Source organism: Gossypium hirsutum, chromosome D05 (assembly GCF_007990345.1).
Source record: "Gossypium hirsutum isolate 1008001.06 chromosome D05, Gossypium_hirsutum_v2.1, whole genome shotgun sequence".
Classification (NCBI taxonomy): Eukaryota; Viridiplantae; Streptophyta; class Magnoliopsida; order Malvales; family Malvaceae; genus Gossypium; species Gossypium hirsutum.
In genome coordinates, this window is record NC_053441.1 from 53056871 (window position 1) to 53128959 (window position 72089).

The following is a 72089-nucleotide window of genomic DNA, read 5'->3' on the forward strand; positions in this document are numbered from 1 at the left end:
AGTTGTATGTATGAGGTTTTGGAGCTTACTTAGCTAAATCACACATTCAACCTACCTTAATTTAAAGAATTATAGATTCACAAGCTAGTGACCCTCAACTTTAAAAGTTTAAATTAGAGGTGGAATCTGGTTCGAAGCCTGAAATTTGAATTCATGATGATAGTTATTTAAGGTTTGGGAGTAAGATTTATGTTTCAATGAATTGGAATTGAAGAGGGAAATGTTTGACAAAGCCCTCTTCATTAACTACACAATTCATCCCAAAGGAATCAAGATGTATATAGGGTTGAAAATTATTTTCTGGTGGGATAATATGAAGAGGGATAATGCTGAATTCATTTTTAAGTGTATAACTTGTCAAAAAGTTATGTCGAAACATCAAAGACCTGTAGGTTTGTTGAATCCTCTTTCAATTCCTGAATGGAAATGGGAATCAATCACTATGGGTTTTGTGTTGAGTTTACCTAGGACCTCAAAATGAAATGATGACATTTGGGTGATTATTGATATATTGAAAAAGTTACACATTTCTTATATATTCAAACAAAGTTGGCGGAGTTGTACATTGAGTAGTTTGTAAGACTTCACGGTGTACCGGTATCTATACTATTCGATCAAGATTCATGTTTTGTGATGGGGTATTTGGAGACTCTACATAATTTTTAAGGCACTCAACTGAGTTTTTGTACTTCTTTTTCACTCATAAATGAATGGTTAGCCTAAAAGGACTATCAAAATCTTGGAAGACATGTTGAGAGCTTGTATTTTGGATTTTGGAGGTTCTTGGGATTGTCATTTGTCTTGGGAAGAGTTTGCCTATAACAATTGCTATCAATACAACGGTCAAATGACTCCGTTTAAAGCTTTGTATAGAATGAAATGTAGATCTCTTATTCGTTGGGAAGATGTAGGTGAGAGAAAGTTATTAGGTTCAAACCTTATCTAGCAAGTAGTTGAAATGGTTCAATTGATCAAAAAATTCTTTGAATAGCTCAAAGTCGACAGAAAAGTGATAATGATAATAGCAAACAAAAAATGGAATTTGAGATTGGAGATCATGTCTTTTTAAGAGTTTCTCTAACTAGAAGAGTGATTAGATTTGGGATTCATAGAAAATTTCATCCTCGTTATGTGGGACCTTTTGAAATCCTTAAAATGATAAAATATGTGGCCTATAGATTGGCAATTCCCCTTGTATTATCCGGGGTGCATAATATTTTCCATGTCTTGATATTAAGGATATAGTTTTCGAATATGAGTTATGTAATAGAGTTAGCCCCATTGAGGCTTAAAGAAGATTTTACATATGATAAGTATCCCCTACGTATTGTTGATAGAAAAGAGAAAGTGTTGAGGAGACGAACAATTTTTTATGTAAAGGTAAAATGGAGTAATCATACCAAACGAAAAGTGACATGAACCTCGCACGCGATAAGATTATGAGTCAGATTTAAGTTGCCCGATCGATTCTAAATAGGTTCAACTCTCAAAAATACAATAACCATGAAAGAAAATATAAGAAAGGACTTTGGATATAACTTACAAAGTCAAAACAATCCTAGAAATGAACCTAAGTTATAGATTTAACTAGACTAGTTTCTATAAAGATGTTAAGTCTCGAAAGTTTAGAAAACAAAGAAGAACTGTGACCCACTAAACGAGATAGGAACCAATAGTATAGGGATGATCACCACACTCACAAAATAGAAAGAAAATGGGACTGATAAGATCAAAGGTTTTAATGCCACAAGAAAACAATTCTTGATAAGTTCGGGTTTTAGTTCTTGAAGAACAAATATATAAAACTCTCAAAGATATATAATTGATCATTAGCTTTCAAATATTTACAAAGAACAACTATTTATAGAAAAGCTAGACACCTAAGGTAAATGAATGACAAAAAATTTAGCCATGAATAGTTACATGCATCAAACCCATTCATGAACAGAAGAAGTTTAAGTATTAGCTGAATTGTTGGTTGCAACCCCCTTGCTGTCCATGCACGTTGTGGTTCAATGTACGCTCCATTAATCTCTTACATCTCCCTTCGCCGTCCTTGCATCTTGGTATTCATTGAATCCTCCGAATAGTCATATACATTCCCCTTCACTGTCCATGCCTCTTAATGTTCATTACAAATAGTCTCATATAATCAATCTAGCCATGCATGAAATTTGATAGGCACTGAATTTGTATGAAATACAAACAGTCATCGGGCATGTATTTGTGTCATTCGTTGAACTTGGAGGAATGCGAATGGTCATTGGTGCATTGTAATTAACGCTTATGTGAAAGGTGGTTAGCCATAATATACCTAAGACACATAAAAGGCATCATTAGGACATCTTAGATACAATAACTAAAATATAATAAACAAGACATGTTAAAAACACAATAAACTAAGACATATTTAAGACACAATTAAAATCATATTAATGATGTAATAACAAAGAAAAATTAAATAACATGAAAAATATTTAAATAAACTCTAATTTAAAGACTGTGGAATTAATTAAACTAATTGAACGGTTGGGCCTTAAAATTCCACATGCAAAACGTTGCTTGGACTTGAGTCTTTACCAAAGGCCAAATAAGGGTTGGACTTGGGTCTTTATCAGAGGCCCAATAGGAATTTTAATTGGATCATCATAAATATCTTGCATCCTATCTCTTGGAGTAGCCCAAATGGTGTGGAAATGGCTAGCTTGGTGTTAGGCCCAATTATCGTTCCAAAAATCACATCAAAAAGTAACTTGGGAGTTAGAATAAAGTATAAGAGAAAAGTTTCCTCACCTTTTTTGGAACCACAGTATGAGTTTAGAGGACTAATATCATTTTAAGGGGTGTAGGATGTAATGCCACATTTTTTTAGTTACATGGACATTTTATTTAGATGTGCCACATGTGATTATCATTTATGTCTTTTTAAAGTTATGTTTGTAGGACCCTTTAATATGCATGTGTTGTATATATTTTGAATAAGATAATAGGAAAAAATAAAGATAGTTACATGTGATCTATTTTATTACAGTAGACTTTGGAAGAGTTTGAAAGGTTAAAGCCTAGAGAAGAAGAAGAAGAAGAAGAAGAAAGGACAAGGAATAGGAAATCAATTCAACATCTCAACATTTAAGGCTTTTGGGGCATTTGTGCATTTGTTTCTCAAGTCTCAATTTGGTTAATCATGCAACCGACTCAATATTTTTTCTGGTTTCTTTTAAATCTTGAAAGCTCAACCTTGAATGATTTGTGTAATATCTGGTTTTGACTATGTTTCATGAAAATAAGGTTAAATATGCAAGTAAAATTCTTGAATCATTATGTTTATGTTAACAAAATGTACGCTTTCATATCTAAATCTTATTATAATCTATTCTTGAGAAAATTGTTTTGGACTTATATATTTGGTACACATATGTTATTGTATATTGTTTTAGTAACACATATGCTATTGAAGTATGTTTTGGTATATATTGTTGGAAATTGTAGATTGCAAATTCGTAATTATTCATGAGCACTTATTAGAAAGTGATGATTTACTCAAAGGATACATTTGATTTCTTGGGACATGTTTTTCTAAGAAGTATGTCCAATGGAAATCAAATGTAAAAGGCTGTGACTCTTCAAAATAATTTCCATTGAATGTATATAAATAGAGGGTCTATGGCGCTCACAAAGATATTACAATCAATTCAATTTTAGAAATTAGAGTAAGAGTTAGGAAATTCCTCAATTTTGTTAATCAAAGGAAATTCAAAAACTTCATTGTATCCTGGGAGGACCTTTGTCTTAACCCTCTAGCAACTTTGTGTGGGGGTAAATAGTTCTTTTTGGAAGGTGTCATCCGCACCTCGAAGTCTACTATTTAATTCAATATCGTTTTCGGATCTATCTTCTCCACTCAAAATCTCTAACAATCAAATAGAACTATTTTGGAGATGGCAACGGAGGTTACCACCGCATTCAAAGTGATGAATTAAGAATTTGAGAAACTTGACCTATTTGATGGCTTAAAATTCAATCACGGGGCGAACAAGATGTTGTTCCTTCTTACTGTCTTAAATGTGGCATAAATTCTGGATCCAAACCTACAACCTGTGGAGGATTCTGCCCCCAATGCAAACACCAAGGAAATTGCGAAAGTGGCCAAACTCAAGAAGAAGAGCGAAGAATATAATTTTACATGTCGAGGACACATCCTCAACACCATGTCTGATCGATTGTATGATCTCTACATGTTGATGCAATCCTCAGAGGAAATAAGGAAAGCTCTTGAAGAAAAATACAACACCAAACGATAAGGTACTGATAATTTTTTAATGATGAAGTATTTCAAATTCAAAATGCTCAAAAGTATCCCGATCATGGATCAAGTCCATGAACTACAAGTCCTTTTAAGTAGGCTTCATGACTTGAAAGTTGTTATTCCGAAATTGTTACAAGTCGGGGTTATCATCTCAAAGTTGCCCTCGTCTTGGAAGATTTATCGGAAGAAACTTCTGCACATGGCAGAGGACTTCACTATGGAGAAAATACTTAGGCATTTGCGTATTGAAGAGGAAACTTTGAAGTGTGATGCGGTGTATCTTCCCTAAAGTTCTAAAGTGAACCATGTGAGTGAGTCCAAAAACTCTTGAAATGGTAAGCGTATGGCCATATTCGAGACTAAGGAAATGTAAGATAAGAAGAAAAAATCTCGCATTTCGTATAATTGCAATAAAAAAGGACACTACATTAAGGATTGCAAACTTTTCAAAAAGAAGCAAGATGCCACAACTTCCAAAGCCAATATGGTGGTGGACATGGACTTAGTAGCCATGGTTATGGAAGGGATCGAGAGTTTAGAGATTTGAATGATTATCGAACTCAACAAAAACATGACCTATAAGCCCTATAAATGGTGGCTTAACTCCAGAGTTACTGTCCATGTGTGTAATGATTGACAACAATTCAAGAGTTATGAACTAGTGGAAAACCGTGAAGTGCTTATGGGAAACTATCAATCGGTTAAGGTTTTCGGTCATAGGACGGTGGAACTCAACTTCACATCTGGGAAGAAATTGACTTTGACCAATGTGTTGCATATTCGCGATGTGAGAGAATATAGTGTCCACGAGTCTTCTGTGTAACTAGGGCTTTAAGGCTATCTTGGAATTCAATAAGTTAGTCTTGCTTAAAGGTGATACATATGTAGGAAAAGGATATTGTAATGAGGGCATGTTCAAGTTGAGCATTAATATGAGTAAAGTTGAGCATTACTAAGAAATTGTTTCCTAATAAGTGTGAAAGGAATTCACAAGTGTTAGATTTAATCCATTCGGATGTTTGTGAATTAAATAGAATTCTAACAAAAGGTGGAAAATGATATTTTATCACTTTTATAGATGACTTCTCTAGATTTACTTATGTGTATCTCATGAGAAGTAAATACGGGGCTTTTGTTATGTTTAAACTTTTTTAAAATGAGGTTAAGAATTTGTTTAGTAAGAAAATCAAAGTGTTTCGTAGTGATAGAGGTGGTGAATATTTTTCAAATGAATTTAATGTGTTTTGTGAGGAACAAGGTGTGGTACATGAGTGTTTCGCGCCTTATGCTCTGCAATAAAATGGTTTGGCGAAAAGAAAGAACCGTACTTTAATGGATATAGTTAACTTGATGTTGTTAAATGCTAAACTTCCATATAATCTATGGGGTGAAGCACTGTTGATTGCGTGTTTTATCCTTAACAGAATACCACTGAGAAAGTTCAAAGTTTCTCCATATGAGTTATGGAAGGGTCAGATACCAAACTTAGATTATTTCAAGTTGTGGGAATGTTTGTCTTACTATAGAGTTCCCGACCAACAGAGAACAAAGTTAGGACCAAGAGCCATCAAGGGTGTATTCGTTGGATATGCCCAACACTCTAAGGTTTATCGTGTTCTTGACTTAATGTCATATATGATAATTGAAACAACAGATTTTCTATCCATTGAAAATAAAGTTTTCAATGATTCTATGGATTTTGAAAAAGAATATCAACCAATGGTCTCAAGTGATCTTCCTCAAGGATCGAAGCCTATTGGGTGTAAATGGGTGATTAAAAGGAAAAATACTTCAATAGGGGGTTCTCCAACCTTTAAGGCCAAATGATTTAGCCAAATGAAAGGCCTAGATTATTTTGACACCTATTCACCAGTGGCTATGATGACCTCTTCAAATTCTTATAGCACTTATATCTATCCATAAGTTACATGTACATCAAATGGACGTTAAGACAACTTTTTTGAATGGTGATCTAGAAGAGAAAGTCTACATAGAGCAACCAGAAGGCTTTGTGTTTCCTAGGGATGAACATAAGGTGTGTAAGTTGATCAAGTCATTATATGGTTTAAAACAAGCGCCTAAATAGTGGCATGAGAAATTTGTCTCAGTTATCTTGTCATACGGTTTTTTACATAATGGTGCGAATAAATGTATTTACACTAAATTCACTGATAGGTATGGTGTAATTATTTGTTTCTACGTAGATGATTTGTTGATTTTTGGGACGAACTTGAAAGGTTTTTGTGAGACCAAAGAGTATCTAACCTCGAATTTTAAGATGAAGGATCCCAACGAGGTAGATAATATTCTATTTATAAAGGTGAAAAAGCTTGAAAGGGGATTTGCACTAAGCCAATCTCACTACAGAGAGAAAGTATTGGAAAAGTTCAAACACTTGAATATCAATGATTTGAACACTCCATACGATTTGAACTTCAAGTTAAGTGAGAATAATGGAAGTGTTATAGTGCAACTTGAGTATGCCAGCCCAATTGGAAGTTTAATGTATGCAATGCATTGCACTAAACCCGATACCACATTTGCTGTGGGAAAATTGATGAGATTCACAAATTGTCATAGTACCGATCATTGGAAAGAAATTTGTAGGACTTTTTGCTATGTAGTACTAGAAGGTTACTCGGATGCAAGTTGGATTACAAGTCTAAGTGACAATAAGTCTACATCGGAATGGATTTTTACGATTGAAGGTGGAGCCATTAGTTGGGTCTTTAAGAAACAAACTTGCATCTCATATTCAACTATGGAGGCTGAATTTATAGCCTTGGCGGCTACTGGCAAGGAATCGAAATGGCTAAGAGGTTTCTTGGTAGATATAAAGGTGTGGCCACAACGTCAGTTGGCCATTTCCATATATTGTGATAGTGAATCCGCCATGTCTCGTGGGTACAATAAGGTGTACAATGGAAATTTTAGACATATAAGTTTGAGATATGAGTTTGTGAGACAATTGATTAGGGACATGTGATAATTGTTGCCTATGTTAAGTCAATTGACAATTTAACGGATCCATTGACAAAAGGTTTGTCCATGGATTTGGTTAAGAGTACAATCACTAAGATGAGATTAAAACCATTCTAATCACATCATTAATAATGGAAACTCTACCTTGTTGTAGCCAAAAGTTAGTTTCGAGGTTCAAAGGGTAATAACAAGTTATTGAATGACAACGTGCACTAATAATCAAGATTTAGTGTTTATGTTTTAGGAGGATGAGTTTTGTAAGGCCCCGAAAATAGGTCTAGTAGTTTCGAGTAAGTTTACTAGGTTTCGAGTGAAAATTGGGTATTAATCGGGTTAATTAGCGTTTTATATTCTTAATTAGTTAGCTTAATTTCATCTAAAAATCAGTAAATAATATTCCGAAAAATAAAAATATTTTTTTAGAAAATTTAATTTTATGGTTTTAAATAAATTTTAGGTAAAAATAAATATTTTGGGTTAAATTGGAATATAAAAATAATTTAAAAAAGGGGTTTAATTGGGTGATTTAAAATATTAATTAAATGAGACTAATTTGAAAAACAAGGAAAATGTGTAAGAGGTTTTATGGCAAATAAACCATATTTTCGGAATTTAGCAAGAAAATAAGCAAATTATAAAACAAAGGAAAATGGGAAGTGGCCTAATGACAAATTCCCCAAATTTTGAAAATCAGGTAGGGTTTTCAGTTTTAAAAACTCTGTAACTACCTCACTTTTTACTCATTTTTCACTTGAATTGAGAGCTTTTTCTCTCATTTTTTTGCTAATCTCAGAGTATAGGTCTAAACCTTTTCTCTCCCAAACTTCTCTCCAAAATCTCTCAAAATAATTTTCAAAGTTGGGTAACAAGTCATTCGAATTTCTTCAAGCATTTTGATTCAAACTTCCAAATCAATTATTTGAGTTCAATTGAAGGTAATTGTAACGCCCCAAAATTTTAATTTTGGATATTGTGAATGTGTGACACAAAATATCTGTCTACTTTAGTGGTTATGTGTTATGGGTGTGTTTGGGAAGTCCCGAGTTCAAGCCAGGACTTGGGCAAATTTTGATATTTTCATGAATAAACCCTATCTTTGGTTAGTAGGCCTCTAAGTAAAAGTTGAAAAATAATTAACAGAATGGGCATGTTGGTCTGGTAGATAAGTGGAGTGTTGGTGTAAATGAGGTCTTGTGTTTGAATCTTGGTGTGGGCATTATTTTTGCTCGTGCGTCCAAGAGAGTTTGAAATGGACTAAAAATATGAGTAGTGGATTTAGTGGGGAGTTTGATGGAGAGAAATAAGGGATTGGGGTGGTTATCAAATATTCTGTTTTTTCCGTTTTTTTACTTTCCCCAAAATCCCTCCACCCTCTTGTCGTTTTTCTCTTCATTGTTGCCGAATTTCTGCTCTCTTTCACCCTTCATCTTCTTGATTTTTCTTTTCCCACTTTACCTCGTGTCGCTCCACGTTGGTCTGCGATCGTTCAATAAGTTTTAGATAAGTGATTTGTCTCCATTTGCTAACTTTCTTCAGAAGTTTTTTTTATGCCAATTAGGGGAGGATTCAAGGGCTCATAATCACTAATTGAAATCTTAGTTTGTGTCGGAATTACTGTTCATCGATTGATGGTAAGGTTTAGTCGCCCATGAGTTAAAACATCGATACAAGTTCGACTTGGGATCACGTTATGTGAGATTAAATTACCGTTATTAGTTCAATTATAGGATTTGGAGTGCCCAGGGACTATTTTAGCATCAAACAAAACCAGGCGTGTACCCGAAACGCAGAAAATGAGATTCGGTGAAAAGCCAAAATTTCTTGCAGTTTGGACATCAGTAGTAGACTAACTTTGAAAAATCACCATAAATCGTGGAAATCGAATTAGAGGATGAAAAATATGGAATTAAATCTTATTGAGTATAGTTTCTCATAGAAGAAACGGTCTAAGTAATGAAATTGTAAATCGTTAGATATAATAAATTTTGCGAGACAATGTTAGAATGAATTAGGGTTCCCCTGTTCTGACTTTGGAAAATCATCAAATATTGGAGAAAAATAATTAGGGGTTAAATTTTACATGTTTAAATTATTAATAAGTTTATTTTCAATAAAAACAAATGGTAACATCATCCAAATTTTGTACTAAGAGATAACTAATTTTTAGCAAAGAAAGGTCGAAGCTGTCAAACAGCAGTTCTGGGGTAAGATTGAAGATTTTACTGTACTTATTGGCTGAACCAAAAATTCTAAAATTTTATGGTAGAAAGGTATTTGAGTCTAGTTTCAAAGACATCGAGCAAACCTTAATTTGGAATTCTGTAGCTCAAGATATAAATAATTTAGTAACAGTGGCTCAAGTAGATAGCTTTGAAGGAACATATAAGTAAATAATGAAAACATATATGAATGTTTAGCTAGCATGGGTTACATTAAATGGACCACGTGGCCAAGGACAATTTAGGACGAGTAGTCTACACAGGTGTATGGGCCTAGACGGGCAGACCACATAGGCATGAGAGCCCATTATCACTGAATTGGTTGCTAAGGTTGCACGGGTCGCCCAAGTCGACTGTGAACCTACTGTAGGGTCGACAAGCATCACTTAGACCCCTAATTGTACGAACTAGTTATACGTACTGATGTCTTGAGATAGCATGTCATGACTTGTATGTTGCATGCATGGGGTTGGGTTAGTTATATTTGGAAGAAGTGTACTGAAAGGCTCTTAAGCCTAACATACTGGCAGTTCAGCTGCAAATTAATGTTTTGTGTCGCATTCGGTACTACCTGGAGTATAGGGATGGGTAGGTTGATTTGATCCCCACATGGAGTGTGGAGTTGGACGGAGATGGTGTGTAAAGGCTGGTTGGGTAGGACTTTGTTATTGAATACTGCATGACTGCAACTGATACTGTGATGGGCTAAGGCCCTACTTCATATTGTATACTGTACTAAGATCGACTAAGGCCCAAACTGTTACTGATACTGAAAAAGTGCTTAGGCCCAGGACTGCTTTAACTGTACACTGTCATTTGCTATTGTTTTTCTTCTGTGGGATTACACACTGAGTTTTCGTAAACTCACCCCTTTTGTTTAAATGTGCACAGATAATCCCCAGATCTAGACAGATCGGTGCGGTAAAGGACTCGGCAGTTACTACGATTTTGGACTTTCATGATTTTTAACACATTATTTCGATAATTGGTTTTATTTCTATTCTATTTTTACTGGATAAGTTTTTGGGCTGTAATTGGACTTTCAGACTTTGGTTTTGGGTTTTAATTATGTTTACCTTATGGATTATAACTGCTAGTAGTAAGAAACCTCGATTTTCAAAAGAAACAAATGTTTTTCCTAAATGCACAATTATTTAATCTGTTTTAAAAGCTTCCGCAAACAAATAACATTTTGAAACTATCGATTAAATGAGCAACACAATTTTGGAACTAATAAGATATTAAGATAAGGACTTCAATGGAAATAGATTTAATGCGACGACAGGATTTTTAAACACCTTATCATGTGACATCGCTAGATCCGACTATAACATCTAGGTCGGGTTTGGGGTGTTACATTTAGTGGTATCAGAGCCGGGTTACAAAACTCGGCTGTGGATCATGGGTCTTATAAAAATTGGGCTTTCAAAAAATTTATTTATTTTCAAATGATTTGAAATGTTTTTACTGAGTAAGTGGTACACCAAGTCTCCGACACCGATCTTGTAAGTATTCTGAACTGTGATTTGTTTTAAACTGAAACTGTTATGGATAGTATATTCTGGAACTATTATAGGTAGTAAACTATATTGAAAACACTTTAGTTAGTGTATACTGAAAATATTAAAGAAACTGGAAACTGTAGTGAGACTGCAATTTACGAAAACAAACTCTGATTAACCGATACTATTTTACATAAAAAATTTTAATAAACAATGGAACTGTAACTGATACATAAAACTTATAATACCAGATAAATCTGATTAGATATGAGCACACGAGTTATCCGCAGACGGGGTACAATAAGCCAAGGTAAAGGCCGTAGTGGGGCTCGAGCTGAGTCCTCGTCATCAGGCAACCTACCAAGTTTGGATACGAGTGAGATGCCAGTGTCATCCGCTACTTAGACTGGGTCTCAAGATCGTATGGCTGGGGACGATGCATTGTCCCAGCCTATGCTAAGGATTTTGGAGAGGGTCGCTGGGCCTAATATTGGATTTAGGGGCCGAGGGTCAGTTATAGAACGACTCCGGTCCAATGGAGCTGAGCTCTTCAGGGGTGTCACTAGGGTCGCCCCTAATGTGGCCGAGTACTGGATTGAGGCCACGGAGAGGATCATGGACGATCTAGATTGCACCCCTAAGAAAAAATTAAAGGGTGCAGTCTCGCTGCTGCAGGACGAGGCTTATCAGTGGTGGTTGATTGTTAAGGAGGACACTCAGCCCGAACGTCTGACCTGGGAGTTCTTTAAGACCGCCTTCCAGGGAAATATATCGAAGCTAGTTATGTGGATGCACGTAGGAGGAAGTTTCTGAATCTTACACAGGGGGATCGATCAGTGGCCGAGTATGAGGCCAAGTTTCTGAAAGTGAGCCGCTATGCGCGAGGTATGGTGGCATCTGAGTATGAGCGATGTGTCTGCCTTAAGGATAGCCTCAGAGATAATTTGAGAGTTCTGATAGCCCCGCAGAGGGAGTGAGATCTTTCTGCCCTGGTCGAGAAGGCGAAAATCACCGAGGAGGATATGGAGGTAGTCATGATTGGAGAACGTCGGAACTACTTATCTAATGTGATCTCTGCACTGGTGGAGGAGAAGTTGGTTCGTAAGGGATGTGAGGCATTCTTGGCCTATGTAAGTGTTTCAGATTCTAGAGACTCTACAGTTAAGGATATCAGAATGGTAAAGGATGTTCTGGACGTCTTTCCTAATGAGTTACCGGGTTTACCTCCGAATTGTGAAGTGAAGTTTAGGATAGAGCTCCTTTCTGGTAAAGCTCCAGTATCTATTGCCCTCTACCGAATGGCATCGAAGGAGCTTACGGAGCTTAAGGCTCAGATTTAGGAGTTATTGGATCGTAGGTTCATCCACCCTAGTATGTCTCAGTAGGGAGCACCAGTACTGTTCGTAAAGAGGAAGGATGGATCCATGCGGATGTGCATCGACTACCGGCAACTGAACAAGATGACCATTAAAAACAAGTACCCCCTACCGAGGATAGATGATCTATTTGGCCAGTTTTGAGGAGCTTCGGTTTTCTCCAAGATTGGCCTTCGATCTGGATATCATCATTTAAGGGTTAAGGAGGCTGATGTTCATAATACGGTATTTAGGACTCGTTATGGTCACTACGAGTTCCTAGTGATGCCATTCGGACTGGCTAATGCACCAGCAGCTTTCATGGATTCAATGAATCGAGTGTTCCAGCCTTATCTGGATCAGTTTGTGCTTGTATTCACCGACGATATACTGGTTTACTCGAGGACTGAGGATCAGCATGTTGATCACCTTCGAGTCATTCTTCAGACTTTGAGGGAAAAACAACTCTATGCTAAGTTTAGTAAGTGCGAGTTCTAGTTGCGTGCGGAGATATTTCTTGGTCATGTAGTTTTGGCTGAGGGGATTCAAGTTGATCCTTGAAAGATTGAGCCTGTGTTTGAGTGGAAGCAGCCTAGGAACGTGTCTGAGATTCACAGTTTTTTGGGACTGGCGGGATATTATAAACAATTTTTAGAGGGTTTTTCATTGATTGTAGTACCCTTGACTAAGCTGCTACATAAAGGTGTGCCATTTAACTAGACCGATACGCAGTAAAAGAGCTTTGAAAAGCTCACGACTGTACTAACTGAGGCCCTTGTTTTGATACAATTAGAGTCTGTAAATGAGTTTACTGTTTATAGTGATGCGTGTGTTGATACAGGATGGTAAGGTGGTAGCGTATGTATCTCATCAGCTTAAGACCTATGAGGCGAATTATCCGACGCATGACTTGGAGTTGGCCGTTGTGGTATTCGCACTGAAAATCTGGAGGCATTATTTGTATGGTGAGAAGTGTATCATCTACACTGATCATAAGAGCCTCAAGTATCTCCTCACTCAGAAAGAACTTAATCTTAGGCAGCGCAGATGGATTACGCTGCTTAAAGACTATGACTGCACCATTGGGTACCACCCTGGTAAGGCCAATGTGTTGGCTAATGCACTGAGCTGTAGGGCTATGACTGATTTGAGAGAAATATTTGCTCGCCTAAGTTTATTTGATGATGGTTGTTTATTAGCCGAGTTTCAAGTTAAGCCGTCATGGATTGAGCAGATTAATGGTAAGCAGTTGGAGGATGAGTCATTGGGTCTTCAATTTTGACAGATTGAGGGTGGTAGTACTACGGATTTTGGACTGAACAGTGATGGGTTACTCTATTCTTGTGGGAGAATCTGTGTTCTAAATGATACTGATTTGAGACAGGCCATACTAAGAGAGGCACATAGTAGCCCTTATGCTATTCATCCTAGCGGAAATAAAATGTACCGAGACCTCTGTGAGTTATATTGGTGGCCAGGGTTTAAACGTGAGGTTACTTATTTTATGGGCAGATGTCTAACTTGCCAACATGTTAAGGCTGAGAATCAGTTGCCTTTGGGTTTGTTGCAGTCGGTTAAGATTCCTCTTTGGAAATGGGAGTGCGTAACTATGGATTTCGTTAATGGGTTGTCTCTAACACCCACTAAGAAGGATTCAATATGGGTCACCGTGGATTGATTGACCAAGTCCGCCCACTTCATACCGGTTCATACCGATTATTCTCTGTAGAAGTTGATGAAGCTTTATATTTCTGAGATAGTAAGACTGCATGGAGTACCGATTTCGATCACCTCTGATAGGGATTCTCGTTTTTGTCTCAGTTTTGGAGGAAGTTACATGAGGCTCTAGGTTCAAGGCTGGACTTTAGTTCTGCATTCCATCCTCAGACCGATGGTCAGTCTAAGAGGGTGATTCAAATACTGGAGGACATGTTGAGTCACTACCGCTCTGATCATACTCATATTGTCCCTGTTGAAGAGATCGAGGTTAGGCCAGATTTGACCTTTGAGGAAAAGCCAGTTCAAATTCTGGATCGCGACGTTAAGGTTCTGAGAAGGAAATTCATTCCACTGGTAAAGGTTCTATAGCGTAATCATAGCACGAAGGAGGCCACATGGGAGCCTAAGGATGCGATGTGTCCTCATTTGTTCTGATCAGGTAAATTTCGAGGACGAAATGTTTTTTAGTAGGGTAGAATTGTAACGCTCCAAAATTTTAGTCGCTCATGGGTGAAAACCTCGATACGAGTTCGATTTGGGATCACGTTATATGAGATTAAATTAGTGTTATTTGTTCAATTATAGGATTTGGAGTGCTCGGAGACTATTTTAGCATCAAACAAAACCAGGTGTGTACCTGAAACGCAGAAAACGGGATTCGGTGAAAAGCCAAATTTTCTTGCAGCTTGGACATCAGTAATAGACTAAATTTGAAAAATCACCATAAATTGTGGAAATCGAATTAATGGATGAACAAATATGGAATTAAATCTTATTGAGTATAGTTTCTCATTGAAGAAATGGTGTAAGTAATGGAATTGTAAATCGTTAGATATAATAAGTTTTGTGAGACAATGTCAAAATGAATTAGGGTTCCCCTGTTCTGACTTTGGAAAATCATCAAATATTGGAGAAAAATAATTAAGGGTTAAAATTTAAATTTTTATATTATTAATGAGTCTATTTTCAATAGAAACAAATGGTAACATCATCCAAATTTTTTACTAAGAGATAATTAATTTTTAGCAAAGAAAGGTCGAAGCTGTCAAACAGCAGTTCTGGGGTAAGATTGAAGATTTTACTGTACTTATTGGCTGAATCAAAAATTCTGAAAATTTTATGGTAGAAAGGTATTTGAGTCTAGTTTCAAAAACATCAAGCAGACCTTAATTTGGAATTCTGTAGCTCAAGATATAAATAATTTAGTAACAGTGACTCAAGTAAACAACTTTGAAGGAACATATAAGTAAATAGTGAAAACATATATGAATATTTAGTTAGCATGGGTTACATTAAATGGACCACGTGGCCAAGGCCAATTTGGGCTGAGTGGGCCATACAGGCGTGTGGGCCCACACAGGCAGACCACATGGATGTGTGAGCCCATTATCACTGAATTTGTTGCTAAGGTTGCACGGGTCGCCCAAGTCGACTGTGAACCAACTGTAGGGTCGGCAAGCATCACTTAGACCCGTAATTGTACGAACTGACTGTTTGATTTATATATGTGTTGAGCATGGTGATAGTATGCTTGTATACTGAACTAGTTATATGTACTGATGTCCTTAGATAGCATGTCATGACTTGTATGTTGCATGCATGGGGTTGGGTTAATTATATTTGGAGGAAGTGTACTAAAAGACTCTTAAGCCTAACATATTGACAGCTCAGCTGCAAATTACTGTTTTGTGCCGTATTCTGTACTAACTGGAGTGTAGGGATGGGTGGGTTGATTTGATCCCCACATAGAGTGTAGGGTTGGACTGGATGGTGTGTAGAGGCTGGTTGGGTAGGACTTTGTTACTGAATGTTGTATGACTGCAACTAATACTGTGATGGGCTAAGCCCCTACTACATATTGGATAGTATACTGAGATAGGCCAAGGCCCAAACTGTTACTAATACTGAAAAAGGGCTTAGGCACAGGACTGCTTTAACTGTACACTGTGATTTGCTATTATTTGTCTTCTGTGGGATTACACACTGAGTTTTCGTAAACTCACCCCTTTTGTTTAAATGTGCACAGGTAATCCCCAGATCTAGACAAATCGATGTTGCGGAGGACTCGGCGGTGACCACGATTTTGGACTTTCATGATTTTTAACCCATATTTTCGATAATTGGTTTTATTTCTATTTTATTTTTATTGGCTAAGTTTTTGGGTTGTAATTGGACTTTCGGACTTTGGTTTTGGGTTTTAATTATGTTTACCTTATGGATTACAACTGCTAGTAGCACGAAACCTCGATTTTCAAAAGAAACAAATGTTTTTCCTAAACGCACAATTGTTTAATCTGTTTTAAAACCTTCCGCAAACAAATAACATTTTGAAACTATCAATTAAATGAGCAACACAATTTTGGAACTAATAAGATATTATGATAAGGAATTCAATGGAAATGGTTTTAACGCGACGACACGGTTTCAAACACCCTATCATGTGACATCGCTAGTTCTGGCCATAACGTCTGAGCCGGGTTTGGGGTGTTACAGTAATCCTCATCTCTAAACTTGTTTTAAGTTGATTTCAATCATTATTTGTTAATTAAAGTAATTATATTGGATTTTCAACTTTAATTTCTTCTTTCTTATACTTAAGGATCAACAATGGAGTATCTTTAATTTTGAGTTGGAATCCAAATGTTAATGGATGTCTAAGCTTAAAATAGACCTAATAAGAGGTTTTTAATCTTAAATCAAAAGACCAAACAAGTTTTATGGATCAATTTTGATAAATTCAAATTTGATCAAGAACATGGATGATTTTTCTGGAAAATTATGAAACAGATTAAATGATGAAATTAAAGCTTAGAATACATGTTATTGGATTAGGAATGAAGATTAGAAGTGGTTTGAGGTGCTGAAAAGGGAGTTTAGTTGAGGAATTTCATATTTTGACGTAGTTGTGCAGCATTGGTACTTTATCAAATTTTGTGTTTCTTGTTGCTATTGTTAGTTTGTAATGCATACTTTGTCTCTATTAAAGTTGTACGTCAAGAGGAGGAATGTGCAAATTAGAATTGAAGCTCAAACATGCCTGTTTAAACACATTTTTGCTTAAAGAGTTAAATGTGAAGGTAAGTGATATTAAGGGCAATTTGGTAAATTGGCCTGATTATGTGTTAAATTAAAGATTTAGTTGGTGTTATTAATGACTTAATTGCATATTGGATGGTTAGATTTGCAAAAATAGGTTTTATTTTATAAAAGAATAAAATGACAATTGGTTTCGTAAGCTGTGTATTATGCTTTTAGTAGATTAAATTGTATGAAATAAATTGATATTTGGAGCCTGAATTGCTTATTTATTGAACATTTGATAAAGGTGTTCTAATTGGTATATGAATATTGGGAAAATGATATTTGTTATGCTTAATTTTATTGATGTTAAAATCACTTAGCAACATGCTTTTACTTACATTTTAACATCCTAAATTAAGTGATTAAACAATAGATTTTATGCCTTATATGTTTTATTGTATTGGCAACATTGCATGGTGGATCCATTGGATATAGTTGGCATGCCATAAGATTTGTGAGCACTCACCATTATTTGTGATATTGTGAGCATATGGCTCTTGGTGGACTGATTTGTTTGGAGTAGATAAGGGAGTGTAAGCTTGAGTCTCCACTCATTGGGTTTATCCAATGTATGATCACACATTTAATTATTGACATGGATGTATTATGCCAATATAATTGATTGATTGTGCCAATATAATTGAATGTTTATGTGTTAAAGATGATTTTACCAACCATGGAAAAATCTATTCTTAATTCTTGAAATAGCATGTGATGTTATGGTGAAATGTTATCATGTTGTGATTTAAAATTTAATGCTTAATTGCTTTGATTTATGCATGATTGGGTGTAAATTACTTGATGTTTTTACTATCATTCACTAAGCTTTTTAAGCTCACACCCTCACATCTCGTGCAGAGAATTTTCGGACATTAAATTTTGGACTTTAATTTTGGTGATTTTATAATTTCTTTAATACATGATTTTATGTCTAATTGATGTTTGATTTATGGTATGTTGATGAGTGTTAGTACCGTGGTTGATAACATGGTGTACGAAGCATGTATTTTATATTAACAATGTTTAATTGAAGCTTACCATGGAGTGGATTGCTTGCGACTAAGGTATGTAGCTTGTGTGAATTAATTGGTGTTTGCTAAGCGTGTAATTGGGTGTTAAATTTTGATTGATTGTTGCATATTTCTTGTAAATAAATTAAATTGGAAATGGTAATTAATTATAGCTATTTCAAGTTTAATGGGTAAGTAAAATATGTAAAATCGAGTAATTAAAACAAATTTTTGACAAAAATAAGTGCAGTGGTTTGCACACGGGCATGTGGGTTTTGGGGGGGTTTAATTTTTTGTTTTTGTAATCTAGTATTCTAATTTGCTTAATTTATAATTTAGTCCTAAAACTTGATTAGATTAACTAAAACCTCTAATGATAGGGAAACTTGGTAACATTTTAGGATTAGACTTGTAACTATTAATATTTGGTAGAAACACTCTTAATTTTTAATTTGGAAAATGTACTAAATGTTTGTAATAGTTACGATTTAGTCCATAATAATAAAAGTGGAATTAGACATAGTAAATGAACTTGAATTAAGCTAAAATTTTTATGTCTTGCATAATTTGACTAAAAAAAGGTCGTTAACTATTTAAAAATAAAATTGGGATAGTTTAACTTTAGGTGGTAAAATTACCAAAATACCCTTAGGTTTAAATACTTAGAAAAAGTTTTAAAATGGTTCACAAATTGCTTTTGCATTAATAAATGATAGTTAATTAGTCATAAATGAGGTGTTATAAGGTTGGGGTGTGTGTCGGGTGGTCATTAGCTGGAGAGTCACTTCAGTGGCTAATGTAACGTTTCGAATTCGGGTCGGTCCGTCCCGGTCGGGTTTGGGGTGTCATAAGTTTTACTTTTAATGGATGGACGTTAATTGTCATGAAATTGACCTATATGGACATGAAGTGGTGCCGCTTCAACTAGAGTTTATTTATGGTTTTCTCTCGTACATGTTCATGAAATGAGATGGGCACATGGCTATAACGATGCTAAAACAAATAAACTCTTACTTTAATACTTTACGGTTATGTGTGAAATTTTTCCAGTATTGATTTTAGGAGTGATGATTCAAGTAACTAGCTACCATTCACTTTGTTGATTATTTGAGGAGTTTGCACTAAAGAAAGGTTCAATTTGCGAGTACCCTTCTTAATGCATAATCGTTATGTACTTATTTTCTAGAATTAGCAATCTAGTAGGGGATTGTAGGAAATTGTAGATTTCAAATTCATAATTATTCATGAGCACTTATTAGAAAGTGATGATTTATTTAAAGGATACATTTGATTTCATGGGACATATTTTTATAAGAAGTATGTCCAATGGAAATCAAATGTAAAGGGTTATGACCCTTCAAAATAGTGTCCATTGAGTGTATATAAATAGAGGGTCTCTAGTACTCACAAAGATATTACAATCAATTCAATTTCAGAAATTAGAGTAAGATTTATGAAATTCCTCAATTTTGCTAATCAAAGGAAATTCAAAAATTTCGTTGTATCCCGGGAGGACCTTTGCCTTAACCCTCTAACAACTTTATGTGGGGACAAATAGTTCTCTTTGGAAAGCATGACCCACACCTTGAAGTCTACTGTTTAATTCAATATCGTCTCTGGATCTATCTTCTTCACTCAAAATCTCCAACATATATGTTATTGAAGTATGTTTTGGCATGTGCAACATGTTTTAAGAAATATGCTTTTTGGAAATATGTTTTTGTATGTGGAATATGTTTCATATAAATTAAGGAACAATCAAGATAATCCCATCTTTCCGTATTTCGAAATTTTCTCCTAATACACTATGTTCTAATCCCACATATGGAAGTTAAATGTTGGTCATGTCAACATGTATTCCATTTTAGAAGCAGTTTCAACCGTACCACTAGTTTAAAATAGTGGTATAATTTGGACACATGCCACTAGGGTAATTGTGGTTTCCGACCTTTGTCATTAGAGTAAAGGTGACCATAGCTGGTAAAAGAAATTGTATTACGTATAATTATATATATAGTTGGCTTATACATGTTTATGATATGAAATTCAATTTTTGATTTTTGATGAATTTCCTAAGATCTTCTCATACATGCCTTTAATCATTGATTTTGGCCTAAATACTTTTACACTTGCTTAGCCCAATCAAATGGAATATCAATTACTTAGTGAGTAGTTTGTGCTCACTCTTTCCTTTACTATTTTATAGGTTTAAATTTTGGTTGTGAGTGTATGATACGAGGAGTAACGTTTTTAAATTTAACACATTTTCTTAAAAAGTTATAGATGGTGGTACTTGATATCTTTTCACGATCAATGGATATCACTACTCAAGTTTTAACTTTGATTTGAACTCTATTAGTTTACTTTGTTTAGCTCCAAACTTATTTTCAAATTCGTAAACTCTATTAATGTTTATAAATTTGCGCTCTTTATAGAAAAAATTTGATTTAGTTCCTTACTTGTTAACTTAACATATTCACGAGATTCCATCTCACGAATATGAGGTGTCTATTAGGCCTCGGTTCAAGGCTTAACAAATTATATTCTCGGTCATCTCTTAATTAATTGCAATTAAATATTCGTACTTCTATTTTTGTGATACATTTTAGTTTTATTGAAATATAATTGAAATATTAAAAAAAATATAACTCAACGTTGAATAACTTATATGAAATTTTGAGAAAGCAAAAAATATTTTAAAGGCGTAATGATTTATTTGGCCCTTTAATTTTGTAAAAAAAATTTATTTTAGCTATCCATTTAAAGTTATATTTTTTTAACCCTTAAACTTGTATTTTTTGTCAAATCATCCCAAAATGGATAGAAAAATTAACGTTCTTTAACTTTGTTGACGTGTCATTCATATGGCAATCTACAGTAAAGTCAACAAACGTCAACTTTTTCATCTATTTTGAGGTGATTTGACAAATTTGCAAGTTTAAAGGTTCAAAATGATGAAAAATAAATGAAGGGCTAAAATAAATTTTTTTTGTAAAGTTAGAGGACCAAAAAATTCATTATGCCTATTTTAAAAGTATTGCTAATTAATTGCCCTCGTAACCACTAGCTTTTCTGAATAATCTTATTCAATTCGACCTAGCAAATTCTGGACTCAGCTCTCCTGCTCGCCCAAATTAAGCCAATATATTTCTTAACAAAAAGCGAATGATAATAACACACCCTTTCTTCATGAAGTAAATCATGTTATTTTTCTTGCTTTCATAATCTTAGGCAACCATTCTTCTATTCTGAAGGTTAACTAAGCTCATGCTTTTCTTTTTAAATTTATCAATTTCATGAATTTAACTCATGTTGGTTTCCTTGCTTCCAGAATTGTAGGCTACATTTGGGCTTCAAGTTGATGCTTTCTTAGTGAAAGCTTAACAAAGAAGCAGACATCCTAATGATGACCGCAACTTAATCCGTGTAAAAGGTTCATTAATTTCTTCCTTTTTTTCCCTTGTTTCTTACAATGAAATTGAAGTAATTTAGTGGTAAAAAGACTAATAATATAAAATTTAAATATATTTATATATTAAATTTAAATAAAATGGTATTTTGTAATTTAATTTTTTTTATTTTATAACACGAGCATATGAAACAAATAAAAAAGATTTTACAATTTTGAAAACCCTTAATTTAAATAAAGAATTTGAGTCATTCAAATTTTCTTTTAAATTTAAAGCTCTCATTACTTTTACCAAAACAAATAAATTTATTTTTGAAATTTTGAAAAAGTTGATGAAATTAAAATTTCACTTACTCATTTACGGTAAAATATTATGAAAGCCTTTATATTAAAAAGTTGGATTGCATTTTGTTTACTCTACTGGAAAAATGGACAAATTAATCTCTATACGTTAGATCAAAGAGAAAATCAGAGCTTTTGTTAAAAATTTTATCTATTTATGCTGTTAAAATATGATCATCGTAAGTTAGCTTGACGTACACATAACATGACATAGGCCACTATCTGAGTATTCTATAAGTTAAGCCAATTTTTAACAATATAAATGGATGAAATTTTTAACAGAAATGACCAATTTACTATTTAATCTAATTAATAGCCTATTTTTAATAAAGAAACAAAATACAATTTAATTCTTAATACAGATATCTCCCTAAATAAATTTAGCGCAAAAATTTGGGCCAAAAAATTTGGAAACCCAACATAAGTAGAAGCATGTGCAAAGTGCTACTGCTATACATTTCAAACATATAGTGGTCATTTATCATATCATCTGAACCTTATCTTTCTTCTCAATTATTTATTTATTTATTTTTAGAATGGTGAATCATCAATTGTTTCTTTTGCTCACTCTAATTTTATCTATCCTAGTGTTTCAATCAGAATCAAGGGTTAAAGCAAAGGCACCGTTTGGTTTCAGTCTTGAACTTATTCGTCGTGATTCACCACTATCTCCCTTCTATAATGCTTCTCTAAACTCCTCAGAGATCTTAATAAAAAATGCCATTCATTCAATGGAACGATTCAAACACTTCCAGTCTTTGATTAATCAAAAGGCGGTCCAATCCATCGTGTTTCCAACTGAAAACTCTTATCTGACGAAACTCTCCTTTGGAACCCCACCTGTTGAATACTTCGCCATTGTAGATACTGGAAGTGACCTTACTTGGATACAATGTGTTCCATGTACCAAATGTTATAATTCTCAAGGCTCATCTCTTTTTGATCCTCAAGCATCTTCAACTTACAAAGCCTTTTCATGTGATTCACAGACTTGTCGAGCTTTTGGCGGAGAACAATGCTTGAAGACCAATGATTGTCAATACCATGTTACCTATGGAGATATGTCAAGCACCATAGGAATCTTGAGTTCCGATACTTTGAGCTTCGATTCCATAAATGGTCAGAAACCACATTCTCCACGTCTATATTTGGTTGTGGACGTAATAATCAAGTTCAACTTGGAAACCTCGGGATTGCTGGAATTGTTGGTCTAGGAGGAGGGCCATTTTCATTAGTTTCTCAGATAGGTCCTCAAATTGATCATAGATTCTCATATTGTTTTGTTCCACGTTTCGCAAAATCAAGTGGTAAACTAATCTTCGGGCAAGAATCAATAATCTCTCACCCTAAAGCTATTTCAACTCCTCTTGTGTCCAAATACCCTCAAACATTCTACTACCTTACTCTAAACGGTGTTAGCATCGGGGACAAGACTGCGCATCCATCCTCAACCCAAGGGAATGTCTTGATTGATTCTGGAGTAACATTGACGATCTTGGAACCAGATTTGTATAGCAGCGTAGAGGCTATGGTAAAAGAAGCCATTGGAAAAGAGCCGGTGCAAGACCCTTCAGGCGCATTTAATTTGTGTTATGGGGCTGACACTAACATCAATGTTCCAGAAATGGTGTTCCATTTCAGTGGTGCTGACGTTCGGTTGCAACCTGTCAACACATTTATGGTTAATGGGGACTTGGTTTGTATGGTGATAGTTCCAAACAGTGTTAACCCCTTTTCTGTCTTTGGAAACTACGCACAAATAAATTTTCAGGTGGAGTATGATCTTCAAAAGAGGGTTGTCTCTTTTGCGCCAACAGATTGTACCCAAATATAGATTTGTTGCTTTATTAATTATATATAAATAAAGGTGGTTGATCATACAGTTAATATGAAACTACTTCAAATAAAGATGATGTTATGGTCATTTATTGCCGAAGTTAAAGATTTTCCATTGGACAGATTTCATAGGTTCGAAATTGGTTTGGTTTGAGTTGTTTTTATTATAAATGTTGTTATTACGGATGTGATTGAAATATTTGGGGATGAGTGACAATTATAATATGAATTTTTATGATAAGATCAAGGAGAATCAAAATAATTTAACTATTGAATTAAAATTAATCATTTTAAGCCATAAATTTAAGGCATAATTGAAAAAAAAACTCAACATTTGGGGCTTTTGATCTTGAGCCCTTAACCTTTTTTTTTTATTTGAGCCTTCAACGAAACGAACTTTTTACAAATCAACTCATTTTTAACGGGAAACGTCAGCTGACCGTTAGTCAAGCACCAATCAACATAGATGTCTATGTGGCATGCCATGTTGAAGGATGACATGGCAAAAAAAGTTAAATATAATAAATAAAAATAAAAACATAATCTGAAAAAAAAAACCTAAAATTCAAAAATCCCAATTTGTGAAATCCCAAATCGTGAAATCCTAAAAACTTTAGCAATCTCCAATTTGAATCATGGATTGAGGAAATTTCCTACATCCTTAATCCCTTATTCCCAAATCGTCGTTGAATCCCAAATTCCTTATTCCCAAATTGTGAAATCCCAAATCTCTAGGAAATTTTTATTTTTCTTCCTTGTCGTTTGAAATCATGGATTCAGGAAATTTTCTCAAACTTGAATCACATAGTTCGAATAGTCAGTCTAGAGATTAAGTATCACATAATTCAAAATATTGTTACTTCATCGCGGAAGGAGTATGTGTATGATAGGGAAGAAATAAAATGTCACTGCAATAAGTTAGCTCCAAGAAACACTTCATGGAGCAATTCAAATTTGGGGATGAGATGTTATGGTTGCTCAAATTTTCGAGTAAGTGAAAAAGAATTTTATTTGCTACTTGTGCTCAATTTGGATGATTTCAAAATTTTCCCTAGGTTGAGGGTTTATGATTTAAACTTTTTTGTTGTCAATTTGGATGATTTCAATTTGCATAATTTAGGGTTTGTAGGATGTGGTTGTGATTTTTTCAAATGATATGATGGGCAAATGTGTGACCATGCGACTAAGTTATTGCGACGCAATTATGGGACAGTGAACGAAATCTTTCAAAGGATAATTTAACACTTAGAAAGAAGGTTATGGATTTGGTTGCATTTGATGGTAGCCATAATAGTGGCAGTAGTGCTGTTGACACTAAGGTTGAAGGAGGTAGACCAGTTTGTGGTATTGAAGGAGAATTAGCATTAAGGAACAAAATGTTGACCATGAAGTAAAAACTGAAAGTTATCAAGAAGAAGTCAATGTATAAGATATTATTTTCTTGCTCCATGTTATGTATTGTATGCATCACCATAGGTTTCTTTGTTGGCAGTAGTTGTAAGATGCATATATAGCTAGTAGTTGGAAATGTTGATTGAATGTAAAATGATCCAACATATGTTGTTTATGTAATTTGGAACCTTGATATACATTATGGTTGGAACTAATGATCAATTTTGGTTGTTCTTTATGTAATTTAACATTATGTTTGGAATTAATGATCAATTTTGGTTGTTTATGTAATTTAATTTAGCTTAGTAAATAATGCAGTGAAAATAAACATAAGATTGAAAAAACAAGTTTGATCATTTAATCATATGATTTCCCCAATGCAATTGGGATAAATGTATTTTACAAAAGCTTTCCATAGATAATGATTTAGCCTATACACCATTCATGTTATACCAACCAAAAACAAGTTGATGTAACATATATAACATACTACTGTAAGTGAGCTATACCTAGCTACATCAACCACAAAAAAAACCAACATCTTGGTTATTAATACAAAACAAAATAACATTCTACCTTGGTGTATTCCAAAATTAGAAGGTTGTAGGCTCAAAATGTGACAAAATGACATTCACTCAGGGCAACTATTTCTTCGATGATTTACTCATGTTTCCTACAATTGATTCTTGTGTTCTTAGATGGTCGAGAAGAGCCTTTCTCTTGTTATTTGGTGACTTTGGTGTTCAAGACGTTTGTCCATTACCATCCTTACATGAATCTGTCACCATGCTCTTTGTGGTTCTGCCTGACTACTAGAGTATTTTATATTAATATTCAAACAATATACAATGTTTGATCAATAGTAAAAGGAAAAAACCTCATATAAAATATTTTATTCCCAGTATTCAAGTCTGTATACAACCCTATTACATGTATTTTGCCTTTCTTGGGTTGCTTCTCTTAGATTTATCTGAGGTAGTTGACCTTTTAATGGAAGATTTCCCCTTTTGTTTAGGTGGTTGTGCATTTTGATACAAAACATGGAACATAATGAAAGTGGTTAGACAAAATAAATGTAAAATCTACTCAATATATATAAGTGAAGAACAAAACTGTACCTGTTTAACATGTTTGTTTCCTTTTGTGCAAAACCCCTTGTTATGGCCATGTTGGCCACATTGCGTACATGTCATGAGTAGACCTTTCCTACTCAAGTGGTCAGGCTTCAATCTCTTTGGTTCATCTTTGGCTATCCTCCTATTCTTTTTGGGCCTCCCAGGCATCTTCCTTTCAATAGGAGGTAGCGCTAGCTCAATTCCAGTTTTTGGCCAATCATGTGGCCCATTTATGGGCTGCATTGGAAAAGAGTAAGCTTTCTTATAGGTTTTAATGTGATGACATTCATTCAAATAGTCATCTAGTTGAAGCCCTAGGTGATACATGGCAGCACATGCATGAGCACATAGAATCCCACTAATCTGCCAACTTCTACAACTACATATACTTTGACTTAGGTCCACTGTATATTGATACCTTCCTTTCCTCAACTCACATCCATTTTCACCATTCCATATCAATTGCCACTCTACACAGTCCTTCTTGTTAGCATCAAGCTTAGCTTTCACCAATGGTCCATAATTTCGTTTCCATCTATTATATAACTTCCTTTTTTGTATTATCCTAGTCATCATCTTGGTCCTAATATCCTCAAGCATTATGATAATGCTTTTGAATCTAGCTTCAATAATGTTTGAATTAAATGATTCACATGGATTGTTGTCAATTATATCTGATTTACAAGTAGTCCCCCAAAATGCCCTAGTCCACATCTTTGGAGAATTTTTCATCAAATTATCATAAGCATCCTTATCTTTCTTCTCCACTGTTGTACATAGTTCCTCCCACCCCCTCTCAGTCATGCACTTCACAATCTGCCAGAAATCAAACTCATAAGATTTCCCTAACTTCCTCCCTGACCAATTTGCAAACATGTACCTCGCACAATTCCTATGCTCCACCCTTGACAGTATGTCAAAAATTGCAATATCATGGCCCTAATTGTGTCATAATGAACTAGATAGATTGTTAGAAAAATATAGTTAATTATACTTAATAGAAAAAAAGACAAGACCAAGCCCAAATTAGTATATTCACTAACCTTTTGTTGGTCACTAATAATTGTGTACTCATACCATCTTCCAACTCCAAATTAATTGATATGAAACTGAGAAACTAGGCCTATGAATCAATGCACTCCACTTCAACCACAACCCATGCAATAGGGAACATCTGGTTGTTTGCGTCCCTTTTAACAACTGTGAGAAATTCACTCTTAAATGGGCATTTTAGGAAGCAACCATCTATCCCAATGAGTGGCCTAGACCCTGCTTTCCAGCCTCTCTTTAGTGCATCAAAGCACACATAAGACCTTCTAAAATGATGAGGGGAGTCTACTGTCACCTTTTGAACAATAATTTTTATTATGCTTTCTGGCATCTTTGACCTTAACTCATAAGCATAGTCTCATAACTGACACAAGGGTGAGTACTCAAAACCTTATGGCATGCTAGCTATACCTAACTATTTCAAGAGATCACAAGGCCAAAATATTTGCAAATACACACATTTAATTGTTGTTTTAATGCACACAATCTCTGTTCATAATCATCAATTCATATCACAAATTTGTATAAAATGCATGCTTTTCGGATTCACGCTTAATTATACTTTAAGTGCCATAATAATGCTGATTGAGCCATCACATATCCGACCACATATGTATGCATTAAAATCAGTACATCATGTATCACATACACTTATTCTCACATATTACCTATCATAAGAATATCACATTCCATAATTCAACACAAATGTACTTACCAAAATTCCACTCACTTCCGTTGCATATTTGCATTATTAACATATAATTATCACTGCCATTTGGCATGTATATCATGCCCACAACACAACACAATTCACAATAGCCATCACATACATCTCATGTCACAAAATCGCATCATAATACTTTATCCACAATTATTCACACAATCACACATTTTACCAAAATAAATCAAGGGAAATAGAATGCTTACACGCGGAACATAAGATAGGGCTTTAGGCTATTCCTGAGCTCCCAATTAACACTGTGAATCGTGTCTCCTAACAGCGATTCCAAACACTCACTATTCATGCCTTCGCCTAGTCGTCAATAGCTCAAACTAGCTTTTCTTTTCCTTTTGCCTTACTCATCGAAGGCTCCAACACTTCCATATCTTCACCAAATTTAACCACACAATAACCATGATTAAAATTCAGCTATAAACACTCTTAAAACAATCAAAATGCAGGCCTAAGTTAGTTCCTATTGGAACAAAAAATCTTCGACATAGCAAACTTGAAACTTAATTATCTCAATCTCCACTTATCCTTTTTGCCTAAAACTAATTCCATTCATCTAATTATTCATCTATGATTGATTCTTCACCTTCAAACCACACAAAATTACCCAAATTCGTGATTCTAAAATTTTGACGTAAAATAGGCATTTTTCATGAAAACTTAATAAAACCTTAAAATCTCTTAATGAAACTTTAGGGAAAGTATAGAAACCTTCTAATCATTTCAAAACAAGTTGAAACACATTTTGAAACATTATTTTTATGCAAAACCCCGAATTTCACCATTAATGACCCAATTTTCAGCTTTTATTCAAGTATTTCAATTCAATAGATAAAAACTCAATTTAAAAGGCTAGGTATCATTAAAAAATGATAGGAAAACGAAACATTAACTTAGTTGACGAAGAATCAAGTGTTTAATCAAAAATCAGAAATCAAAGGAATGAAGGTTATGAATCAAAATTGAATGAATGGGGTTTGGAAAGACAATCGACGACAAAAAAAAAAAGAATGTGAAGAACTAACGTCAGTTTTGTGAAGATAAAGGGTGAAAATAGGGTATTTTTAAAGCTTTGGAAAAATTACTTTAGAACTACTCCTAAATTGAACCATTTTACAAAACAGTCCTTATTTTTCAATTCAAGGTCTTTTCAGCATTGTTTTCAATTTTTGGTTTAATTTTTTCAAAAGCTATGATCGAAAATAATTTTGGGTTACCATAATTCAAAATTTTCGAACCCACTTCAAGCCAAAATTCCTAATTTACCATCGAAAATTTTAGACCAAATTTTGGGGTGTGACACAATATCTAACTTGATCGTTAGGTCTGGGTGTCGGATGCTATACTAACCCAAAAAGTTCAACAAAATTTTGGTTTCCAATTTAATTACATACTTAAACAACTGGAATTTTAAAATTCTAGTTTTTAATACAATTTGTACAAAATGGTAATAAAATTCTTAAGACTCTGATTCAAAGATTTATTTACAATTTCTAGATTGAGGCTCATTAACATATGTAATCAACTTAGACCTTGAGGAGAGGCGTTCACGGGTGCCCCTCTATATACATGGGCAACTACTACACACCACTTAACTTTGGTTGAGTCTAGCTTGGTCCCTCTTGATTTGTCGGGGTTGCTATCTAACCTGTAATTAAGACACAATTTTATAAGTTCGAGAGAACTTAGTAAGATTCATACATATGTGTATAAGATCCCATAAATTTTAATAAATTGGGTTTTCTAGTTCAGAATTAAACTCCCTGGCTTTCATAATAGATTCCACAAACCTAGTTGGCAAGGCCCATACCTTGGGTACTCTAACTTGTTCATTGGCAGACTTAGGTTCCTGATATGTTATAATCATGATTTCTCGGCAAGGTGTGATACCTAAATAATTTTCGTAAACGTGGGTCCTTACCCGAATACATTCTCTTTTCCTTAGGGAAATGATGCTTATAATGTGACCTCCATAGCACCCACCTTTTTCGTTCTTTCTTTAAGATGCTTCATCTTCCATGCGGCTTCTACCATAGGTAAAGCAACAAGATCTCCACCGCTTTCCCATGGTTCTGATGAACCTCCGTCATCCAATATACTTCGTTAAACTTTATTGACCATTCAACCTTGAGCAGTCATTTCCTCCCACAAAGATTTTTATTGGGCTACCCAACCTTATGGCTGACTCATTGTCGAATTACAATTTATGATTATATTCTAGCATGACCTCTTTCGTGTCATCTTAGACCATGTGGGATCCACAACTCCATTGATAGATTAGTTTTGACAAACATTATGTATACCTCCTTAGCTAAGGAGTTTCTTCCTCCTTTCATCCTAACTAGGATTGATACGTTCCCTGGGCCTCATTCATCATCACCTTTGGTGAATTCTATTATTTTGGTAATATGTGTACCTTAGACACACCAAGCTCATTCATTCTTGTGACTTATCGTACCAGTCATTTTACGAATTCTACTTTCAACCTTGGCGTCCCTCCTAAACTGCGAACTTTCCAATTATTTTTCCATGTTTAACATTATGGTGGCTTCTCCGTGTTTATTGTCTCTACGAACTCTCGATGATGTTGTAGCTGAGCTACTCTTATACATATTTACCCCATGTTTAATGTCCTAACAGGCTCTAAAGGTTGCCATAGTTGAGCTATGGTCTTACACATTAGACCTCTTTTGAGGTGTTACCCTGTAAGACCTTACTACCATCGTGATGTCGCCTCATAGAGCATATTGACTGTTGTCGCTATGTCGCCCCATAGATCCTCTTGACTACCGTCGTGGTGTCGACCCATAGAGTCTTCTTATTGTCGTCGTTGTGTCACCCCATAGAGCTTTTTATCACCATTGTGGTGTTGCTCTATAGAACCTAATAACCATCGATATCAATCCATCTCATATCCACTTTGATGCTTGAACACCTAAATGTCCCCTCTGCAAGGCCCGAAGCTTCAAACATCACGGTTTGCATTTAAAAACACCATATGGTGGTATCTAATAAGAATTTCATTTTTCCCTATTTCTCCTCTCATTCCTCCAATTCGCCAGTCCTAACCTTGATGCTTGAATATCGCAGTGTCCCCTCTGCAAGGCATAGAGCATTTCACATCACGGTTTACACTTAGCAACACCGTATGGCGGTATCTAATAGAAATTCCCATCCCTAAATTCTAACTTCATCTAGCCCGTTTATAATTTCCCTTCCATACCATGCATGCAATATTTAAGCATACCATACAATATATTGTTATACAAACACTACACCAGTTATCCACACAACAACTATCTACTATTAAGTAATCAACAAACAATTGGCAAGTTCACACAACAACATTTATCATCCAGAAGGCAAGGTGTAGAAGCCCACCTGAATTCCCTTATCCTTATCACTTTAGCTTGTCCAAACGCCAGAGATTTCTTTGTCCTATCAGCTAAGCATGATAACCATTTATTGGTTAAACTAAAGGTGTTTAGCCCTTTTAAAACTTAAAATCCAAAATTATGCAAGAGCTTTTAAGAGTTACTACTTCACCCTTTCTTCAATCCACAAGTATAGAGAGGTAAGGAAGCTTACCAGTTTCTCAATTTCTCTACTACCAAACTTCAATTCACACAACTGTTGCAACATGCAAAGCTTCCTCCAACTAAATCCTCTTATTCTTTAGAGTGACAGAAGAAGATGATACTTCAAAGTGAAAATTTGGTAAACAAAATTGAGAAAACTCTGTCTCCACACACTCCTATATATATACACCTTTAGCATGATTTTCACCGACCGTTTCTACTATTCATCCTTAATTATTTTGTCTCCCATTTTGGAACCAGTCGATTCCATCTTAACTGAACCAGAATTGAAATCCAGCTAATCGCAATTCAGCCATTAAAAATTTTGAATTTCCCGGTGGAGCCCAACAATCCACTAATCCTTTCAATTTAATCCTAACTCTCCCTAGATTTTGGGTTAATAAGATACCCTGGTATTTCACATATGATCAAGAATCTATAAAAATCAAAGAAAAAATGGGTAGGGACTAACTTGTAAAGATAGTTAAAAGTTAAAACTAGGTTTCCAAGCTTTTCTTCAATGGCTTTCTAAGGTGGACAGTTGAATTTGGAGAAGATTAAAACATCCCTCCACTCAATTTTACTTATATAGGTGGATTAAAACATAATTAAGCTTAATTAACATTAATCTTTAATTAACTTAAACTAATGACAATTAACATCACATCCCACTCTCATCCATTAAGAATTGGTTTATTTTCCATTTTAAACCTTTGGATAATTGTTATCTAAGTCCCCAAGCCTTATTCTAGTTAAAAATCTATAACAATTAAACTTTTCTGATTTAGTCCATGAGCCTTAATTAGACACAATTTTGCTAAATTACTTACCCAAGTTTTAGTTTAACAATCTATTAACTCCATAAATATCTCTATTTAATATTTAGAGACTCAGTTTATGGAAATGAGTTCTCAAAGCCACATTTTTTGACACAGATGGAAGTAGGATTGTTACATTACATTGTGCTTACCCTTTATTTTGCAGTTTTAGGAAAATAGTTAAAAATTAAATTTGGTCTCTCTATTATGCTTAAATTTTTAATTTAACTACTAAATTTTAATTTCTAATGTAATTTGATCCCTATAGTTTTATAATGTTATTAATTAGCCCAAATTGTTAATATCATTGATTTTTTTATTAAAACATTATTTGGTTGTATAATTTGAAAGCTTTGAGGGTATTAGAGACGAATATATGACTTTATTTCTTTTAGGTTTGCCTTGCTTTTTTTTTTTTTTTGATTTTATAAAACAATGACCAAACTTTAGTTTTAGCCCTTGTATTATGTTGAAACTTGAGATTTAATCTAGATACATTATTTTTTACATAATTTGATCCTTCTAATTTTATAATATTGTCTATTATTTTATTATGACAAGTTTGAATGAATTTTTTAAGAAAATATTGATATAAACATTTTCAACCTTATTTTTATTGTTACATGACTAGCAAGTGTTCTTTTTTTAAAATTTCAAAATGTTACACCAATAAATTAAATAGAAGAATTTTAATAGTGGTAACAATTGAACCTAAAATTTTAAACCTAAAAAGTATCTAAATTTTTAAAAATAAAAGTAGGATTAGAATATATTTTAGCCTTCAAATTTGTACTCCACAATTTGGTACACGAAATATTCTCTCATTTTTTTTCTTTTTGCATTTTATAGGGAAATGATAGAATTTCAATTTTAGTCCTTATGCTACACTCAAATTTTAGATTATATAATGATGGTCAATTTTCAAGTTTGATCCATGTGTTACACTCAAGTTTAAGATTCAATTCTTATACTTCAACTTTTTGACATAATTTGGTACCTCAATTTTTTATCACCCTTTACGGGAGGCAGGGGAGGGGGAGTTGTTTACTAAATATCTTTTCTTGTCTTTTGTTAGAATGTATATATGGTAACAAGGTTAGTCGAAGAAGAGTGATGGCGCTATTGTCTATAGCACCCAAGCATTCTTCCTGTTGAGTGAGTGGTGGCTATAGCCCCTCGATCGTTTCCTAAAGTGTAGAACGCTATGGCTATAGCCCCTCGAGCGTTCTCTTGCAGTTATTGGTTAATTACAATACTCTATAGCATTATGGTTTGTACTGTACTTTCTTTAATTGTTGTTACAACCTATGTTGTTCCTAGTGTTATATCGGTAAGCCTCCTCGAGGTAGGTATGTAGGGGTAACATTTTTTTCCTAGTCGTCTGAGCAATTCACGTATTACTTGAAGCTAGGCTTCTTCATGCCTTTGCTCGCAAATCCTTTTCAATTGACCAAAAAAATGTGCTATTTCCCCTTTTAAACCAATCAATATGGGATCCCCTTAAGCAGAATCATATGATGCCACTTAAGGGGCTTTTTTTTCCTTAGCGAGTAATTCATTTGATAGATTCATTCGCACTGTTATATATCTCCTTTAAGGTAAGGGAACCGGTAGTACTCTATTGCTAAGGTCATGGGTTTAATAGAGGGAACTCAATGGGTATAATTGTAAACCCCTCGAGGCGAGGGCTGCCTCTTGCTCTGCTTCATCACCCATAATCGTATAGGAAATTCAAATACTGTACAAACCATAATGCTATAGAGTACTGTAATTAACTAATAACTGTAGAAGAATGCTCGGGGGGCTATAGCCACCACTCACTCAACAAGAGGAACGTTTGAGTGCTATAGCCAATAGCACCCTCACTCTTCTTTGACTAACCCTGTTACCATATATACATTGTAACAAAAAGACAAGAAAAGATATTTAAAAAAAGAGAGAATGTCATTGGTTAGCTCAAATTAGACCTGTCCATGGGCCGGGCGGCCCGGCCCGGCCCGACGGCCCGCCCGAAATATGGGAGGGTTTGGGTAAAAATATAGGCCTGAAATATGGGCTTGGGCAAAAATTTAGGCCCGTTTAAAAAATGGGCCGGGCCTTGGGCAAGATTTTTTTGTCCCGGGCCCGGCCCGGCTCGAAAAATATTAAATATATATTTTTTATTTTTAAAATATAATATTTTTTATTTTAAGTTTATTTACTTAATAATAATAATAAAACATCAAGTTTGTTTTACTAATCAAATGTTAGATTTTGTTACAACAATTAATACAATTAATACAATTAATAATTTGATAAATTTACTAATAAAATGTTAGATTTTATTACAACAATTAATACAATTAATACAATTAATACAATTAATAATTTGATAAATTTACTAATCAAATGTTAAATTTTATTACAACAATTAATACAATTAACAATTAATAATTTGATAATTTTACTAACAATTAATTTTTTAATAACAATTAGTTTTAATTTTATGAAAAAAAATAATTTTAATTTTAATTAAAAACGGGCCGGGCCGGGCCGGGCAAAATCTTAGGCCCATATTTCGGGCCGGGTTGGGCCCAGTAAACGGGCTAAAATTTTTTGTGGGCCCAGCCCGAACCCGGCCCATGGACAGGTCTAGCTCAAATACTTTGTTTTGATTAAAATGTTTATATAACATTTAAGATTTATTAATACTATTAAAATTATTTGTTAAATTCAAATCCAACACAATGCTATTTTTTTTGTTATATGGCTACTAAGTGAATACTTTTTTAATTTTAAAATATTAGAATAGCGAATTTAACAGAAAACTCTAATAGTGTTAACAATTGAATATAAATTTAAAAATTTGAAAATTAAAAGGACAGAATTTTTAAAAGTAAAAGTCCAAATACTAAATTTTAACTATATAAAAATTATAAAAACTTAAAATATAATATTAAAATATTTAGTCTATAATTTAATAAAAATATTAATAATTAACCAAAGGGAAGCCTGCTAGGATTACATAGCAGTAAAAGTAAAGAAAACTATAATTAATTCACCATTTATTCTTTTTCTTTTACTAAAAAATATCTCAACAAGTGGCAAAATGAAAAGATAATAAATATCTCAAATACATAAGAATGAGAAATTTGGATTTGACAATGAGCCTTGGTTTTGTTTTTAGTTACCATTTTTGTAGATCGAGTGTCTTAAAACAATTTTTTTTATTATTTTATTTTTAATTCATATGGCTCTTTCTGTTTCCCCTTCTTTATCATTTACCCAAAATTTCCCACGCTTCGTCACTTCCCATTCGCTTCCTCTCTCTCAGTGTCATCCAATTTCCTTCCAAACACCACCACCAAAAAGCATCCATTACCACCCACCAAGAGCTCTGAGGGAATGGCAAGAATACGAGGAAGCAGTGAAGAAGAAGGACTTAGCTACTGCTCTAAGGTTCCTTATATCCATTGAAAAAGACAATAGCGACGACTCTGATGAGGAAAATGGTTCCTTATCCACCCAGTCAGCTCGGTCACAAATTGGCGATCTGGGTTTTTTTGGTGGGTCTGTGAGGGATTGGGAGGTCTTGGATACCTGCCTTAATGCTGATGATATGAGACTTGTTGGCATGGCTTATGAGTTCCTTAAGGCCAAAGGTTTTTTACCCAATTTCGGAAGATTCAGTAGCATCGGTAAATAATTTACTTTCTCTATTCATTCAAAATTATGAGGATGATGATAACGATGTTTGAATTTTTAGAAATTTTTGAATGCTGATTTGATATCTTGATTTCTGAATTTTGTTGAATTATGAATGCTTGGTGCTATTTTTTTTTCCTTTTTAGTTCTTTTATGTATTTTTCGTGCAGTTGATAATATAATTGCATGCTAGAATATTTGTGATAGGAAAAAAGAACATGATTTTATACTTTTCAGGATTTTAGTATTAGTTCTGGCCCAAGATGAAAAGAGAAAATATTCGAATTAATTAAGGCTTGTTACTTAATTTGTAACTTTTTAAACGACCAAAAGATGCACTTCTTCAGAGAAGCAAAAAACATTTTGGAGAGTGGGTCAAAAGATGTTCATAAAATCGGAGGAAAGTGAGCTCGGTGATGAATATATGGCAATATAACGACCATTAATTCAAAAATAATAAAAAAAAGAAGGATATGTGCAAGAGTCACAAAAGGATTCAAGGGTTACCAGTTATTTATAAAGAAAACTCAGATTCACAAAATACTATCCAAACTTGCACCTGAAAGTGCCCATTGGATCTTGGTTCAAGTAAAATACATGTAATAATAAAATAATTTGAAGTAGATTTTGACATCATTGCCTGAGAGTTGCAAAGATAATTCCTTCTAGATAAAGTCACAATGTGGTGCAGTTAGTTTTGCCATTGGCATTAGCTTACTTTACCTGAAAAGTTTGGTGTCTCTTTGGGCTGTAAGATTCACCAGCAACATAGAATCAATATCTATCCTTTTTATTGGAGACAGTTTGATGTCTCTTTGAGCTCTTGATAGTTTTTATTTTCTCCTTTTGCGAATATGCATAATTTGGTGTTGCATCTTCTTCATATTGGTGTATGGTATATTATTTATGAATGAATATTAAGTCAAATAGATGCTTTTTATTTAATTAAAAGTGAAAAGCAAGTTCGACTGTCTTGTATTTATTGGCTTGGTTTTCAAGTCATTGTTTGGTTCCTTGTTTCTAAAGAGCTATGGTTTATACCAGGATTCTAATGCTGCTATGCTCTATGAATGTCATTAATTGGCACCGGTGATCTGTTAGATTAGTATTTCATGACTTTTTTGCTTATCTTACTGCAAGTCTGTTGTTCTTTTCAATTAGCAATTATTTTCATGCTTGACTATCAAAATGCAATCTGAATGATGTGGTTATTGTCATGTATGAGATGTTGATGTATATTTAATTTTGTCTTATGTTTCTCGGTTTGGAAATGATACATCAGTTCTCATTGTCCTGTACAATAATGCTCCAATGGAACGTCCTTACTGGTGATATCTGAGCAATTTTATCCCAACTGCATTATCATGTTGCTAGGACTAATGATAGCCACATGAGGACATTTCCCTTCCAATACATTTATCTATAATACCTAAAATTTTATTCCCAAATAACTAAGATGGTCCATGAATAATTCCCTGCATTCTGCAGTTTTGGATGGCGCTAGGGATATTAGACCTTCTGTGTTGAAGTCTTCTACTGGCCTAGAAGGTATATTTATTTTTATTTCCTGAAGTGGTCTAATTTGTTCTATATGATCTCAACTGAGGACTTTTTTTTTTTTTCCTTATATCAGCTTCTAAATTTTCTCCAAAGAAGTGGGGTCTTTCCGGAAGCTCAAGTGTTGTATTGGCTGGTTTTCTTGGTGGGGTGTCCTATCTACTTCAACAAGGAATTGATATCAGGCCTCAACTTGCAATCATACTAGGGCTAGCCTTCACAGACTCTATCTTCCTTGGTGGTACCTGTTTAGCTCAAATCTCTAGTTATTGGCCTCCATATAGGCGTCGGATTCTAGTTCATGAAGCAGGGCATCTGCTAGTAGGTATGTGATCAATTGTTTGCTCTTAATGCCAAAGCAATTTCTGCATGCAAAAGAAAACATTGAGTGTGAGCCTTACATATGAAACTTTTATGCCTATTCATCACTACATGTCTGATTTCTCACATTTAGCACCTTCCATGATTTCATTTGATTATACTATACTGTTTTTTGTTTGTTTTGGGTTGTTAGCAGCATAATTAATTATCTTTAGTTTATTCACAGCTTATCTTATGGGTTGCCCTATTCGTGGAGTGATTTTAGACCCAATAGTTGCGATGCAAATGGGAATTCAAGGGCAGGTATTTAAGTTATCAGTTTTTTGTTTTTATGGAACCTTTTCTTTTCAATGCTATTGGGTGCTGTCTTCTTCGTGGTGATGTGATCAATTTCTCAAACTTTGAGACAGTTTATCAAGATGAATATTAAAATACGGGCTTTAATGAACTAATATTAATATTAGAGGTCAATTTTATATCTGAACAAAAGATTTAGAGGCTTTATTTTCAAGTGTCAGATCAAGTGGAATATATCAAAGGAACAAGTCCAGAATTTTGTTGGCTGCTTTAAGTTTATATGTTATATCTTTTGCTGGGATTCCTGATCATGTTTGAATTTCTTAGTTCTTCAAATATCTCAAAGTCTTCTCATTTTGACTTGTCTTTATATTACCTTGAACCATGTATTAGTTATCACATTTGAAAAAATAAGGACAAAAATCCTATTGCTAGGGTGGTCTCTAGGATGCCAGACTTGTGACTGGTGAGTTGGACATGATCATATCACCAGGTAATTTTTACATGAACATGATATTTTCTGTAACTAAGCCTTGGATTTTACCATCGCCAGGCAATGGCTCCTGATAATGCACTGCTTTTGTAATCCCTCAGCTTTCTTTGAGAAAAAGTTTTACAGAACCTGACTAATTTGGATCAAAATATGTCAGTTGATCCGAAAATTCTGCACTTTTTTACAGGCTGGAACTCAGTTTTGGGATGAAAACATGAATAATGAAATGGCAGAAGGACAATTGAGTGGTTCCACATTTGATAGGTTGGTAGGACAAGTTTTTTCCATTTTTCATGTACTAAACAATTGAATATGATTTTATTTGGTAATCTGATTTGTGAGCATGCCTTTCCTAAATTCAGTGGAAAATATTTCATGTCAAATTATCTGTTCAGAAAGCATTCCAAATAGGTTCCTTTTTCTTCCAGCTTACGTGGTGAAACTTTAACTATGCTCTCTTGATGATTCCTTGAAAAAAGCTTCTCGGTTTTTACTAGCTGTCCATTTTAATTCATTGTTTCACCACCAGGCTGGTTCTGATTACCCCATGTTGATTCTGTTGCGAATGCTTGCTTATGGAAGGTTATAAAGTCATTATTGGAACAGCATCTATGCTATAATATATCTCTATATTTTAATTATGATTAAGCGTTTAATGAAGGCCTATGCCTGAAATATAATATGGGGCATGATTTATTGTTCAGATACTGCATGGTACTTTTTGCTGGCACTGCAGCTGAAGCTCTTGTTTATGGTGACGCTGAGGGTGGTGAGAATGATGAGAACTTGTTTAGAAGCATCTCTGTTCTTCTTCAACCCCCACTCTCAGTAGCGCAGGTACGATTTTGGCACTCTTAGTTTTCAAGTTTTTATGATATTTTGATTTAAATATTGACCGAGTTCGGCATTACTTTTGAGAAGATGTCAAATCAAGCAAGGTGGTCAGTGCTACAGTCTTACAATCTGCTTAAGTGGCATAGACATGCTCATCGAGCAGCATTCAAAGCTATGGAAAACGGCGCTAGTCTTAGTGTCATAATTAGGAAAATTGAGGAAGCCATGTCTTCCAATAGATGAAGTATGGAAGTTCCAAATCTTCTGGTTTTATGTTCACATTCTTATAGAGGTAATAATTTTGTAATCTGTTTTTTCTATTTTTTGTTGACCACCACTTTGAATAATTGTAACAAAGGTAGAATTTGAGAGAAAAACTCATGTATTTACTTAAAGGAATATCATAAATATATACTAGTTTACAAGAGTTTAACTAGGGAAAGAAGTAAGAGTTTAATATTAACACTAATTATCTAATATTATATTCACAACACTCCCCTTCAAGCTGGAACATAGATATTGATCATGTTCAGCTTGTCATAAATGTAATCAACTCGAGCTTTACTCAAAGTTTTTGTAAATATATCTTGTAGTTGATCTTCAGTTTTAACATAACCTATAGAAATGAAGTTTTTTGAATTTTTTCACGAATAAAATGATAATCAACCTCAATATGCTTTGTTCGTTCATGAAATATTAGATGTAGAGTTGTTTGATTGTCGCAGCATATCTCTGTTGGTAATGTAGTTTCTAATCCAATTTCACTCAATAGTTGATAGACTCGTACAATTTCACACACAGATTGTGCCATCGCTCTATACTCTGATTCTGCAGTAGATCAAGAGTTTACATTTTGTTTCTTGGTTTTTCATGAAATTAAGTTTCCTCCAACAAAAAGCAATATCCTATAGTAGACCTCCTGTCACCCTTTGATCCTGCTCAATCTACATATGACAAACATTCAATACTAGTGTGTCTGACTTTTATATAATAAAACCTCGTTCTGGAGTCCCTCTCAAATAACAAAGAATTCGTTCCAAAGTCGCCTAATGTTTTACTGTTGGAGAGGATAGGAATTGGCATACAACACTAACAGAATGTGCGATATTTGGGGGAGTTAGTTTCCCAACCAACTTCCTATACCTTTCAGGATCTACAAATAAGTCACTATTTTCTTTCATAAGCTGTAAATTGGGAACCATTGGCACACTGCAAAGCTTAAACCCTAACTTCCCAATTTTAGTAAGTAAATCAAGTGTATACTTTTTTTGGGACAAGAAAGTACCTCTCTTACTCCTTGTAACCTCAACACGCAAAAAATACTTCAACTGTCCCAAATCTTCCGTTTGGAATAGGGCTTGAAGAAAAGACTTCAAAGCTAAGATACCTGAACAGTCACTCTTAGTGATAACAATGTCATCCACATAAACCCACTAATAAAATAATGCCTCCATCAGAGTGTTTATAAAACATTGTGTGATCTCAAGTATTTTTCTTCAACCTGAATTCTTAAATCGCCTCACAAATCTCCCAAACCAAGCACAAGGACTTTAATTGGCTAAATGGATCATGTTTTGGGTGGGGAGAGTACATAGTGCAACAATATCACTACATAAAAAACAATTAGAAAAATAAGGAAATACTTACAAACCTAATTGTTCAACAACTGTTAAGAAATGACCCCAATAAGTATACCGCTACGGAACAAGACCGAATCAGCTCCCATGTATATCAAGCAATGCAACTACTAGCACTAGAAGTTCTGTAACCAAAAAATAGATCACAGTGGGAAATCTCCAAGACTGGATTATATAAAAGCATAGCCAAAGGGACAAACTGTCAAAATATGCAAAGACTGAAGGAACAGAAGAATTAAAGAAAACAAAATATATCCTCACATCATAAAACCAATTACCTTGAGCCACTAAGCATCTCCTACACTCTGTTTATAGCCTCCAACAGCCCATATAACAAGATATGCAACTTGTGAAAGAAAAACAAGTAGGGAAAAGATGATAACAGGCCACAGTAACAAATATTTCCTCCTGAAACGAAATCCTACAAGAAAGTAATCCCATGTTACTTTATAAGAAATGAAAAAAACTTCAAATAAAAGAAGTTAAACTTATAAAAAATGCAAGAAGTCAAGAAATATCATAAACCCCTCTTCTAATTTTCTTATAGACTTGGGGTTATGTAACATTAAAGACTGCTGAATTCTACAATAAGCACTTAGCAAAGTTCATTAGATACGTAGAGCAAAATCTAAAGCACCAACGAGATAAAAGTTGTAAGAAAAAACAATGAACAAACAACTGAGGCCCTACTGAATTATGGAAAATTAGAACTACTTCATCACTTACCTATTTTAGGTGCAGTATACTGAATGAGAAGGAAAGCGATCAAATCAACAAGAGAGATCAAACTCCAATTGAGCAATGAAGCTTCAAGAAAGACAGAACAGGTAAAAACTATTAATTAATTGATGGCAGAGCATATATGTATTTGTATATGCATACACACGACAAAAAAAATGTAGTTTCAAACAGTAACTCATAAAAGAAATAAATGATCTCAACATCAGTAGAGAACTTTTCTTGCTGGGAGTCTTCTATGTACAGCATTCTGTAAGTTATCCATTTACAGGTCTCTCAACTTATAAAATTTAAAATTAACACTCTATGGCACTCTGCTAAAACCGTGCCTCGAAGCTCATTAACAAACCAACCTGTCCCTCACCAAAAAAAAAAAAATACCAATGAAGTTTTCACTTTTCAAGTGACTTTTAACTGCAAAATCCCTTCTACCCTTCTCACCTTATCAGGTTCCAAAATAACAAAGACTGGATGATGTCCTGTGTCACAAGCTAATTTTAAACTAGGTTCAGGTACCCAGGAATTAGATTTTTATAGTCTCAAAAACTTGAAACTTACAATTGATACTAGTCTAGTTCAAGAATGACCCCTTAAAGTGAATTTTCCAAACAATATATGAAAAGAACAGAAGGTTGCATATAAATGCAAAGACTAGTGTTCCCATCATGAACTCATGAGCAGCAAACAAAATCCTTACTCTTAAACAGCAGCTTGGATAATAAAAAAATGGGTCATTTAGACTCTCCTCAACTTCCTAAGACACTCCCTTATGGAATTCGGACTTGGTTATTTCTCTATGGGACATGGCATAGCTCAAATTATACTGATAAACACGAGAACTCTAAGACATAGCTCAAACAATGATTTTAAGGAGAAAGAATTTCTGTAAAATCAGTCAATTAATTTCTGTAAAATTTCTGTAAAAATCAAACAATCAGAAAACAACTAAAAACTAAAGCATAATGAATAATTAAAGAGAAGAAGAAGAAAAGAAACTCACCGGTGGAAGAGGAATAAAGAACTAGAGGAAAGAACTTTGAAAGAGAAAATGTGAAAAAAATGGGTATAGACAAAGAACCAGAGGAAAGAACGTTTTTTTGGGGAGAAGACAAGTTAAAAATGGAAATTATCAGCCAAAAGCACTTTTGGCCGAAGAAAAGTTAAAATTTTTAACTTTTCCATATGCCAAAAAGATTTTTTTTTAGCTGAAAATTATTCTGAAACGGTGTTTGTTCTTCATTGCTTTTAAGGGAAAATGACTTTTTCTTGCAAAAGTTTATCTACGAAGCAAAGGAGAACGGAGCCTAAGTGATAAATAACTTATTATCTACTTATCATTTTCTACACTTTTTTATTGAAACAATTTATATCATTTGTTTTTTATTATTATAGATTATCTTAATTAATTAAATCACTGAAAAAGATTAAAGTTTTAGTTAATTTATATTTTTAATGGGTTATCTGCCTAATTTTATCAAAATACTTTCAATTTTAACCGCATAACTACGAAAACTAAAATTATAATATTTTTAACCTATCACTAATAAACTTTTTCAATTTTCAATTTTTTTTTTAAATTTTATTACATACAATCAAAGCAAATCATATTAAATCAACACATTAAATATTATAACATATTACTAGATTTTTTTACCCAAATAAATTATTATAGATCCTTCCTACCATATAGGATGTGGGCCCAACCAATAAAATTAAAACATGTGAGTACTTTTTACATGTCATTGTTACACATGGATATTTTTAATGTCAACTACAAATAGACTTGATTATGGGTTGGATCATTCGCTGAAATCGAAAGGTTCGCTTGAAAAGTTAGAGAATTTAGACAAAAATATAGGTATAAAAAATGGGCTTAAACAAAAAAGTAAGGCCTGTTTTCTAAATGGACTGAGCCCCGAGTAAAATTTTTTGGCCTGGCTTGGGCTCGGCCCAGCCTAAATTTGCCTAAATTTTTCATTGTTGCTTTGTTGTGGTTTGTTGTCATTTTGATTTTGTTTTGCTATTATATTTCTACTGTTTGAATATTATATAAGTCTTGTTTTGTTAGATTTGCTTGCTAAATTGCAACTATCTCAGTATTATTTAAATTTAAAGATTTTTTCATATATTTTTAATTTGTTTGGAAATATTTATTTTAATATTTTTAGCGTATTTGATGTATTATATTTTTAAAATGTATTTTTATATAAAAAAATTTAATACGAGCAGGCCAGGCTAAGTTCACGTTTAGCATTTTTTATTTGGGTTGAGTTTGGACAATATTTTATACCTATTTTTTGAATTGAGCCGAACTCAAACGTAAAAAATAAGCTTAAACTTTTGCATTAGCTCGACCCAAACCCGACCGGCCAAATGCATGATCAAATCTAGCTACAAAGGTTAACTCCTTTCTCTCCCCTAAGCCTCTGATTCTACTGCACCATATTTACAACAACAAAGCTTTAATTTAATCGAAAAATTCTCCAAAGAGAAAGCAATGGTTCTTTTTGGCAGGGTTTTGGTTTCACCATTGTGTGCAATGTTGCTTTAAAATCATAATCATGTTTCTCTCTTTCACTTTATTCTTATAAAATACACCCGTCAACGATTATGGTGTTGTTCATTGAAACAAAATTTAAAAAAAAAAACAGATCTATTAGCCTTTTCCATCAGATAAACACCAGCTTTTAGATAATAATTTTCCCCAAAAAAAATTTACAATGCAAACAATAGAAAGAATGAAATTAGGAGCTCAGAAAACAAAGCATTATACTGGGAGGTCCAAACAAAACGATGAACCACCCAAATATGAATAGTCAACTATGTACGTAGCATTCGACAAAAAGATTTAAAGAAGCTTCTATCTTGACATTTGCAATTGAAGTGAAAATGATAAAAATATTTTCAATTGAAAACTCAAAGAAGAGTAACTTTGATTACTTACTGTCAAGATATTGGCTATCCAGTGTGAAGGTAAAAGAAAGGAAATGAAAATCGACAAAGAAACGAGACAAGAGGGAGAATGTCAAAAGACATTACCCCTTAAAACTATCGTAGATCGATCCAAGGACCCAATTGATCTGTCAGCTTTCTATGCTTTCACGACCTAGAAAATGGAATTCTCTCATCACTCTCCGTTGGTTGATTCATGGATCCAATACATTCGCGGTTATTTTTTTTAAAGGTTTAGATTAGATAATTCAATGACTACTATGTGTGCCGACAATATGCTCCAATGATTGTGAATTTTTTCGTCCTTTACTTTGTGTCGGAGTTACAAAAGGATTAGAAGAATTAGTCATTAAGATTGCAAAAATATGGACATGTTTTAATTTTATTGGTTCGACCCATATCCTATGTGATCCAAAGGGTCAATCTAATAATTTTTCACAAAACAGTTATTTGCCTATTTAATGCCATATATTTACTTATCCCATACAATATTTACCATAAGTTTTTCTAATATTTATGAATACTCCTCTATTTAATTACTTCATTATTCATTCATTTACTATTATTTTAAATTTTTCATGCTATCAAAATAAATAATCGAATTTATCATTTTTTACTACTTCAAATTAACTCAAATATGTAACACATCAAATCTTATGTGATGGTCGTCCCAAGTGTGGCCTAAGTTTGAGCTGTACCAGTTGCATTTATTGTTTGAGTTTTGTTTTGTTATTGTAATTCACCTTATATATATCAATAAAATTTATTGTTGTAATCACACAATAAATTACTTATATGAAAAGAAGAGACAATATTTTCCATATTTTGAAAACTATAATAATATCATACGATAAAACTTTTAATTATTTAAATTTTAAATAATACACACTATCAACTTATACATTATACAAGTGTATATAAACTAGTTAAAAGAATATAAGATACTAGTTGAATATGAAAAGATACCCACTTCAAAGGGTATAATATCAAGAAGTATAATAATTTAAAATTTATTATTTCAAGGATTTAATAATAGAAAAAAGTAATAAATATTGTTTAAAAGAATTTATATATATAAATACAAGTGATGACTATCGTCAGAATAAATGAAAAATAAAATGTATATGTATTTTCGTTGTAGGATTTTTAGTGTATGGCAATTGATTGGTAGTATTGAGAATTAATTGAAATATGGGTTGTAGGATTTTTTTTACCCTTTACTTGTAATAGCATAGTAAAATGAAAAAAAAAAGGTGGGTGTTGTGATTTTTATAAATATCTAATTTTAAGAATTCTCATTATAATTTTTATCATAATTAAAAAAAATATTGAAGAAACTATCACTTTATAGGAGTTAAAAATTGAGTTCACAATTAGAAAGGTATGGGTAAAACAAAATGTAAATTATTGGATTTGATGAGGCCAGCATAAATTTTTTCCCCATTTAATTTGGTTGTATGGGCCAACTTTATCATGAGAGGTTCTCGTTTTCCTTTAGAATTTTAAAGGAATGAAAAGGACACAATGACGAAAGAGGGTTTTGTATAATTACAATTTAGAAGCATATGCATATATATACAAAAGCCAGTAGGTTGGCAACAATTGCCAAATTGCTGATGATAGCTGAGGTCTGAAATCATCCAAATAATTAACACCTAAGCCTTTGTATCCATTTTACCCATTTGACTTAACTTGTTTATTTATTCTCCTAAGGCTTCCCCCTTCTTCCCTGCCTTCTCCTTATCTCAAATACCTCATTTTTGCAAAGCCAATTTTCTTTCTGTGTTTGCCTCTATTGAAGCTTTAAAAATATGAGTAACATAAGGTTGGTAGAAGCCAAGTTGCCAGCAGGGTTCAGGTTCCATCCTAGAGATGAAGAGCTTGTTTGTGATTATTTGATGAGGAAGGTGGCTTTAACTGATACCTTCCAACTCATGATTGAAGTTGATCTCAATAAGTGCGAGCCCTGGGATATTCCTGGTATGATCATATTTATCATACGATTTAATTATGCTGGGTAAACTACACCATTAGTCATGGGCTGTTAAAATCAATGATTTATGCTTTTCTCTATTCGCAGTGTTTGCACCAGTCGAAAGCCCTTTCTCTCATTCTCTTTTACAATTCAGTTTTGTTTTTCATAAAATAACTTTAGACATCACAAATCTGTGAACCAAAGCTTTTTTCTTTGATCTTCAACACTGACCGTCAGATCAACTTGAATTTAAAGTATGTTCTACTGATCCACCTCACTGATCAGCAAATCATTGTTTGGAGCTCGTTGGCAAAACTTTAAAAGAAAAAAAACTTAACCACCCAATAACTTAAATAAAAATTTTCGAATAATTCAATGATAAAACAAAAACTTATTTATAATTTAATGATGAATGGTGTAATTTACCCATATGTTTTTTGTTTCTAAATTTAGTGAAGATAGTCTTTGAGCATGAAATATAGGCATGCATCCATCAAATTTCTTTCAATCTAATTCTTCACGGGTTTTACAAGAATAGTTTCAGTTTTTGCATTCCATGACTGATACAAATATAATTGATTCTTTTTTCCAATTCTTAACATATTTAAGAGACCATATTTCATGTCAATATTTAAATTTGTGTCCAATATAATATTAGATATGAATCTCATAAGAGAGAATTTATATATATATATATTTGAGTGACAGGCGAATCAAGGATATGTTTCAGTTTTCCATTTTGTGGTGGGAAAATGTCTACATTCAGACATAGTTCTTAACGAAATTAAATAAAACGTCTTTCTTGATTATAGCAATGAAGTTGATATAGATATTATGAAAATATATTTACTATTATCATGAATATCTCTTTTTCTTTTTCTTTTTTTGGGGTACAAAATTGTCAAAGAATATTAATGGACTCCGAGAATTACCACTACTTTTCAACTAATTACTCTTAAGAAAAATGTAAAAAAAATTTAATTAGTAAACTAAAATACCTTGCTTCAAATATAAACCCTAGTTTAATATAATATAGTAAACTAAATACCAAATTTACATGAATAATTTCTAATTAAAATTTGACAGCTTTGATTAATTAGTTTAGCCTAGAATCAATAATTTTAGGTTAAAATATATTATAAGTCCATAAAGTCTTCACAAATTTAAAATTTAACCCTTGTATTATTATTTTCAAAAATTTAATCTCTATTTTTTAAATTTTAAAACTATATAAAATTTTTAATTTCTGGAGGCACCAGGGCCCTGCCTCCTCTCCTGCTGTCCCTGCTTAAAGCATATTTTTATCCATAATTTTGATACTAAATTATATTTTCATAAAATTTTCTATTACATAATGACCAGACCCATTTAAAATCGGATTATTTATCTAGCTCGTTTGGGTCTTTTTTTTTATAGTTATTTTAGTTAATTAAATCTGCATTATTATTTAACAATTTAATTATAACTATATAAATATTCTTATTATTGGTGTGAAAATTGGAAAAAAAAATGTAACTATTTTCATATCGCAATCTAGCTCGATGGGTCAACAAGTATAATAATAACAAGTTGATAATATATATACATTGAGCTGTATTGAAAAGTCTTGAATCTCTAAATTAATGTACTGAAATTATTATTTAAAAATATTATCCATTTATAAGATTAAATCGACAGTCTTTTGGCATTGTTACAATCCAATCAAAAGTCTTATTTCTTAATAATTAAATAATTAAATAATTAAAAAACAGTGGTGGAAATTATTTCTATTCACGCGTACTACACGTGTAAGCAAAGTAACCCTTTTTTGTCTTCTTGGCAAATTACCATTATTATCTTCAATAATTCTCCATTAATACGGAAATTGACCACTCAACAATTGGGTCAGCTATTTTAAGCCACTAATCAAACTATTTTTTTATGCATATTAATCTGGATTTTGGACTGCCAAGTGTTTATCACCTCAATTACCCTTCACAATTATTTCAACATCATTATACTCTTGTTTTGGATTTTATAATTTATATACTCACTCCAAAAAAATATTTAAATTTCAATTACACCCCCCAAATAATTCAACATTAAACTATTAATAAATTTACCTTTTTATCATTAAATTTTAAAAAATTATAAAATGATCATTAAATTATTAATAAATTTACATTTTGATCATTAAACTATTAGTAATTATCTTTATATTTGTAATATCACTTCTTAAAAATAATTAATTTATATATATTCATTTTGGAAATTTCTAAATTTATTATAGAAACGGCTCGGGTGAATAGCAAGGAATGGTATTTTTACAGCCAAAGAGATCGAAAATATGCAACAGGATTGCGAACAAATAGGGCAACAACGTCAGGGTACTGGAAGGCCACTGGGAAAGATAAGGCTGTCCATAGCAAAGGCACCATTGTTGGGATGAGGAAAACCTTGGTGTTCTACCATGGTAGGGCTCCCAAAGGAACTAAATCTGATTGGGTCATGCATGAATTCAGGCTTCAACCAACCTCCAACGTCTCCACTTTGAAGGTACCTTACACTTATACATTGCTTCCAATCTATAACCGTCTTTTTTATAATTGATATTTTAATAATCAAATTTATAAATTTATCAATATACTTATATTTTTCGTGCAAAGTTTCAAAGTAATTGTATAAAATATTATGAAAATACGTCAAATTAATTTAATTTTATATTAGTGTAATTTACATTACTAACGTATCAAAATTTATATAAAATTGATTATAAAAAAAAGGAGTTTTGGTCAAATTTACAATCAAAGAATCACTTTTTTTTTAATTATAAAGTCTTTAATTTCTGCATGAATTTTGGGGGCATTTTGCAATTTAAAACTATTAAATATATGTCAAAGTCAGATCTCTCAACAGAGATTTTTTTTTTTTTGCATTTTTAAATACCACAAGCCGACTCATTTTTTATTTGATTCTTTTTCTTAGTTTTATTATATTGGTTAAAGAAACTGTCCTTTTTTTGTGTTACATGTAATTTTATATTATTAAAGTGAGTATATATTATTCATATTTTGTATTAGATTGATTATTTGTTTGTGTTAAATTATATATAATTACGTAATTTTTTAAAAATTAATTATATTAATTATTTGAATTAATTAATAACATTAAAAAAATATGTTAGAAATTAAAGTATAGAGATTAAATCTCAAATATAGACATTAGAGAGACTAAAATTAAAATTTAACTATTCTTACCAAATGTAAAAACAAAAAGAAAAAAGAAACGATGAAAAGAAAGTGAGCATCAGTGGTGGGTGGCGGCTGTCCTTTTAAAATGGAAAATTTTTAATTTAGATTATTTTATAATTTATAATATTTTAAATTTATAATGATAAAATTGTACTTTGGCCCTCCTAAAATGATAAAATTTTGATTTAATCTATTAAAAATTATAAAGATATATGTTATTAAAATGGTAAAGTTATATTTTTACATAGGAAAAATTTGCGTTGATTTTAAAGTCAAAATTTGATTATGTTGTTATAATTACAGCAAATTATGCTTGTTTAAAATTAATGATACAAGTCTCATTGTTTGGTCATTTTGGAACTTGTAGGAAGATTGGGTTTTATGTCGAATGTTACACAAAACCAAGGAAATTAGTAAAAACCCTAGTATCATGGGAAGCAGTTATGATGACATAGCTTCTTCACCTCTTCCACCATTGATGGATTCTTTCATCAGTTTTCATCAACCAAATCTAGATGATAAGTATGAGCAGCAAGTGCCTGATTCTCCAATTTGTCCCCAAACCAAAGGAACACTATTTTCACCAATATGGACCCAAATATGACGACAAAAACACAAAACAGCTGTTGGACAAATAACCATCAATGTGGCATGCTTAGACTCTTTCCCTTGTGACAAAAAAAGTGATCAAAGCTGTGCTGAATCATCTTAGCAAGATGGATACCTATCTTAATGTGAAGGAATCATTGAGCTTTGGAGAAGGAAGTTCAGATCAGAGTTATTTATCTGAAGTTTGGAATTAATGCCTAAATTGGTCATGGTTGTATAAAGTTAAAATTACAAACTTAGGGCATATCTTTTTCCCATTAAAGCATCATGCACTTGTTTCATAATACTTTAATAACTGGAAAATTGTAAATGATTTCATGTGGAGTACGATTTTTTTTTAATTTCACTTAATTTCATTATCTTCAATTGAGGCCAACCTGTTTATTCTTTCACCATTTCTCCATCTAAATATTTATTTTGAATCTAACACAGGGATGAGAAACAGGTGCCATCCTTGGATCTGCAGCAACCCATAAAATGCATGGGGGGGGGGGAAGTGTAAACTTTTAGTCGATATTATAGATCCAGTCGAAAATTAAGTGTTCTAATTTAAGAAATTAAATTATTTATTTTAATAAAAGTTAAACTTTGCCGATTGAATGTTATCTCAATTGACGTTGTTGCTATTGCAATGATTAAAAGGATGTGGGTTCAAGTATTCTCAAGTGTATATTTTTCTCGAATTTAAAGGTTTGAGGGTTTTATGGGTAGAAGTAAGCATTGCATCAAAAAGGAAAATTAAATCATATTCATTTATTAGGTTATTTGATGGACATACTAGATTAAAGTTGATCATCTATAAATTTATCTTTCCTCTATGTATTAGGGTTAAAACCATTAAAACTAATAGAAAATTTATAGGAAAGGGTTAATATAGAAAAATTAATTTATGGGGGTGTTACTCTTCATCATATCCGATAGCTAACTCCAATTCCAAATTAGATAATTTTATACAGTCGTGAAACTTATGTTAGAGGTAATATAATTTTTTGTCATTGAACTTAGTAATTAGATCTATTTTGATTTCCTGAACATGGATTCTATCAAGATTTGATGATGCAACCAATGTTACTGAAACAAAACCAAATTAGATGGATCGAAAATTGATTGATATAACTATCCAAACAAAAAGGGTTAAACTAGTTGTCTCTGATTTTAATTGAAGTTGATAAAAAATGAGGACAAAAATTAATAGTTAAACAGGTTGAATTGAATTAATATTTTTTTTTAATTTTATGAATTTTTAATTAATTAATTAATTTTTATTGATTTGACAATTGAATCGATCGAATTGATTGGATCAAGACCTGATGTATTACTTATTCAATTATTGGCCTAGTTATTAAACACTACAAAATTAATGAATTTTAGAAGTGAAATAAAAGGACGATAAAACAAATGTCTCGTATTATCTCTAGTTTAAAAGTATTAGGGATGTTTTTTTTGCAGGGATGTTTTTTTTTTACATCCCAATTCTTATATTTAATAGTTTAGGGATTATTGATTTAAAAGAAAACTAAGGTTGATTTGTTTTATTAAAAATGGTTTTCAGAAATTATTTTCTATATTTTCCCATGTTTTTCTATATTTTTCCGTGTTTTTTATAGAAAATAGTCTAATCAATAAAAAATGATTTACAAGTCGTTTTGAAAAGCGAAAGTCGAGTTCTTTTATGGATGATTTTATTTTTATATAAAAATTAACTTAAGTTAAACTTAATATTATTATATTAGTAAATTTTTAATTTTATTTTTAAAAATATTTGAAATTAATAAAATATTAATATAAAATATTATAATTTTCAATATTATTAAATGTGCATATTTAATTATCTATGTTGATAAATTATTTAATTATCTATATAATTTATTATTTCAATAAATTATTTAATATTTCAATTTTATTATAATAATAATTTTAAATAATATTCTTCATATGTTATTGAAAAATATTCAATATTAATATTTTAATAACAAATATTTATTAAAATTATAAATATATCAATAATAAATGTTTTGTAGTATAAAGGTTAAAATATGCCATAAGTCTATGTACTCTTCACAAACTTAGAATTTAGTCCCTCTACTTTTCAAATTTTAAAATCAAATCCAATTATTAACATTGTTAAATTTTTTTGTCAATTTTGTTGAAGTCACATTTTTAAATAAAAAATACTCAGTATTCATGTAACTAAAAAATGATGTTATAATGAACATGAATTAAAAAAATATATTTTTAACAATGTTAATAGCTAAACCGAAATTTTTTATATCTAAAAAGTAGGACTAACCCAAAAATAAAAGTACATGGACTAAATTTCAAATTTATTTAGAGTGCAAGGAATTATAACATAATTAAACCTAGTATAAAAATATGAATATTTTAATTATATAAATATGAGTATTTGTTTAAATAATATGCTTAGCTTTATTTATCCCTTACAACTCTAATGTGTTAATATGTACTCTCATATATGTAACAAATGTAATTTAAATTAATTTTTAATTAAGTATTATTTATTATTGAGTTTATATATGACATTGATTATTACAAAATATTTTCTTATTATAAAATAAATTTCGATTGCTAAAAGGAAATTTTAATAAAATATTTTTGTTATTTTTATAACAAAAATATTTATGTCATGTTTGTTTTACAAAAAAAACAATGAAAAATATAAATTTATAGATATAAAATAAATTCAATTAAACAATGAAAAAATAAGGAAATCTCAATTGTATGTTTGTTTCATTAGAAACAATTTTTATAAAATATTTTTAGGAAATCTCCCAAACAATTGAAAATAATTTATACAGATTCATCCAAACACCAAAAAATATTAGTTTTTCTAGAAAAGTAAGTTATTTTCTAGAAATTATTTTCCGGAAGTCATTTTCAATGAAACAAATACAACCATAATTTGTATATTGTTGCCAAATGTGTAAACATAATTAAAAAAAACAACAAATTAAAAAAAATCCCAAAAGCTCTCAACCCATTATTTATCCCTTTTCCCCCCAAAACTTACCCAACACCCTTAAAACAATTAAATACTAGTTGGTTCACCAGAATGGCTAAGCCATTTCAGGTGTCTTCAACCCGCCACAATAAAGCAAACGTTTGGTTGGTTGAATGGCCTAATCCGGGACTAAGCGGTAAAGTCCCGTAATCACCATTAAGCACGCCCAAATCTGAATGGGTTATTTGGTGATTCTTGGAATAGAATTTTTTTTACCCAGTTTACTCATGCAGAAAATTATCTAAATTTCCAAAATTAAACAAAGAAAATTGATTAACATATCTATTGCGGATAAAATTGATTAAGCAACAAACAAGTAAAATAACGAAGAAATTGAAAAGATCGAATACAAATATTTTACATGGAAAAACCCCTCCAAAGAAGATAAAAAATCATAGGCAAAGATAAATTTACTATAACAACAAAAATGAATAGTACAAAAATAGAGATAAAACTAAACCCTAAAACTCGAAATAAGAACCCTAAAAATATAAACACAAAATTCTTTGAAAGCTTGTAAAAGATAATACCTAAATGTGTAATGGGTTATTTTTCTAAGATTGTAAAAAACCTATTTTATAGGCTAAATTCGTAAGTAAAATAATATTAAAATAACCTACACTAATCAAAGTTTAAGTTGGAAACTAAAATAGTGTTTATCTCGGAGAAGAAAGCAAAAAAAATTGCATGAAACGTCACCACGTTGTGACCTCGCCATCGGCTCGTTGGGACATCAGGTATAGCGTTGTCGGGATGACACCTCTTCCTAGGTAGAGACGTCAAACCTATTTCAACCCAAATACGAGGCATAACTCCACAAATCTCCACATTGACTCGTATTTCCACAATGCCTTCTATAACAACCCATTTTCCAGTGGTTTCGGGGACACCAAATTCGACGAGTAAGTTTGTAAATGGAGAAGCTTCAAGCTCTGGCCTAGCTCTGGATGATGCATGTAAGTCCGTTTTAGCCCATTTTCAATAATTTTTATGTTTTTGAGATCGTTGCAACTAGGTCCAGCTAGCTCATACCTTAGATTTTGAAACTGTTAAAGATTTTGAATGTTTCCATTGATGAATCTTGTGATTTTTGTTTTAAATGATGAATTTGGAATGTTGATTGATAATTAAAAGTATTTTATTAAGTGATTTTTGATGAATTTACTGATTAGGGACTAAATTGTTAAATTAATAAAAGTACAAGGATATAATGTGAAATTGTTGCATAAATGGGCTGTTATGGATACCATGAACATTTTTATATGCTCAATTTTGGGTAAAAATGGTTAATTTTCATATTTTGGGCTCAGGGACTAAATTGAATAAAAGTAAAACTTTAAGGGCAATTTTGTAAAAATGTCAAAAATGACCAAATTTCATGAAATGAAAATTTTTTTATTCTATAACTTAATACATTGAATGAAATTATTAATTTAGATCAAGATCGAGTGAAAATTGAGGAAAATGAAAAGTTACTAAAATGCCTCTGAACTTTGGTATTTTTGCAATTTAGCAAGGTAAGTTCGTATGAACTGTATTCTATATAATTTAGATTAAATTGAATGTTAATATGTGATTGTATTGTGATTAAATCAATATATATATGTTAGTATGCAATTTACCGTGTTATGAAACGAGATAAATCCAATGACGTACGACGATTACCGAGTCTCGTTTGAACCTTAAGAATTTGTAGGATACAAGTCATTAGGGTTACATGATTTGGGTGCTGGTCCTGAACGTCCTACCGATGATTGAGGTCCGACAAGTGTTACGGATATTCCACAGCTGGTGTGAGCAGCATCGTGTAGCTACGTTCCGACCCACAGCTCTTGTGAGCATACCGACTCACAGCTTATGTGAGCATATTGATTCATAGCTCGTGTGAGCATACAAATTCATAGCTCGTGTGAGCATACATGTACAAGATTTGACGGATTTTAGTTATATGAGTTAGCACACTATGTATGAGGTATCCCAGGTATCCAATGGTATTCTAAATAGTTTAACGAAAATTATTCGGATATGAAGTGGTAGAGGTCAATATGAACTAAGATATAGATACATGTGAATTTCATTAAAATGGTATTACATGGTATATTGGAAGTGGAAATAGATGACATATGTATATGATACATGAATAAATGTTGTGCTCATCCATCTTTATAATGCTTATGTTATATGTTTGTTTAGCTAACATGTTTGGTGTACATGCTTATGTTTTTTTGGTTAACATGTTTGGTGTATATGTTATGGATACCATGAACATTCGTCTATGCTCAATTTTGGGTAAAAATGATTAATTTTCATGTTTTGGGCTTAGAGACTAAATTGAATAAAAGTAAAAATTTATGGGTAATTTTATAAAAATGTAAAAAATGACCAAATTTCATGAAATGAATTTTTATTGTCTAAATTAATATATTGAATGAAATTATTAATTTAGATCAAGATTGGGTGAAAAATATTGGGTGAAAAATTGAGGAAAATGAAAAATTACCAAAATGCTCCTAAACCTTGGTATTTCTGCAATTTAGCCAGGTAAGTTCGTATGAACTGTATTCTATATAATTTTTATTAAATTGAATGTTAATATGTGATTATATTGTGATTAAATCAATATATATATGTTAGTATGCAATTTATCGTGTAATGAAAGGACGTAAATCCAATGACATATGACAATGACTGAGTCTCATTTGAACCTTAGGAATTCGTAGGATGCATATGACATGTCATTAGGGTTACATGATTTGGGTGCTGGTCTTGAACGTCCTACCGATGGCTGAGGTCCAACATGTGTTGCAGATACTCCATAGCTGGTATGGGCAGCATCGTGTAGCTACACTCCGACCTATAGCTCGTGTGAGCATACCAATTCATAGCCCATTTGAGCATATCGATTCACAGCTCGTGTGAGCATACATGTACAAGATTTGATGGATTTTAGTTATATGAGCTAGCACACTATGTGTGAGCTATCCCGGGTATCTAACTGTATTCTAAATGGTTCAACAGACATTATTCAAATATGAATTGGTAGAGTTCGATATGAACTAAGATATAGATACATGTGAATTTCATTAAAATGGTATTACATGATATATTGAAAGTGGAAATGGATGATATATGTATATGATACATGAATAAATGTTGTACTCATCCATGTTTATAATGCTTATGTTATATGTTTGTTTGGCTAACATGTTTGGTGTACATGCTTAGGCTTTGGCCAAGTTGTGGTTGGATTATGCCACGTTAAACTTATAAGTTATGCATTAAAATAGGAAGTGCCTAAATGGAAATATGCTTGTGATCATGAAAGGGTGGTAAGGTTTAAATTATGTAATTTCTATTGAAATGGTTTATCATGTGGTTAGTTCCAAAAAGAATTATGTTTAAATTCACTGCCATGGTTGAATGATATGTTTATGTCTCGTGTGATATGCATATGAAACAGGTGTGGAAAGGTAATGAAATAGTAAGTTCATACTTGAAGCGTAAAATGATGAAAAAGGGAATGATGAGTTGAATTGATGTTGTTATTTAAGCTAAAGATAGTAAATGCAATAGAAAGTAATGAAACGCAAATGAAAAGAAAAAAAATTGAAAGGGTTTAAAGTTTTGTGATGTTGTGGATTCATTCACTTTGTGAGTTGTTGAATATGGTTTCATGAATCTTGCGGTATTGGTATAGCATTATCATTAATATGTATAAATTTCATATTTGAAATGGATTGATATGATCAGAGTTTATACGAGCTTGCTAAGCATTCATTGCTTACGTAGTTGTTTTTCCTTTACCTTACAGATTATCAGAAGCTTGATTAGGTTGGAAGCTTATCAGAAATCTATCACACTATCCAACGATTATATCGGTAGATTTTTTTTGTCTTGGTTAAGGTTATAATGGCATGTATAGGTAGATTATGTTTAATGTTTAATTGCTGAGTTTGGAATATATATGTCATTTTGGTTGATGTTTTAGCCATTGTGTTTTGGCTTGTAGATTTGGTACTTTGAATGGTTGATATGTCGATATATGTGTGTGGTCTTATGATGGAAGTTGAACATGTTCATATTGGTATGAAAAATGTAGTTGTCATATATGATTATTGATGCTAATTGTTAAATGGTAAATATTGTATTTTGGTTGGTGAACAAATTGATATGTTGGCATGTATACATGTGTTTTTATGATTAATGACATTTTGGTGCTTATTGGCTAATGTTGAAATGGTTTAGTGATGATATGTTTTGAATGACCAAATTAGTATATTTGTGAGTGAATTTTGGTATGTAATCATTATGGTAAGTTTAATAAGGAAATTAGATTAGAGGAATATGGATGGTTAAAGGCTAAACTATGCAAAAATTTAAACATGTTTGGTTGTTATGATTGAGGGTGTCTTTTTGGGCATATTGGTTGGATGAACAAATACCATAAGGGTCTAGCATGATTATACATGTTTTAGGTACATTTTGAATGCTTGAAGGTAAGTGCAAATGGCTTGTATATGTGATCATGTTTTTGGTGAAAAGAATGGCTTGAAATTGGCTCATTTCTTGTCCACACGGCCTGAGACAAGGGCGTGTGTCTCAGTCGTGTGTGACACACGATTACACGACACTGCCATGTGTCCCCTATAGGTTTTTTAAAGATTGTATTTCAATATTTACACGACTTGATACACCGGCGAGTGGCTTGGTCGTGTGACCCAAGTGAAAGAGTTATATGGGCACGAACACGAGCTTGGACACGGCCGTGCGTCCCTACTTCGAATGTCCACACAGCCTGAGAAATGGGCGTGGTCTTAGCCGTGTGAGTCACAAGGCCTGGCCACGCGGCCGTGTGACCCCTATAGTATGAATTTTTCTATCTTTTGTCATAAAGTTTTAAATGTTTTCGATTTATTCTCGAATCGTTTCTAAAGTGTTTCTAAGGCCTCGAGGGCTCGAAAAGGGACATTATGCATGTGTTTGAATGGAATATGATGTGTTCCATAAATGATTGTAATCGAATATTTTAAGTTAAAAGTTTTTGGTAATGCTCCGTAACCCTATTTTGGCGACAGATACGGGTTAGGGGTGTTACACCTTCTTTCTCAAATCTTGCCATGGGCCTATCTCGAACTATGCAAGACATTAACTAAGTCAAATTTTTGCTTAAAAGCTGGAAGACTTCTAGCCTTCGACTTGTGCACTGCCAAATCAAAACTGACTTAGGTCTAGTTTCCACGAACGTAGTACCCTATAATTTCAAAACTTGCATCCAAAATAGAACCTCTCTTATACAAAACGATCAAACCTTTTTCCCTCTTATGACCAAGTTGTCTCCGCTTTAAATGATTCAAATTTGACTCCTTAAAAAATGAGATACGTCTTATTTCACCAGTGACCGTTGATTCTTCCAAAACATAAAGACTGTCAATCTTTTTACATTTCATCAAAACAAGTGCCCTATGAGATACCTTAATGCCACTTGACTTGATGTTAATTCTACAACCCTTTGAGTCCAAAATTCCTAAGGATATGAGATTTTTCTTTAAGTCCAGCACATGCCTGACATCTGATAGTGTCCTAATTGTTCTGTCGTGCATCTTGATCTGGACAGTACCAATACCAATTACCTTACTGGGTGAACCATTCCCCATACGGACAACTCCACCTTCAACTGAACTATATGTGGAGAAACACCCCCTGTTGGGACACATGTGGAAAGAACACCCTGAATCCAGGATTCACTTGGACATAAGCTTAGAGCTTTCACTTGTTGACACCAACAAGAAATCATCACTCTTGTCATTGGCCAAAATTTCACCAACTAAAGCTCTTCGTTCCTCTCAGCAACCCTTTTATTTCACAGTTTGTAACAATCTGCCTTGACGTGACCTAACTTTTTACAATAGCAACATCTCTTGTCTCGCTTCCTTGATACTACCAAAACCATGGCTTGCTTATTTGACTTGCAATCCAAACCAAATTCATTGCTGAGTTTGTCTTTTCTCAACAGATAACCCTTAACATCCTCGAACCAGATATTGTCTCTACCATAAATCAAGGTCTTCCTAAAAGACTATGAAGGGGGTAGAAAGCACAATAATAGCGTAGCCTGATCTTCATCGTCAATCTAAAACTCAACATTCTTTAAATCATTCAACAAAGTAATAAATTGACTGATGTGACCTTTAAGGTGCTCACCTTCGTTCATATGAAACTATACAACCGTTGTTTCAACACTAATCAGTTAGTCAAAGAATTTGTCGCGTAAAGTGTTTATAACCTTTTCCACAGGGTGTATGTCATTTTCTCCACTAACATCTCCTGTAACACATTATTTGTTAGGCATAATTGAATTGGGGATAGAGTCTCTTTATCTAACCTATCACATTCTGATTGTTTCATGTCATTAGGTTTCCTCTCTGCAGGGATCCTATCAAGATCACTCTAGATCAAAATTGTTGACATGCGAACTTGCCACAAATTGAAATTTGTGATGCAATGAAACTTCTCAATGTTGAACCATGTTGCTTAATCTTTGAACGGGTTGAATGCAAAAATCATCCAAACTATGATACCAGTTTGTTGGGGGATAAACCTAATTAATCAACGAACATACCAAATAATGAAGAAATTAAAAATATTGAACATAAATATTTTACGTGGAAAAACCCCTCCGAAGAGGATAAAAACCACGAGAAAAGTTAAATTTACTATAACAAAAAAAACGAAGAGTACAAAGATAGAGATAAAACTAAACCTCGAAACCCGAAATAGTGTCGGAGATAGTGGTTTCAGGACCACGATTCTGATGAGTGAGTAAATATTTTAATGTTTATTTTATGTCTATAAGGTTAATTTAAGGTAGTATTAAATTTTCATTAAGAAATTTTGAAGTTTAAATGGTTAATTAGAAAAAAGGACTAAATTGTATAAGTTGCAAAAGTAGGTTTCTAGTAGTAAAAAGGTGTTAATTTAATAAGGAAACAAGAGTTAATGACCTTATTGGGTAATTATACCCTTGGTGATGTTAGTGGACGGTGTTGGCTAAAAGAATTAAAGGTTTTAAAGGTTTTAAGAAAGGGTATTTTAGTAAATTAATAATTAAGCATAAAAGTAATAAACCAAATATCGTCTTCCTCATTTTTACCAAATCTTGACCGAAAACATCATGGGAGAATAGAGAATAATTGACCAACCTTTGCTTCAAGTGCATGGTATGTAAAATTGATCCGTTTTTAGTAATTTTTATGTTTTTGAGCTTGTTTTAGCTTAATCTAGCTAGCCTGGGAGTCAAATTGGAAAACTGTTAAATGTTAAAGATTGTGCCATGGATGAGTTTTATATGTTTTTGAAGTTTTATGATAGATTGTTAAGCTTGGTTGTTAAATAGAAGTATTTTGTTAAGTGATTTTTAATAATTTTAGTGTTAAAGGATTAAATTGTTAAAAAGTAAAATTTATTAGTTTTAATGTGAAATGTTGGTAATTTTGGGCTATTCAAGGCCCCTAGTAAAACTGGTTAGCATGTTTTGGTCAGAAAAATGGTGAAATTGCAAGTTAAGAATTTAGGGACTAAATTGTAAGAAAGTTAAAGTATTAGGGGTAAATTTGTAAATTCATGATGGAAGGGTTTAATTGTATAAAACTACTTGTTAGAATGTTGGAATTATAATAATTGAGTTAAACTACTTTCACGTGTCCTTTTGGTACTTATGCAACGCTCCAACAACCTTTATGAGATGCATGATCGCTATCTTTGTCTATATGTTAGAGGATGGGTTAGACATATTCATGGATGACTTCTCAATTTACGGAGATTCTTTTCAAGAATGCTTGGGTAACATTGAAAAAGTTTTAATAAAGGTGTGAAGAGACTAATCTAGTGCCTAACTAGGAAAAATGTCATTTCATAGTGAAAGAAGGATTGGTGTTGGGGCATTAGATCTCAAGAAAAGGTATCAAAGTCGATAAAGCCAAAATCGTGGTTATGAAAAACCTTCCCCATCTAACAGATGTCTGGGGTGTTCGAAATTTCTTGGGCGACGCAGGATTCTATCAGAGATTTATAAAAGATTTTGCCCACATCTCTAAATCACTGAATCAACTTCTTCAGAAGGAGACACCTTTCATATTTGACCGAAACTAAGTTAAAGCCTTTAAGGTAATAAAAGAGAAACTCATATCTGCACTGATAATCATTACCCCGAATTGGTCAAAACCTTTTATTATTATGTGTGATGCTAATGACTATGCAGTAGGAGCATTTTTGGGACAAAAGAGGAATAACATACTTAGGGTCATTAATTACGCAAGCAAAACACTAAATCCAGCACAATGCAATCACACTACAACCGAAAAAGAAATGTTGGCAGTGGTGTTTAGTTGCCAAAAATTTTGATCTTATTTAATGGCAAATAGAGTATATGTTTATATTGATCACTCTGCATTAAAATAAATCATAAAGAAGAAAGAGATGAAAACCAAATTGATGAGATGAGTTTTATTGCTTCAGGAATTCGATCTATGGATAATGGATAGAAAAGGGACTGAGAACCAAATTTTAGACCATTTATCCATAATAGAGAATAACTTAAAAGCGAAAACTACTAGAGAAATTAAAGAGACTTTCGCAGATGAACAATTATTCAGGGTAGACATCTATCAGACAAGGCCTAGAAAATACATAACACCCTAGTATGCAGATTATGTCAACTACATTGCAAGTGGTGCATTTCCATCGTAGGTATCCTGGCAACAGAAGAAGAGGATAATTCACAAATAAAAAATCATATTTGGGAGGATCCATATGTGTTTTGGAAATGTGCGGATCAATTGTTCCAAAGGTGCGTAGTGGAGGAAGAGATACATGAAATTTTACAAGGATGCCGTACATCTCCATGCAAGGGAATTTTGGAAGAAAAAGTACAGCCCAGAAGGGGCTACAATCAAGGTTTTATTGGCCAACTATGAATAGAGACACCTATGAATTTGTATAAGGGTGTGATAAATGCTAGGAAACTGGGAGTATATCAAAAAGGGACGAAATGCCACAAACTGGGATAATTGAGGTAGAAGTATTTGATGTCTGGGAGATTGACTTCATGGGACCTTTCCCAAGTTCTTTCAGGAATCAATACATCCTTTTAGCTGTTTATTATGTTTCAAAATGGGTTGAAGTTGTTGCTTTAACCAATAATACAAATCAGTATTGAGATTTCGGAGAAAAAAAATCATATTTGCTAAGTTTGGTACACCTCGTGCATTGTTAGTGATGAAGAATCTCATTTTTGTTGCAAGCAATTTGAAGCTACTAAGGCTAAATACAACATAAGACACGGAATGACAACGACTTATCACTTGTAGGCTAATGGGCAAGCAGAAGTGTCTAACTAGGAAATTAAATAGATTTTAGAGAAAATAGTGAACCCAAGTTGAAAGGATTGGGCAGCAAAGTTAGACGATGCTTTGTAGGCTTACAAAACAGCATATAAGACTCCTCTAGGTATGTCTCCATATAAGCTAATTTACGAAAAGAACTGCCACTTACCGATTGAATTGAAGAAGAAGGCATATTGTGCAATAAAAGAATGAAATTTGGATCTGAAATTAGCTAAGAAAGAAAGGTTATTTCAACTACAAGAATTGGAAGAATTTCGCTTTATGGCCTATGAAAACACTAAAATACATAAGGAAAGGAGTAGACTTCGACACAATGTAAAGATCCAAAAACGTGAATTTCTATCTAGATAGAAAGTTCTAGTGTTCAGCTCGAGATAAAATTATTTCTTGGTGACATCTCATAAGATAATGGAGCTGATCGACAAAGAATGGCATCTTTTTCTTGTAAATGGCCAAAGAGTAAAACATTATTTTGGAGGAATGACAAACACAGTAGTTGATAAAAAATTCTTACAATGTAACGCTCTATGGGATCTAAGAGGAAATGAGAGGATATTAACAAACGAAAAAAGTGATAGTAAAGAAAGAGACCAAATTGTTCGAAACACAATGGAATCTAGCGTACATGTCGCAACACCCATACTGAATGTCGTGACAACAGACAACATTCAGAATGTGGAAATTGCTCTTGAGGTTCCGACACCATCTAGAGATGTCACGACACCCCTATGTAAACTTTGTTTTCTGAATTAACATTAACTACTAACGTTTTTGTAGTTTAATTATATTAGGTTTCTTTTTCTTTAACTTCTTGCTTAGTATAAATAAATTATAACTCTTGAATATTTTATTCTTTTATTCTAATGCATAAATAGTTCGCATTCATCCTCTTACTTACCACTACCCAGAAGGAAATATCAAATTGCAGACGAAGAAGATTGTAAAAGGGACTTCAACAAAAAAAGATTACCAAATGGCCAGTTTCAGTATAAGTGCTTCAGGTCCATCTATTGAATTCCAAGAAAGCGACATGGATAAATACTTGCAACAACTACAGCTGTATACTTTCATCCAAGAGCAGGGATTTGATCTTTTAATGAGGAGTTGTAAAAGAATTTGCGAGAATGAAATAGAAAGAGAATGGACCAATTTTTTTTTTTTTGCCGTTTGAAGAGCCTACAATAATTCCTATAATGCAAGAATTTTATCTAGCATTAAAACAAAGGGAAGCAACCAGACCATTCTACGGGATGTAGTTTTTTGTGAAGGTTAGAGGGACCAATGTTCCAGTAACTGAGATAAGTATTTGCCAATTTTATGATGTGCCATATTATTATCACGACTATCTTTATAAAACAAATCTAAAGGAATTAAAAAAAATAGACACGGAGGAAATACTGAGATTCTTAATGGAAGGGAAAGAATATGGCCTACAACAAATATGTTCGAGATCTGTCCCATCCATGCTATCATAACATATGGGATACTCCAGAAGAAACAAATATGTATTGGAGCATCGATATACATGAATATGGTTGAATGCGCAAGAAATCTAGGGAAGGGAATATTTTTTCCCCATTTAATTATAGAATTGTGTAAAAGAGCACGAGTTCCTATCTAGCAGTTGGATAAGACCATTAATCCTCTATGGAAACTGCTTAGAGATGACGTATTCAAGCAGTTATTCTTCTTCAAACAAAACAAAAGAAGAAAAGGAGAAAAATAGGATTTCGAGAAGATGACGAATAATATTTCAAGTTTATTTAGTAAGATTTGAATTTTTAAGAATAGGTAGATTTAGGAAAATTAAATTAGTTTCTTATTATATTAGGAATTCGTACTTCTTTTTAAGTTACTTAATTGAACTTTTTAACGTTTTTAGGATTGTATTACTTTTTCTAAGGATGATTTTAATTTGTTTGTAGGAGTAGGAACAATTTTTTAGTAGTTTTGTTTCATATTTGGTTTTGAATTTCTATGTAAGAATTCCACATGAAGAAAACACAACAATTTGAATTATCAACAAGCAAAGGAGGAAGCACACACCAATAGTAGTTGGAACGAACATGATCAATCGGGTTACTTCTTTTCTTATCTTTTTACGGGCTACACATTTAGGACAATGTTTTAACAAAAGTGTGGGGGGTAACACAGAAAGTTTTGTCTAAATTTTTATTTTTTTCTTTCAATTTTTCTTGTCAATAGTGTTTTTGTGCTTGTAGAAATACAAGTGATTGGTTAGGAGCATGTACATACGTTGCTTGTGCTTACAAATAAATTTGACGTGCTGATAGGTGATTTTAAAATTTTCATTATTAGACTACTAAGTTCTTTATGTTACACTATAAATAGGCATTAAGAAATCAATTGTACCGAATGATATAGAAAATACAAGGAAACAAGCATGCTAGTATGAATGATAAATGGTTGAATTTGAGTTTGTTTGGTTGATTAAATTTATGCATATTGAAATATTTAATGGATGACCTATGGCATTGTTTGGAACATATCCAGAGCCAAAAAGCTGACCTTTATTTATTCACCTTTAGTACCAATTTTTGAGTCTGTAAACACTTCTTGATGAACCTTATTACAAAACCCGAGCCTGAAACATTAATTTGTATTTTCCCTCTTTCTTTGGTACTAAGCTGTAGGACTATAGATGTCTAGCCATATGTATTGAGGGTTAAGTAGATACGTCATGACAGATTTTGTAAAAACAGAGTGAAATAGGAAAGATTGGTGTGATATAGGAACTATAGGTTAGTCTAAACTGCAGAACAAAAGAAAAATTCAAAAAGAAAAACAATACGAGTAGAAAAAGTTCCTGAAAAGAAAAAAGCCTTTGTGAGTGAGATGAATTGAAAAAGAAAGTGATAAGGTCACGAAAATAAGAAAAACTCATTCATTAGTGCACAAAAAACTCTTAGGCTAGCCGTAGTTTTATGTGATGCTATGATTTCTTATGTGGAGAAACAAGGAAGGTGAGAGAAGGAGAAATAAGGTGGTGAGCGAGTAAGGGTTGCTAAGGGGACAGGATAGGGATGGATACAATGTGCCAAACTATTTTCGTGTTTGTAGCCCTTTGATGCTTACTTTCTTTTGAATTACATTTATGTCCTAAGCCTCAGAACGTTACAAGTCGAAAAGTCCTATGTGACCTAAATATGCTTATGCGTAAATGAACATTATATTAAACAATCGCATAAATTGCTATTTTTATTCTGCTAGGATAATCAAATTACTTGTATGATTTGTTGATGGATTCCTACAGGTGAGGCCTTTAATGCTTGTATACTTTGTAACGCAGTGAACTTAGATGTCTGAGGTCAGAACTGGCAAATCAATTATTCATCATGTCAAAATTATTCGTTAGTATGAAATGCTTAGTCAGGTGCTCCAAAGTCAATACTTGTATGATATTTGCTCAAGGGTCGTCTTTTCTATTTCTTGTTTTTGTTTGTGTTGCTTGAGGACAAGCAATGGATTAAGTGTGGGGGAGTTTGATTTGCCATACTTCGGTGTAGAAAATTAAACTAATTTTCGCACTCTAGGAGCTTGAAAACAAGCATTATCATTAGGTTTTAATTATGTGTTAGTAAGTTTCCTTAAAAGTCAATAAAATCTGCAAATTGAATCTTTTATGGACCTTAGGGGCCGAATGAGACCCACGGGTGAGCTAATGAACTTTGTTAGTATACAGAAGACCATTAAAAGGTGTGCTAAACCGATACTGGTCACTATGTTGCAACACAAAGGGTTCGATGTCGCAACATAAGGAACAAAGTGGAGAAATTCTGAGACTATAAATAGGAGTTTTTGTCCACAGAATCAAATTTAAAGCTCAGGAACATCAACTAACCTAGTGTAACAGCCCGTTTCTCAGTGGTGTCAGAAATAGTAGTTTTGAGGCCACCAAATCTGACGAGTAAGTTCGTAAATATATTATTATTTAATATTTACAAGTCAAATGTGATTTTTAAAAAAGGTTTTTGATTTGATAATTTATGTTATTTAAGCGATTTATTAAGTTCAAGTGGTAGAACCCTAAGGTCAAGTGGTTTTAGAAAATGAGGTATTGTGACCTCGTTTCTATAGACTGATCTGTAAATATTTTTATAAATATTTACGGAGTGTCATTAAGGTGGTATTAAAGTTTCGTTGAAAAATTTTAACGTTTCGATAATTAATTAATTAAAAAGGACTATAAAATATGTAATATTTAATCACTATTTGATTTAACTGATTAAATGGTTTATTGAATAAAGGAAAAGGGACTTAAATAATAATTTAGCCATTTAAGGAGTTAGTGGACTAATATGGGCATGTATTTGGTGTTTTATTTAATTATTAACCAAGGATAAAATGGTAATTTGATAATTAAATTAAATTAAATAAAAATAAAAATCCATTATCATCTTTTACAACCTTTCTTGATCGAATTTTAATGGAGGAAGAAGCCATTTTTGAGATGAAGCTTTTGGCCATGGTGAAATTCTTGCATGGTATGTGATTTTGGCCCTATTTTAAATAATTTTCATGTTTTTGAGATCGTTGCAACTGGGTCCAACTAGCTCGTTCCTTCGATTTTGAAACTATTAAATATTTTAAATGTTTCTATTGATGAATCTATGTGATTTAAGTTATTAAATGATGAATATGAACTGTCGTTTGAGATTTAAAAGTATTTTGTTAAGTAATTTTGATGAATTTTCTGATTAGGGACTAAATTGTTGAAACAGTAAAAATACAAGGATTTGATGTGAAATTTTTTCGAACATGGTCTGTATTGGAAGCTAAAAATATTTTGTTGTTATGAAATTTCAATAAAAATGGTTAATCTGCATGTTTTAGGCTCGGGAACTAAATTGAATAAAAGTAGAATTTTAAGGGCAATTTTGTAAAAATGTAAAAAGTGACTAAATTGCATAAAATACATTCTTTTACCATCTAAATAAATATATTGAATAAAATTATTAATTTAGATCAAGATCAAGTGGAAAATCAAGGAGAATGGAAAATTACCAAAATACCTATGTACCTTGTCATTTCTGCAATTTAGCCAGGTAAGTTCGTAAGTTTAAATAGCATTTTAATGTGTTTTCTTAAATGCTATCATTTTATATTATCATATCTTGTTTCAATGAAAAAATCCAATGACGTATCGACGCCCATCGAATATGAAAAGGGATGGTTTCCATTATCGAATATGAAAAGAGATGGTGACAACCATCGCATATGAAAAGGGGTGGTGACGACCATCGAATATGAAAAGGGATGGTGAAAACCATCGAATATGAAAAGGGATGGTGACAACCATCGAATATGAAAAGGGATGGTTTTGACTACCGAATATGAAAAAGGATGTTGATGACAATCGATTATGAATAGGGATGGTGACGACCATCGATTATGAAAAGAGATGGCGACGACCATCGAATATGAAAAGGGATGGTTTCAACCATCGATTAAAGAAAAGGGATGGTTACGACCATCGTTTAGCATACTTTGTGTAAGCTTCGGTAAGGGTTCGATGAAATTCACTTTGATATTATGGAAAGGTATAAAGTATGTATATTCATAATTATGGAAAGTATGAGTTCATATAAATTATGTTTATGAAATCTATCTTATCGTGTGATGATATTGCTAAGCTATATGTTTAATCACTAGCTTGTGGCTATGGTAAATGTTATGTTTATGTCTTATATGCTATGCAAAGGAAATGGTAAGTGTTCAATATGAACCAAGACATGTATGTATGAAAGTCATTGAAAAAAAAAAGAAACTCATTGAAATGGTGATGCATGGAAAACATAATATGTTATGAAAAATGATAAATCCAATTGGATCATGCTCAAGTATGATGGTTATCTATGATAAGTTCACATGAATTATGTTCAAGTATGCTAACGTCTATTGTTGATGTGCTGAGGCTTGTGCCAAGCTTATAATTGGATTATATCATGCTTAGTCTTAATGAAATACATTGAACCGGTAAGTGTTCAATTGGTAATATGCTTATGCACGTGAAAAGGTGGTATAAATTAAAGTATGCAATTTCTTATGAAATCGTTTATCATGCAGTTGATTCCAAAAGAGCTATGTTTAAATGCACTAGTTTGTAGTCATGGTTGATATTATGCGTATATCTTATGTGTTATGCATATGAAACGGGTGAGGGAAGTTAATGAAATGGTAAATTCATAGTTGAAATGAAATTTGATGAAAAGGGAGTAATGAGTTTGAATGATGTACTATATGTGAGAAATTTAAGTATGCTATGGATGAATATACCTATATCATGGATAAATACACTAAGTCGGGAATTGATAATGTTGTTTAGGCTTATGATAAGCATTGGGAACAGAATGAAAAGAAAGTAGATTGAAAAGTGTATAATCTTATAGAAAGGTTGATGATTATCTATTAAGTCCTATAAAATCCTATCATGTTATGAATGATAAATATATGCTACATAAATGAACTTACTCATTTGTAAGTTGATGATCATATCGATTTATGAATCTTATGACATTGTCATAGATTTATGTTTATTCTATACAGTTTATTATTGAAATGAAATATTATGCTTAAAGTTTATACGAGCTTACTGAGCATTCATTTATTACGTAGTTATTTTCCTTTACTTTACAGATTATCGGAAGCTCGATCGGGTTGAAAGCTAGTCGGAGATCCATCACACTATCCATAGATTTTATCGGTAGATTTTGATGCTTTGGTCGTGGTTATAATGACATGTATAGGTGGGCTCTGTCTAATGTTTAGTTGATGATATTGACATGTAATATTGTTGTGAATTTGAGAAACTTATGTTATTTTGATGCCTTGATGGTTGATGTGCTTTTGGCACTTTGATGCTTAATGGTTGGTATTTATATGATCAAATTGATGCATGGTTTGTAACACCCCAAAATCGGCCCAAACGTTATGGCCGGATCTAGCGATGTCACATGATAGGGTGTTTGAAAATCGTGTCGACGCATTAAAACCATTTCCATTGAATTCCTTATTTTACTATCTTATTAGTTCCAAAATTGTGTTGCTCATTTAATCGATAGTTTCAAAATGTTTTTAGTTTGTGAAAGCTTTTAAGATAGATTAAACAATTGTGCATTTAGGAAAAACATTTGTTTCTTTTGAAAACCGAGGTTTCCTACTACTAGCAGTTGTAATCCATAAGGTAAAGATAATTAAAACCTAAAACCAAAGTCCGAAAGTCCAATTACAACCCAAAAACTTAGCCAGTAAAAATAGAATAAAAATAAAACCAATTATCGTAAATATGGGTTAAAAACCATGAAAGTCCAAAATCGTGGTCATCGCCGAGTCCTTCGCCGCACTGATCCATCTAGATCTGGGGATTACTTGTGCACATTTAAACAAAAGGGGTGAGTTTACGAAAACTCAGTGTGTAATCCCACAGAAAATAAACAATAGCAAATCACAGTGCACAGTTAAAGCATTCATGGGCCTAAGCCTGTTTTCATTATCAGTAACAGTTTGGGCCTTAGCCCATCTCAGTACAGTAGCAAATATGCAGTAGGGCCTTAGCCCATCACAGTATCAGTAGCAATCATGCAGTATTCAGTAACAAAGTCCTACCCAACCAGCCACTACACACCATCTCCGTCCAACACTACACTCCATGTGGGGATCAAATCAACCCACCCATCCCTACACTCCAGGTAGTACCGAATGCGGCACAAAATAGTAATTTGCAGCGGAGCTGCCAGTATGTTAGGCTTAAGAGCCTTTCAGTACACTTCCTCCAAATATAATTAACCCAACCCCATGCAATGCAACAAGTCATGACATGCTATCTCAGGACACCGGTACATATAACAGTTCAATATACAAGCATACTATCATCATGCTCAACACATATATAAATCAAATAGCCAGTTCGTACAATTAGGGGTCTAAGTGATGATTACCGACCCTACAGTAGGTTCACATTCGACTTAGGCGACCCATGCAACCTTAGCAATCAATTCAGTGAAAATGGGCTCACACGCCCATGTGGTCTGCCCAAGTAGGCCTACACGCCCGTGTGGCCCACTTGGCCCAAATTGGCCTTGGCCACGTGGTCCATTTTTAATGTAACTCATGCTACCTAAATATTCATATATGTTTTCACTATTTACTTATATGTTCCTTCAAAGCTGTCTACTTGAGTCACTATTACTAAATTATTTATATCTTAAGCTACAGAATTCGAAATTAAGGTCCACTTGATGCCTTTGAAAATATACTCAAATACCTTTCTACCATAAAATTTTTAGAATTTTTGGTTTAGCCAATAAGTACAGCAAAATCTTCAATCTTACCCCTATTCTGCTGTTTGACATCTTCGACCTTTCTTTGCTAAAAATTAATTATGTCTTAGTACAAAATTTGAATGATGTTACCATTTATTTTTATTGAAAATAGACTCAGTAATAATTTAAACATGTAAATTTTAACCCCTAATTATTTTTCTCCAATTTTTGATGATTTTCCAAATTCGGAACAGGGGAACCAAAATTCATTCTGACCTTGTCTCACAAAACTTATTATATCTCATGATTTACAATTCCATTACTTGCATCGTTTCTTCTATGAGAAACTAAACTCAATAAGATTCAATTATATATTTTTTTAATCCACTAATTTGATTTCCACAATTTATGGTGATTTTTCAAAGTTAGCCTACTGCTACTGCCCAAACAGTAAGCAATTTTGGCTTTTCGCCAAATCCCATTTTCTGCGTTTCGGGTACACACCTAGTTTTGTTTGATGCTAAAATAGTCCCCGAACACTCCAAAGCCTATAATTTAAAAAATAACACTAATTTAATCTCACATAACGTGATCCCAAGTCGAACTCGTATCG

At 32.8% G+C, this 72089-nt stretch overlaps 3 protein-coding genes, 1 long non-coding RNA gene and 1 pseudogene across 8 annotated transcripts; 3 read left to right on the forward strand and 2 right to left on the reverse strand.

Moving 5' to 3' along the window:
- The first annotated feature begins 22386 nt into the window (after positions 1-22386).
- Positions 22387-23849, forward strand: LOC107949302 (aspartic proteinase CDR1-like; annotated as a pseudogene).
- Positions 23850-26235: 2386 nt separating this feature from the next.
- LOC121217202 (uncharacterized) lies at positions 26236-31226 on the reverse strand. The gene is made up of 3 exons (XM_041092730.1): positions 31121-31226; positions 30035-30132; positions 26236-27207 (listed from the first exon to the last, which is right to left on the reverse strand). The coding sequence occupies exons 1-3, from the start codon at positions 31224-31226 to the stop codon at positions 26236-26238; spliced, it is 1176 nt and encodes a 391-aa protein (XP_040948664.1).
- A 4354-nt stretch (positions 31227-35580) lies between these two features.
- On the forward strand, positions 35581-40069 carry LOC107948491 (uncharacterized). 2 transcript variants are annotated; one of them, XM_016883052.2, is made up of 7 exons: positions 35581-36124; positions 37620-37679; positions 37765-38013; positions 38236-38312; positions 38987-39063; positions 39504-39636; positions 39721-40069. In XM_016883052.2, exons 1-7 carry the CDS (start codon positions 35677-35679, stop codon positions 39874-39876), a joined length of 1200 nt encoding a protein of 399 aa, XP_016738541.2. In that variant the 5' UTR covers positions 35581-35676; the 3' UTR covers positions 39877-40069. The 2 variants fall into 2 exon arrangements, with proteins under 2 accessions (XP_016738541.2, XP_040948080.1); XM_041092146.1 differs by having other exon boundaries at positions 39734-40069.
- Positions 37366-43303, reverse strand: LOC121216747 (uncharacterized). 4 transcript variants are annotated; one of them, XR_005912928.1, is made up of 6 exons: positions 43009-43300; positions 41997-42077; positions 41549-41691; positions 41285-41395; positions 40919-41020; positions 37366-38053 (listed from the first exon to the last, which is right to left on the reverse strand). It is a non-coding gene; the product is annotated as an uncharacterized lncRNA (long non-coding RNA). The 4 variants fall into 4 exon arrangements; XR_005912927.1 differs by having other exon boundaries at positions 40919-41395; positions 43009-43303; XR_005912926.1 differs by lacking the exon at positions 40919-41020 and having other exon boundaries at positions 43009-43296.
- A 3266-nt stretch (positions 43304-46569) lies between these two features.
- On the forward strand, positions 46570-51120 carry LOC107948484 (NAC domain-containing protein 21/22). Its single transcript, XM_016883048.2, is given in 6 exon segments — positions 46570-46940; positions 49205-49470; positions 50533-50704; positions 50707-50779; positions 50781-50841; positions 50843-51120. Coding segments are annotated over 6 exon segments (867 nt in total). The 5' UTR covers positions 46570-46771; the 3' UTR covers positions 50969-51120.
- The last annotated feature ends 20969 nt before the right edge of the window (positions 51121-72089 follow it).

Excerpts from the sequence above, each read along its gene's own strand:
- LOC107948491 (XM_016883052.2), top strand. The coding sequence starts at position 35,677 with ATGGCTCTTTCTGTTTCCCCTTCTTTATCATTTACCCAAAATTTCCCA. Across the intron at positions 37,680-37,764 it reads GTCTTCTACTGGCCTAGAAG|CTTCTAAATTTTCTCCAAAG; the intron begins GTATATTTATTT and ends TCCTTATATCAG. Across the intron at positions 38,014-38,235 it reads AGCAGGGCATCTGCTAGTAG|CTTATCTTATGGGTTGCCCT; the intron begins GTATGTGATCAA and ends GTTTATTCACAG.
- LOC121217202 (XM_041092730.1), bottom strand. The coding sequence starts at position 31,226 with ATGGGAATTTCTATTAGATACCGCCATACGGTGTTGCTAAGTGTAAAC. Across the intron at positions 30,133-31,120 it reads TGCGATATTCAAGCATCAAG|GTTCATCAGAACCATGGGAA; the intron begins GTTAGGACTGGC and ends TGGATGACGGAG. Across the intron at positions 27,208-30,034 it reads TTAAAGAAAGAACGAAAAAG|GGCCATGATATTGCAATTTT; the intron begins GTGGGTGCTATG and ends TGACACAATTAG.